Genomic DNA, 72,089 nt, shown 5'->3' with positions numbered 1-72,089 from the left:
CAATGAATAGCGTACTGCATTTATAGTAATATGGACGGGTTGTTTCAGAACTACCGGGATGGACACTCAACCTTGATTTGTGCGCTTCATTTAAGATCAATTTCCTTAAATCTCTAAGCATAGGCACCCGAATTCGGTTCTTAAACGTCTTAAGTCCACGAGAATCGTCCGTCAATTGGTCTTTTATTTTGATCATCAATTCAGTCTTTAAATTTTCTTCCACTAAAGCTTGGGCTTGAACTTTTCGTATCTGTTCAATAAGTTCTGAACCTATTTTGTTTCTCATAAATTTTGTAGTCTCTACGATCTTTTTACGACTTAAAGCATCGGCAACAACATTTGCTTTGCCCCAATCGTAGTCTTTTATAAGCTCAATCCACCGTCTCTGTTGAATATTCAGTTCTTTCTGCGTGAAAATATACCGAAGGCTCTTATGGTCTGTACTTATCACACACTTTGTACCATATAAGTAGTGTCTCCATAATTTCAATGCAAATACCACAACCACCATTTCTAAATTATGAACCGGATAATTACGTTCGCGTGTCTTTAACTGAAGAGAAGCGTACGTGATAACTTTATCTCTCTGCATCAGTACACACCCCAACCCGGCAATTGAAGCATCACAATAAACCACGAAGTCGTCTGAACCCTCTAGTAACGCTAACACTGGAGCCTGACATAACAACTATTTTAGAGTCTGAAAAGCCCATTCCTGTTGGTCACCCCATTGAAAACATACATCTTTTCTGGTCAATTTGGCCAACGGACCCGCTATTTTAGAAATATCTTTTATAAACCGGTGATAATAACCCTCAAGACCCAAGAAACTCTAAAATTTTGTCGGCGTCTTCGATGAATTCTAATTGAATACAGCTTCTATTTTTGACGGATCCACTTTAATACCTGCCTTGCAGATAACATAACCTAGAAACTGTAACTCTCGGAGCCAAAACTCACACTTAGAGAACTTAGCATATAACTGCTCTTTCTTTAACAAACTGATCTAGATACGGTTTACAAACCCTATTCATCAGATCCATGAAGACTGCCGGAGCATTTGTTAATGCAAATGGCATAGCCAAGAACACGTAATGGATAAATCTCGTTCTGAACGCTGTCTTTGGTATATCTGATTTTGCAACTCGAACCTAATGAATACCCGGATCTAAGATATATTTTCGAAAAGTTCGACGCACCCTGAAGATGTTCAAACAGATCATCGATTCTAGGCAAAGGATACTTGTTCTTAACCATCCTCTTATTTAACTCTCGATAATCTCTACACATTCTCATAGTACAGTCTTTCTTCTTTACAAACAACACCGGTGCACCCCACGGCGAGGAACTCGGTCTTATAAACCCCCTGTCTAATAATTCCTGTATCTGAGACATCATTTCCCTGATTTCAAATGGAGCTGACCTATAAGGAGACTTAGCTACTGGAGTTGTTTCCTGAACCAACTCAATTTTATACTCTACTTCTCTTACTTGCGGCAACCCCGATAACTCATCAGGAAATACCTCAGGGAATTCTGAAATTATCGAAATATCGGTAACAGATCTCTTCTCTATCTTAGCATCAATAACATAAGCCATAAAAGACTTACACCCCTTAGAAAGTGACTTCTTCGCCTTCATCATAGAAATCAATGGAAAACTGAACCCACTTCGTTCCCCTCGAGCCACAATACGGGTTCCATCGGTCAAAAGAAAGGTCACAATTTTCTTATCACACTTGATGTGGGCCTTATGTAGGCTCATCCAGTTCATTCCTAACACTACGTCAAAACTAGGGATAAGCAACACTAAACAGGACATATACGTTGTGACTAGAGCTGTCATACTATCAGCTATCTCTACTCAAACAGGCTCAGGCAACACAGTAGCAGGTAACTCTAACTTAGTATAGAAATCTATAGACATAAACGTCCTATTTGCACCTGAATCAAACAATACTCTAGCATGTATAGTTGATCAAGAACATACCAGTTATGACATCATCATTATTAGTTGCGGCCTCGACTGTCATCTGAAAGGCCCTTGCTTCCATAGTCGGTGGGTTCTTCCTCTTCTGTCGGCTGGAGGCTGTGAAACCCCCGATAGATGCCAAACCTGCCCCTGAACCTGCCCCGAAACTTGCGCCCTTTGACGCCTGACAACTTGCTGAACGATGACCCGGCTGATGACAACTCCAACAGACATTTTCTCTGAAGGAATATCCCTGAGACTCGTGACCTACAAAACCACATCTCAAACATCTTCTTGTTGCCTCAGAACACAACCCATTATGAGAAGATTTACAACCCTTACACCATTCTCGTTTTCCCAAACCAGAACCTGAACTTACTTGATTACCTTTACCCTTTTGTCTAAACTCGAACGATTTCTTAGCCTTAGAACTTTACTGACTAGTAGCCTGACTACCCTGCGATACAACGTTTCCCAAATTCATAAGCCTTGCTACTCTTACATCACTTTCTACCATCTTTGCCATCACGAAAGCCTGAGATGACATCGGTGCTGACCTCACAAAGGTTCTGTACTCAGGTAGGATTAGGATTCTGGATTGTTCATCTGGAACCGATTGCTATACAAACCTCAACTTATCCATACAGTTCTCAATCACCTCATCAATCGACATCTGAGGTGTCATCTGCATTTCCAAGAACTCCATCTTAATTATGTTCAATTCAAAGACATTGCAGTATTGTTCGCATACCTTCGCGTGAAACTACTCCCAAGTAATCATTCTAAATTACTCTAGAGGAACACTGGCTATCACAGAATCCCACCGCACCATTGCTCTATCTTTCAATAACCTACTGGCAAAAGTTACCTTCAGTTCTGGATCACACTGACATGCCTCAAATGCCTTTTCGACCTCCCATAACCAATTGAGAGTCGTGGCTAGGTCAGAACTTCCTGAATTGGGGGACGATCCACAATCTTTGAATTGTTTAAAGGTACATCTTTTTGGTGGCTGGGATTGTTGTTGGAACTGCTGTTGTGGAAATGGTTGTTGATATATGGGTGTCTGAACTTGGTTCATCATCATTGGATTTTGATACTGGTATTTAATTTGGGGAGGCATGAAATACTAAGGGAATTGATTCTGTAATGGGTATTGGTACTGGTTTTGGTGTATTTGTCTTATGGTGTGTGACTGAGCAGTGGCAAAACCCAGCGGTGTATCCTCATTACCCGAATGTCTTGCTAATTCAAGCTCAGCAACCTTGTCCTTAGCTTCCTTAAGCTTGCTTTCAAGCTCATGCACATATTCTGCCTGGTCAATCTCTACTTCATCCTCCTCATTTGGAGCACTGAACGTTTCAGGGTGGATCGGGTTTGTAGCATTCGCATCTCTGTAATCTGCCATCTGTGCTACAAAACACTCATACAAAAGCTTAGTGGATAACTGTTAGTTTACTAAACACTAATATGCACAACATCCTACATTCACTTAGCCCCATCCCACGGACATGTTTGACTTAACTCAGGGTTTAGGAACAAATATGCGCACGTACTTGCTGCTAAACCACGCTCTGATATCAAGTTGTAACACCGTGATTTTTTTTATCACAGCGGAAGTATATACATAATTACCAAAATAACCATAATTAATGTTTACAAACCATAGTTAAGAAATCACTTAGATAACATTCATTACATCTTTCTAGGATGAAGGTGTTAGATAAAAACAGTACAAAGTAAGAAAACATCATAGTTTAGCTCATAGTCAAACATATCTTCAACCCGTCCATAACACCCTTCTAACCAGCAGTACCTAAACCTACAATGGGTAGAAATGTGGGGGAATTAGCACAACTGCTTTGTGAATGGATACTATTTAACAGACCAAGCATAAGCAACTGAACATGTAAGGGTCACAAATATGCTAACGTCATGAACTAGCATATAACAACAACTGAAAATATGAGGATCGACGGCTTGTACGAGCATACGACTTAGCTGATCAGGCTACAGTCTAATGATAGTCCGCTTTACTGAATCCACTGCATAACCGTCTAGACGCAACACATGCGTTCTTCTATGCTATACTAAACAGTTAGTAACATCATGACCTGACCAGGCTACCACGGTCGACCTCACACAAACCCTACCTTACCGCCTCGGTGGGTTCCTGTGACGACCCAGAAATTTCAGACCAAATTTAAAACTTAATCTTTATATGATTTCGATAAGATAAGCAAAGTCTGTAATATTAATTCTCAAAATTTTTGAACTAATGTTATATATTCAGTTAACCTTTGAATATTGACCGATGATTCACGAACATCTATTTGTAAATAGATATATATATATATATATATATATATATATATATATATATAAATATGTAAATATATATATATATATACAATAAGTTGGAATATTAATTGTTAAAATTAATTATAAATAACTTGCAATGTGTATTTAAAAACTGATTTATGTATATTAAATAAAGATATATACATATATATAATTTCAAGTTATTTAGTAAACGATAGTAAAATTCAATTATTGATTTGATTGATATTTAGATAAGTTAACTAAAATGTTTAAGATGAAAAAGTAAAACACTAATTTGCTACAGTATTTTCGAATTACTACAGTACCCGAAAAGCTACAGTGTTTTCGATAACCACTATTTGCTATAGTAAAAATATTTTTTCTACGGTAAAACACTATTTCAAAATGAAAATGTATGTATATTTTACAAATGTTATAAAATATAATATTAACTTAGATATAAAACGTTTTGATTTAAAATATTATTATTATATATTAACACGTTAATTTAAAAATGCAAATGATCACAACACTCAAACATACAAGCTACATTACGAGTGAGATAGTTTTTCATTGATTTGAGTCTTGTTATTGATAAAGGTACAACACACGAAACATAAAGCACAAGTTATTAAAGCGTACGAAGTAACGTTCGAAAAACCGAAACCGAGACATAAGTCGAGTGACAACGTACGAGTCATTGGAAAAAAATTACAAATCAACTTTGCACGAGAATATAATATATAATTAATTAATATTAATTATATATATTATATATATATTTAAATAATATGTCGACAAGCTAGTGTACAAAATAATGTGTGCTGTAAAATCCTCCCATACGATCGCATGGGATATGGCTTGGGAAGCCATCCGATCGCATGGCACCATGGGGCTGGCCAACTCTATAAAGCTCGACGAATTCACAGTTTGTTACACACACACAAATAATTTTCTTATTCTCTTTGTATTATTATTATTATTATTATTATTATTATTATTATTATTATTATTATTATTATTATTATTATTATTATTATTATTATTATTATTATTATTATTATTATTATTAAGATTAATATTATTATTAATCTTATTATTATTATCAGTAGTATAATAATTATTAGTATTATACATAAAATACTATGACGAGGTTATGTCTAAATGATTTCAAAACAAGCTTTTTGAGCGGAATAGATCTAAGGAAATTATGGGTTATAGCTATGGAGGTTGTGGGTATTACTTGGGGGTTATGATCATGAGTCAAAGTTCAACCTAGTGTTTATCATCTCAGTTGCGTCTACGAACTTTCCAGCAATATTGAATCACAATATTGATACGTAAGCATTTATATCTTATCTTTTATATATTAATAGTGTATCCATGTCTAGTGCTCGAGTATATATGCTTATACACGCTTGTATGCTTTAATTTTGTCGTTAGATAGTTTATGATTAATCACGAAATTGATACATATGTTATTGATATAAGTTATATGATATGCATGTCGTTGGAAAGCTGTCGAAAAATTAATAACTTTTCATTTAGAAATCGTGTGTTTTTGAGGAACGGATTAAAAGTTATGGTCAACTGAATTATGATTAACATTAATTGAAATTGCTTTTGAATCTGCAATTGATATTTAAACAACTTGTTTATAAGATTTATAAATTGGATTTTCAAATATTACTAATCGAGTAAATGAATTTCTATAAGGCACGTCTCGTCTTGTTGAACAATTGTCAAAGTTGACTGTCTTATCATGTTTAAAGGTTTATAAACACTATAATCTGATTTTACAAGTATTGGAAAACTATGTGAGATAATAAAATACTTTCGATTGCCATGTTAATTCAAATATAATATAGCTCCCAAAATAAATAATATTTTTGAGTTTGATAAACTATAAATTCGTTCAATTATCAAGACTTATACTATGTTAATAAACATGTATAGATTTAAAGATCATATGGGTCAGGTTGACTTTTGAGATAACTTTTGTTAACTTTTGCATGTCGGTCTCGAGCATTAGGATTGTGATATAGTATGACCTGACCTAGCTTGTTAGAAAAGTATTGACCAACATATGTTCTCTAGGTTGAGATCTACGGTTATGTTGCATTCCGAGTTTCGGTCACATTTCTGTGAATGACCTTATGTGCTGCTAAGGTGAGTTTATAGATCCATTTTTAATTGCTTTTGCAATCTATATTTTTGGGCTAAGAATACATGCACTTTATTTTAAACGCAATGGACACAAGTACATACTTAATTCTACACTGAGTTTGAACCGAAAATCCTTTAGCTTTGGTAACTAGTAACTGCCGGTTATATGAACTGGTAGGCACGAGTAGTTGTATATGGATCCATAGGGCTTGACATCCCCGTCTGTTCCAGGTATAGAAACCCTAGCCTGAACTATAAAACAGACGTATGCTAGTTGAGTTTAGTACACGTTAGATTGCGTGTATTGTACATGTTGGTTGCATGTATGTTAAAACAGGGGTACTTATTATAACGCTAAACCTCACTATGAAATCAATGAATGATGTATTCATCCAAATGGATTTGGACGGATCATCACACTTGGTATCAGAGCTGGTTTAAGCTGTCTCGTCGGTTTAATCGTAGAGGGGGTTCTCACAGTGTTACCTGTGACAAAGTATTGGCTCTTACTCCTCGCGGTCCAAATATGGTTGGTTATGTCGAGAGGCAGGGCTGTAAAATCAGTGTATGAGGTACGCTCAGTGGTCACCAGGCGGTTAGCTAGGAAGGCACTGAGTGGGATGCGTCCCCACTATTCACAGTTGCAATCAGAGCTTGAGGTCATAGGGAACCAGAATTTGCATTAGTGTGTTTAACTGGAAATTATTAGGATGCATTAGTGAGTCTGGACTATGACCGTATCTGTTTTTACCAAGTTTTGCTTATCATTTCTGTCAGAAATTACTTGCTTATCATTTTTGGTCTAGACACGTCTTACTGCAATTTTTGCATAAATGGAAGTACAGACAAATCATATCTCATCATATTTATCACAGTAGACTTTGTCTGACACTTTTCCTAAATTTTCTCCGTAAATTACGGAATATTTTTGCTATATATACGTATTCAAGAAGACGAAGATATCATTCAGTATTCAACACCCATTCATATCAAAAACCCTTTAGCCGATCATATAATATGGATTTCTCACTTGATTCCTTGAACTCCTCGAGCTCTAATGGCAGCGTAACTGGAATGAACCAACCAATTAGTCATCATCTTTTCTGGATGAATTGAGGGTGGGTTCGTTGGGTTCGTAGCCTACTTAATCATTGGAAATAAGAAGAAGGTGATCCCTTCCATCCACCACATTCACCTCTTGGCGAAGAACCTGAAGCATTTACCGGCGAACCTGTTCGTAATACCATTTTCTCTCTCATTTCCAGAGTATCTCGTCATGATTATATACTATCTCAAATTCTAGATCTTATTCATCTGCTCGTCCGAACTGACAATCACCCCAGTGTAATAGAACAAGTCAACGAGCTTCGCGCTCGAGTAGTGGCTTTGGAGAATATGGTGCAAAGGTTACAAGCACCAGCAGCATCACCAGCATCAACAGTACCACCATCATCTACACCAACAGTACCATTACCACCACCAACAACAACGTCTGTATCACATGCCTCAACATCACAATCTGTACCTCAAGCATCAATGTCATACGCCCTGTAGATACTAAGGAATACCAACAACAACAAACGATGAAGTATTAATTCATAACTTCATTGAAGAAACATTCTACGATGATTATGTAATATCTAAAGTTTTAGAGATTATATATTCCAGTTCTAATCGAAAACTAGATGAGATTAATATTATGTTAACTCATTAAATCCATGATTACATCTAAAGAAAATATATATGTAGGTATATTTTCATAATGATTGTAATTAAAAATTCTTTTGTACAAACTATTAATGGTGAGAATATTTTAATGGGTAGGTAATACCCGAGAGATATATAAATTCACAATTAATATGTTACATTCTTCGATTCTGATTCAACAAATCATCAACTATAGTTACTACTTTCATAACGAGATATATTCTTTCATAGAAATCAAAACAACCATACTCATTCAAATTCAATTACATATTCTGATTTTAACATATCAGAATCCAAGTCGAGATATAACCGATATCATCACTCTTAGATCCCTACATCTTTCAAAGCCGTACTTTGATTTTAATAGTGTGCTAGAACATCACTTCTATTCATAAAACCCAGAAAAATAATTATGTTATTCAAAATTCTAGAATATCATATGACGATTACAATCTGCGTTCAAACCCTGCATGATTCTTGAAAACATCTCAATTAAGAAGCAACCGAGAGGATGATCCAACCACACGTTACTTACGAAAGGAAAGACTTATGCATATAGTAATGCACCTGAAAAACTCTTGAAATTTAAGCAGAAGTTTAACACGAATCTATGATCCATTGGCGCTGTTATTACTGAAAATAACTTTGCAATCTCTTTCCAAATTAGCCAATTTTGTCACACCTCCAGCAAATCAACTTTGACTTTTTCATTCGAATTAACCTCATTGTAACCTTGATATATACGTTTGCCCTTTTCGTCGTCGTTACCGGGGAACCGTTTATGTCCCACCACATTAGCAGAAACTTACCAACAATTTTGTTGATCTTTGACTTTCCGAAAAATCATTATATTTATCGAAACCCCATCATATGCCCATCTGCATCTTGTAACGATAGTTGTCATATCAAAAAGCTTCAATCATTATTCTCGAATTTCGCAACAATTCTACGCCAACAGTTATATATATATATATATATACATATAACGTCTATCTCCTAGATTTACATACTTCGAATGTGAAGTTTCTGAAAAACGCCCAAACTGCGAACCAGTTCTCCGAATTTTGAAAAATGCTGATGGAACAGCAAAAACTGTAAACGACCTTAACAGCCAAAAGTTTAATGATAAAGAATAATGTGTTGGAAAAGCTCAGAAAAAGAGAAGGTTTAGAACTGAAAAACGGGTTGAGCAAACTATAAGGAAGGCTGTAGACAAATCACAAAGACTAAACCTGCCTTCATAGAATCCAAATGATTCAGTATCTGCTGAAGTCATTAACGAATATCTTACTTCTGACTCTAAACCTTTACGGACAAATATTCTTTATCATCTTTTGATATTAGAAATTCTTAGATATCATCGTATCTTTCATTATAAATATCCTCGATATTTCTGAAGATATTTCCATAACTATTCTTATATGAAATCATTTATCTCTTAGCGATATCAGTGTTACATCATAAAGGGAACTGTTTTAGTTTCTAAATCTATGAAAAATAATAATTCGAAATTGAAAATATGAATGTTTTGAAGTAGTGTTGGGAATTGAAGCATGAGTTAGTATAATATAATGACACTTGATCAACGTGATTATATTACAGTAAGCCATGCTGAGTTTCTAATGGAACGTGATAAAGGTTCACAGATCATATCCTCATCATGAATCATGTTACATAACTCTTTCATTCTATTTAACCTCTAAACATATCAAGAAAATATTTTTCTTGATGATTCGGTCTTTTTCGAATATTCTGGTAATTTGACAAATCAAATCATGCTATTACCTTTCCTTTCTGCTTTGTATATTTTTATCATTCGAAACTCCATACCTACGAATTCTGGACCATTATTCGCTTGACTTAAACTCGGGAAGAAGAAGAAAACAAAAGCATGAAGCTCCGAAATAGAAATGGGAGTATAAATCGCAACAAATAGGAGAGAGCATTAATTGTGGATGTCAATGATTATAGAAAGACAGAAACAGGGACTCCGAAATATAAGGGAAGATATAAAACCCAACAAAAACTCAGAAATTACAAACCGTGTATATCGATGCATATAGCAATATAAAGACACGGAAGAACTAAAAACACTATAAAACCAAAAGTATAGTAGAAGTAAATAGATTCTTCCGGCGGCAGATGAAAAAGAAGAATGATAGATATGTAAGTTAGGAGTATATCAAGAATCAGAACGGGATGGAGCATATTGACGAATGCTTTAAAGTATGAATTGAGGGAGAAAGAATAGAAGGTATGAGCTGTGGAAAATAAGGAAATGAAGAGGGTGGATTTATAGTGAAATATCCGACTGAGCAATCAAAACAGATTATCGCATTTAACCAAAGAAGATCCTATCTCCTTAACTACCGAAGAATCAAATCTTATTACGAAGATTTTCCTCTAAGTCCCTTGAAATCCAGAAATCCACCGTGACTACGTCCAAAGTTAAATCTCTATCTCAACCTTTTGTGACAGCTTCACTCGTACGCTTCACATAATCGAATAGTTTTATCTATATTAGTCAATAATGATAAAACACTATTTATCCACTCATATTCGTTATGAAAACATTTTTATGGTTAGCCATGACGACCTCGATCAAAATTCGGGACGAAATTTCTTTAACGGGTAGGTACTGTGACAACCCGAAAATTTCAGACCAAATTTAAAACTTAATCTTTATATGATTTCGACAAGATAAGCAAAGTCTGTAATATTGATTCTCAAAATTTTTGAACTAATGTTATATATTCAGTTAACCTTTGACTATTGACCGATGATTCACGAACATCTATTTGTAAATATATATATATATATATATATAATATATATATATATATATATATATATATATATATATATATATATATATATATATATATATATATATATATATATGTATATATATATACAATAAGTTGGAATATTAATTATTAAAATCAATTATAAATAACTTGCAATGTGTATTTAAAAACTGATTTATGTATATTAAATAAAGATATATACATATATATATAAGTTCAAGTTATTTATTAAACGATAGTAACATTCGATTATTGATTCGATTGATATTTAGATAAGTTAACTAAAACGTTTAAGATGAACAAGCAAATCACTAATTTGCTACAATATTTTCGAATTGCTACAGTACCCGAACAGCTACAGTGTTTTCGAAAACCACTATTTGCTACAGTAAAAATTATTTTGCTACGGTAAAACACTATTTCAAAATGAAAATGTATGTATATTTTACAAATGTTATAAAATATAATATTAACTTAGATATCAAACGTTTTGATTTAAAATAATATTATTATATATTAAGACGTTAATTTATAAACGCAAATGACCACAACACTCAAACATACAACCTACATTACGAGTGAGATAGTTTTTCATTGATTTGAGTCTTGTTATTGATAAAGGTACAATGCACGAAACATAAAGTACAAGTTATTAAAGCGTACGAAGTAACGTTCGAAAAACCGGAACCGAGACATAAGTCGAGTGACAACGTACTAGTCATTCGAACAAAAATTACAAATCAACTATGCATGAGAATATAATATAATATATAATTAATTAATATAAATGATATATATATTTAAATAATATATCGACAAGCTAGTGTACAAAATAATGTGTGCTGTAAAATCCGCCCATGCGATCGCATGGGATATGGCTTGGGAAGCCATGCGATCGCATGGCACCCTGGGGCTGGCCAACTCTACAAAGCTCGTCGAATTCACAGTCTGTTACACACACAAATAATTTTCTCATTCTCTTTGTATTATTATTATTATTTATATTATTATTATTATTATTATTATTATTATTATTATTATTATTATTATTATTATTATTATTATTATTATTATTATTATTATTATTATTATTATTATTATTATTATTATTATTATTATTAAGATTAATATAATTATTAATCTTATTATTATTATCAGTAGTATAATAATTATTAGTATTATACATAAAATACTACGACGAGGTTATGTCTAAATGATTTCAAAACAAGCTTTTCGAGTGGAATAAAGCTAAGGAAATTATGGGTTATAGCTATGGAGATTATGGGTATTACTTGGGGATTATGATCATGAGTCAAAGGTCAACCTAGTGTTTATCATCTCAGTTGCGTCTACGTACTTTCCTGCAATATTGAATCACAATATCGATACGTAAGCATTTATATCTTATCTTTTATATATTAATAGTGTATCCATGTCTAGTGCTCGAGTATATATGTTTATGCACGCTTGTATGCTTTAATTTTGTCGTTAGATAGTTTATGATGAATCACGAAATTGATACATATGTTATTGATATAAGTTGTATGATATGCATGTCGTTGGAAAGCTGTCGAAAAATTAATAACTTTTCATTTAGAAATCGTGTGTTTTCGAGGAACGGATTAAAAGTTATGTTCAACTGAATTATGATTAACATTAATTGAACTTGCTTTTGAATCTGCAATTGATATTTAAACAACTTGATTATAAGATTGATAAATTAGATTTTCAAATATTACTAGTCGAGTAAATGAGTTTCTATAAGGCACGTCTCGTCTTGTTGAACAATTGTCAAAGTTCACTGTCTTATCATGTTTTAAAGCTTTATAAACACTATAATATGATTTTACAAGTATTGGAAAACTATGTGAGATAATAAAATACTTTCGATTGCCATGATAATTCAAATATAATATAGCTCCTGAAATAAATAATATTTTGAGTTTGATAAACTATAAATTCGTTCAATTATCAAGACTTATACTATGTTAATAAACATGTATAGATTTAAAGATCATATGGGTCAGGTTGACTTTTGAGATGACTTTTGTTAACTTTTGCATGTCGGTCTCGAGCATTAGGATTGTGAAACACTATGACCTGACCTAGCTTGTTAGACAAGTATTGACCAACATATGTTCTCTAGGTTGAGATCTACGGTTATTTTGCATTCAGAGTTTCGGTCACATTTCGGTGAATGACCTTATGTGCTGCTAAGGTGAGTTTGTAGATCCCTTTTTAATTGCTTTTGCAATCTATATTTTTGGACTGAGAATACATGCACTTTATTTTAAACGCAATGGACACAAGTACATACTTAATTCTACACTGAGTTTGAACCAAAAATCCCTTAGCTTTGGTAATTAGTAACTGCTGGTTATAAGAACTGGTGGGCGCGAGTAGTTGTATATAGATCCATAGGGCTTGACATCCCCGTCTGTTCCAGGTATAGAAACCCTAGCCTGAACTATAAAACAGACGTATTCTATTTGAGTTTAGTACACGTTGGATTGCGTGTATTGTACATCTTGGTTACATGTATGTTAAAACAGGGGTACTTATTATAACGTTAAAGTTTAGTTACCAGGGTGCTCAATTTCGTAGAAAATTTTGATAAACGTTTCTGGATGAAACAACTGAAATCTTGTGATCTACCTTTATATACAGATTATGCGCAACACTAAAACTATGAACTCACCAACCTTTGTGTTGACACTTTTAAGCATGTTTATTCTCAGGTTCCTAGAAATCTTCGGCTGTTTGCTTATACGTTATACAAGCTATATGCATGGAGTCATACATGCTTTATTCGAGAAAACTTTGCATTCACAAAATCATCACCATGTATCTTATTTGACTGTATTGTCAACGCATGTATTGTTAAAAATTATTATATACGGTGATTGTCTATATGTAGAAATCATCAGACGTCGAAAACCTTGGATTTATATATTCATTTATGTTGTGCCTTTTCAAAAGAATGCAATGTTTACAAAATGTATCATATAGAGGTCAAAACCTCACTATGAAATCAATAAATGATGTATTCGTCCAAGTGGATTTGGACGGGTCATCACAGTTCCCAACCTTGCCGCCTCGTTTGGTGTCCAAACTAACAGTGCGCACATAAGATCAAAGATAATCGGTCATGCAATCATCCTAACTAGCATGGAAATATCTAACTATGCATGGCAATCATACAGATTATAAACATAATAATATAGAGACAAGTTGCGTGTCAGCTACTTAATACACTATCCGGAGATAGACCCACTCAGCAAATACTAGCAACTAGAAGGCAAATCAAGTGTAGTTTCTGTCCGTTAGCACGAGACATCACAATACAGTAAATCAGTATCAAAAGTGCCACTAAAAGTCTACTTAACCCTTATGCATTTTCAGAATTTACATTCTGATTATCATAAGACACGCGAGCAGCGTAACGGCTAGAAACATCCAAATTAAACAAAATGTAGTATTGATCTACATCCGTACGATTACATCATGTATCTGTACGGTTGCATGCTCACTTCCTGGTTGCACTAACACCACTGCATACGTACTGTTGCACATACACCCGTACGGTTGCATATTGTACCCGTACGGTTGTTAGCTGCATCCGTACGGTTGTGTTCATCGTGTCGTAGCAGCAGAAACTGACGGGTTTCGAACCAAAATCACTCAATCTCATTTCCATATATGTTTTTGACCCAAAATCCACACACAACATGTTAGGAAAACATTTAGGGGCTTAAACCTTCTAGTTTCAAGCATTAACAACACCAAATTAGCTAGATTTGACTCAAAATCTAATTTTAACATAACCTAACTTAAAACCACATAAATCCATCAATTTGAAAATGAAAATCATGGATTGTTACCTTGAAATAACCACGAAATCAGTAGTAACAAGCCTTATAACACAATTGTAAATCTAAAAACGAGATTAAGATTTAGGGTTGTTTTTAGAGAATAAGATGTTAAGTGTTGGTGAAGAGAAATGAGAGTTCTGGAACTCTCTCATACTGTATTAGGTGTTTTATTAGGTTAAAACACAATACCCCATCACACACGGGTATTTACCAGTTATCTGATAATTTTCGTACTTAATTTGACAGCCCTAATGGAGTTCAAATTAAATAAATAAACATGTTTTGTGACCCTTGTCACAAACTGGTCTTAACTAAATAATAAAATAACATAAAATATCCAATTAAAATAAAAGCATAATTAACCACACAATTATGCCTAAGGGTAAAAAGGTCATTTTACATCTATGCCCAGTCTGAGGATGTTCCAATGTTCATTTTTAGATAAGAGTGATCACAATGCGCACCATATTTTGATCTTGACACTGTTTCTCCCCCTTGGTGTGCATTGTTCAAGTACGTCTTTATTGAATTGAGAAGGGATAAAGAAGGACTAGATTGAAAATTTTCATTACCTCCCCTTTGATTGAAGAATCATCTCGCTCCCTCGATTGGACATGGGAGTTTGAAGTTTTGTTGTAAAGAGTTTGTATCGGAGATTTGGTGCAGAAGTTTGAGTAGTGGGTTTTTCAGATTGCTTTGTCACTGTTTTTGGTGTACAATTTGTAGGTTCGATCGATGTGATTCATTGATCTTGCATTCCATTGAGATTGGATCTTGGTTTGAAAAGGTTTTGGTTTAGCCTGAATCACGGGTCGTGGTTTAATGGAAAGTAAATCTTTGAATCAATACTTGATTGGTTTTGAAGGTGTTTTAACAAACGGTGTTTTGTTCAAGTTGACTGACGATCTATCTGAACTTGATTTCTTCTGTTTATGAGGAAACCATCCGTATTGATCACGAAATTCAGTGAGTTCTCCATTTTGCCCATAAGTAGGGTCCAAAAACGGTTAATATGTTTTGGTTTGGTAATTTGAATAAATTCGTTGTCCGTGGGAAACCGTTTTATGAAGTTTAGAATCCTTGGGGATCTCTAGTGAAGAGTCTGTCTTCTCAACTGTAGAAGAAGTACGTTTTGATTCCAAAATATGTGGCTTGGTGCACATCGGGATATCGAATTGTGTACCCATCGACACCATGGATGGTTTTGAAATTGGTGTTAATTTAACATCTAACTCATGTCGGAAATTAGAAATGCATTTTCAAAGTCATGAGTTAATGTTCGGTTAAAAGTCTTAGCATGATCAATGATATGACCGAAACAGACGGTTCTATTTATGTGGGGTTGTTTGGTCGCAAAATGTCAGGATCAGTTACCAAAAGGAAGTAATGGTTTTATTATTTATATTTAGCTGGGTTTTCCTAGCTATATTTCACCTAGTTGTCTTCCTTTTAACGAGTAAGTGGTAAGTATAATTTAGGTTCGTATTTTTGTATGTTTGCTCAATAATGTGGGATAAAAGTGCCTAAATAGCTAACCCTAGTGACAAGTGGTGATAGATTAAATTTAACTGAGGTAATATAAACTATAAAGATAAAAAGGGATAGGTATGAATAATAGGATACTGATGGAGAATTGTCAAAAGAGTTTAACCTCCTAGAATGAACACTAAACCTCAATTAATCGGGTTAAGAACCTAATCAATTTATCACTGAGAGATTAGGCTTTGAATATTCTGGCTAAGACGGATATCCCTACTCCCAAAATTAACCTTAAAGGGTTTAAACGACCTTAAGGATAGAATCCTAGGTACATGAATAAAGTGGTATATCCCAAAAGGAAAGTCTCAGCTTTTCTTAATCCTAGTTGGTTTAACTAAAATAACATTCCTACACTTAATACTAAGCTATGCCTTAACATTAACAGATGTGTAATCTTAGATATCCTAAGGTAGTACTAATTGGATTAGAGGTCTCTCCTTTGCGATCACTTAATCAACCCAGAACATCTTACAACATCTCAAGAACGTTGCTTCTGACGCGAATCACGCTTTTGAGTAAGCCAGTGTTCACTGAACTCTATATTGCCTACTCTAATCACAACCAAAGTGGGCATCTCTTCTTTGACGAATAATTGATTAACCATACGTAGGTATTATTTCCCTACTGTGACGTTAAGCACACATAATTACTTACCTTGTATCCTAGGGTTGATCAGATCCTAAAACTAGGTTATAGCCATTTGAGTAAATTAAGGAAGGCGTTCACCGTTTACAGACGAGATCTGGACCATTACAAGTGATGACATCCTCTAGACCGCTCCTAGTATAATCTTCGGCGTTCGCCTCCGGGTACTTAATTTCCCGCTTGAAGAAGAGAAGGCCTTGAAAGCTTCTAGTGAGAGAAAGTGTATTGTAGTGAGAGAGTGTGAAGAGGTGTGTGGAAAATGGATGACAAGTGCCCTTTAAATAGTGAAATTCTGGCTGGATACGGCTGGCAGGCCGTATGGAAAGCCGTATGGCCAGGCCGTTTTTATGGGCAAGCCGTTTTCTTTGGCCGTTTACCTAGAAGGCCGTTTCTAATGTGGGCAAGCCATATGGCAGGCCTTATGGCTCCCTGGTTTGCTGTTTTTCTTGGATCGTTTTGTTTGTTTCCGGGTTCGTAACTTGGATTTCGGGGTCGTAACTTGTCTTTCATCATTTTTGCTCTAGAATCTTCATTTTAGCTCCGAGTCCCCTGATTCTTTTTGCATCGTCTTCGTAATTACTAAATCCACAAAATCAACCGACAAAGCGATTATTTTGCCGATAAATCTTGGGACTTTGCTATTTTTGGGCCTTAATATCGAGGTAAAAATGTAACTTTTTAGCCGATATCAAATATCCCACACTTAGACTTTGCTTGTACTCAAGCAAACCTTTGAACTTTTAGAACAGAAGATGCTTATTCGTAGTGATCAAGCGATCTTTGTTTCACAAGACGTGAAAGTGAAAACTTAGTTTTATCCTTTTTGCTATTCCTGAATCTATTCTCGGAAGCATGAGAGGAGGTTACATAACTGAGGCTATCTCACTCAGGTCACTCAATTCACTCAGGTGTCCTAAAGTTCTAAGAAATGAAATCGCGCATAGCCAGTCATGTTTTCACTTTTCGTCATAAGCTTGATAAAGACTCAAATCTTCGTCGCTTATTTTAGAGAATTTTCAGTTATATACTCGGCTTATTTTGTGTTGAATGGTGATTGGAGGTTTGGGTTTTGAAGGGTTTTTGGATAGATAGGAAGTCTTTTAGGATCAATTTTGATAGTCCTTTCAGCTTTTCATCGGGAATTTAAAATGAGCATCCTTCTTTTCGACTGCCAGGAGTTCTTTTCTCGAATCTTTTGGTTCTGCTCCTATTCTCAGAACATATATATATATATATATATATATATATATATATATATATATATATATGTATATATATATATATATGTATATATATATATATATATATATGTATATGTATATATATGTATATATATGTATATATATGTATATATATGTATATATATGTATATATATGTATATATATATATATATGTATATATATATATATATATATATATATATATATATATATATATATATATATATATATATATATATATTGGCAAGCATCTTTTGCTTTTCTCTTCGAGTTCTTCTTTTTATATGCTGTCTTCTTGATACTTGACTTGGATGCTCGCATTTTTCTAGTGTGGTTTTATAGAGGATTTCCTGGAAATTATGATTTCATCGGGATTTATTTCTTTAGTTACGAAGGGAGATGAAAATAGTGGATAGCGGTAGATGGTTTCACGGTGGATTGGAGTGATCATGGAAATGGGAGTATGTGGTGGGTGTGATTCCGAAATTTAGATCAAGAGAAAGTTCTGATTCAGAGATGCCAACATCAGCTCACTCAACAGAAACATAGTGAAGCACTAAAAATGAGTGCTTGTTGGGCCTTATTTGTGATACCTCACAGCAATTATAATGGGTTGGTTCGGTTTTCGCAAAAAGTTTTGACTTTGTTTTACTCTTTTGTCTATCTTGTAACAAAAAGTTTTTGATCATTTATAAAATTTGGAAACCTAAATGTTTTATAGCTTTAAAAGTTTTAAATTTTATAAGAAATTTAGTTTATTAAACACTTGAGGATTTTGCGAGAATCATTATGTGTAATATATTGCTATCCCACACTTTAAAATAACATTGTACTCAATGTTAGGGATACAATGTATCCCACACTTTGGTTTTGAAAAGCATTTTGTTATTTAAAGTTTACGTTGGCAGGGTTGTTAATCCCACACTTAGTGTTTAAAGTGGGCTAGTATATTGCATATATTCTATTGAAAAAACGATGAAGACGTAGTAATCCCCTATGTTTGCAAGGTGTGTATAGATGGTTCGCCTTTTGTGGTTTCTTTTAATCTTGTAGTGGCGCCATTCTCGTTTGATGCGTCCTTGCTCCAAGTCGTTCTTCCATCTTGTTGGATGGTCTCGATCATCATTTTTTTGTGACGTTTATTCATGCATACTTAACTAATAATATCATATAAACTAAAAGCAGAAAGATAGTTATGCACAAGATTGGGTGTACAGTGGTAAAAATGTAATAGTGTATCAAAGTATCACAGGATATTCATAAGTGGAAGTGGTAGAGAGTAGAGTCACTGCCGATCTAGAATATGAGGAGGGAGAGAATATGATATGTTGGTCTGGGGCTGCCTTGGGTGCCTTAAGTCTAACTGGCCCTCATCAAGCATCTCCTCATCGGTGGCTAATCTCCGTACCCATCCTGCAGTGTTGGTGCCCGAAGATACCACGATGCGAACCTCATCTGAGCGTGCAATCAGTCCAATGAGAGATGAGGTGATAGTAAGAATCATTGGCCCCGTATGCTAACTTTCTCCTTCCTGCAAATCTCTTCCCCAATCATTGGCCATATTCAATCCTCTGAAACCCTGGGTTACACCCTCGGTCATACCCTGACTAATAGCCTGATCCCATGTCAAAGTGTGAGCACTGGCAGATGTATCTCTGTGAGTAATAACGAGGTGTTCCCGAAAATGATGGTGACAAGCCCCTCAAACCCTGTGCTCTACTCTCGCGGTGGAGAAGGAAAGACTGTATGATGTGTGTAATTATTCTGAGGAGGAGGAGGAGGAGGTGGTGGACGCTGATGAATGGTGCTGGAGTCTCTAGGCTCTCTGTGGGCAACAATCAAAGGATGGTTCCAGGGATATGGTAGGACGTTAAGCTGCCTTCCAGCATGATATGTGAAATGCTAACGGTTCTGGAGCATCGTAGACTCAATGAACCACCTATCCAGCCTAGATATGCTCCCATATGATAAAGATACGCCTCGTAGTATGGTGGGGGCCCTTTGTGCACTGGTGAGTGTCTCTGAGTATCGCTATCGGTGGGGTCACCATGTGAAGTGTGATCATCCTCATACCTTAGTTCCTGTGAACCTCGATCTCTCTTCCTGCCATCCCTAGTCCTAGGATCAGGCCTAAAACCTCAAATCACCACATTAGGTACAGTCCAGTCGACTGAACCTGCAACCCATGGGTTAGCCAAAACTATCAGCTGCTGATTCTGTATCAGAATGAACTGCCAATTGTGCAGCAGCTTGTACCCAATCTCATCTGACTTAGATTCACTCCTATAACCCATTGCTTCTATGCTACCTAAAACATGCATCCTCTTAAGTAATCTTGTGACAACAGCTCCTTGAACTGGCTCAACCGTGCACAGTGCAAGTTTCTCAACAGTGAATGCTTGAGCCAAAAGGTATGCAACTTGCATGTTCCGATTCTTGAACATGGAGTGCATAAGTTGAATGTCGAAAAGCATGACGACTCCATTATGCTGGGTCTTCAGATGGCTAAGACGGATATCCCTACTCCCAACGTTAACCTTAGAGGGTTTAAACGACCTTATGGATAGAATCCTAGGTACATGAACAAAGTGGTATATCCCTAAAGGAAAGTCTCAGCTTTTCTTAATCCTAGTTAGTCTAACTAAAGCAATATTCCACCACTTAATACTAAGCTATTTGAAATGCCCCGTTCATATCGATTATAAACGTTCCATAACAATCGGTTTCATTGCGAGGTTTTGACCTCTATATGAGATGTTTTTCAAATCCTGCATTCCTTTTTCTTTTAAAACAAACCATAACCTTTATTTATTGACAAAGGTTTAAAAGATAAAACGTAGATTATCAAGTAATGATAATCTAAAATATAACATTTACACACGACCATTACATAATGGTTTACAATAATATGATACAACAAAGTGTTTTCCGAATGAAGTTTTTAAACATTATCATACAAGCATACTGACTCCAATTCTTGTCTTAATTTAGCATGCGACAGCGGAAGCTCTTAATAATCACCTGAGAATAAACATGCTTTAAACGTCAACAAAAATGTTGGTGAGTTATAGGTTTAACCTATATCATAAATCGTAATAATAGACCACAAGATTTTAATTATTTAACCACACACATATCTCGTGTACAAAACATGATACCCATAACCTGTGTATAAAAATCATTCATATGTTGAACACCTGGTAACCGACATTAACAAGATGCATATAGAATATCCCCAAAACAGAATCCTCTCGTCTGTAATAATAATTCGAAGTACTAAAGCATCTGTAACCCGGATGGGGCTTGTTGGGCCCGATTGATCTATCTTTAGGATTCGTGTCAATTAGGGGCCAGTTCCCTAATTCTTAGGCTACCAAGCTAAAAGGGGTGATATTCGGTATTCGTAATCTAACATAGAATGTAATTTCAAATACTTGTGTCTATTTTGTAACACATTTACAAAACTGCATGTATTCGCATCCAAAAAATATTAGGTAGTAAAAATGGGACTATAACTCACTTTCACAGATTTTCAATTCGTCGGAAGTAAGACGTGGCCACGGGTCGATTCACGAACCTATAACAAATATATACATATATATCAAGGTATGATAGAAATATATTCACATCATATTTTTTGTTTACATGATGACGATTTAAGTTGTCATGTTAGTAGTCCAACGTTAGTAGTCCACAATTAGTAGTCCAATGGTAGCAGTGTAGTGACCCGAACTTTTCCATGTTTATACATATTAAATGAAATTGTTATTTACATGATTAAGTGTTTCCAACATGTTAAGCAATCAAACTTGTTAAGACTTGATTAATTGAAATAGGTTTCATATAGACAATTGACCACCCAAGTTGACCGGTGATTCACGAACGTTAAAACTTGTAAAAACTATATGATGACATATATATGATTATATATATAATTAACATGATATTATGATAAGTAAGTATCTCAGTAGGTAATTTAACAATGAGTTATATACATAAAATTGTGTTTATTGAATTAAGAAACTCGAAACGATAAATATAACGATTATCGTTATAACAACGTCTTACTAATTACATATGAATCATATTAAGATATTGTTACACTATGTTTAATCATGATAAATTATAAGTAAACATGTCATTATGTATATTAACAATGAACTACATATGTAAAACAAGACTACTAACTTAAGAATTTCGAAACGAGATATATATGTAACGATTATCGTTGTAACAACATTTAACTGTATATATATCATACTAAGATATATTAATATATCATAATATCATGATAATGTAATAATTTAACATCTCTTTAGATATAATAAACAATGGGTTAACAACATTTAACAAGACCGTTAACCTAAAGGTTTCAAAACAACATTTACATGTAATGACTAACGATGACTTAACGACTCAGTTAAAATGTATATACATGTAGTGTTTTAATATGTATTCATACACTTTTGAAAGACTTCAAGACACTTATCAAAATACTTCTACTTAACAAAAATGCTTACAATTACATCCTCGTTCAGTTTCATCAACAATTCTACTCGTATGCACCCGTATTCGTACTCGTACAATACACAGCTTCTAAATGTATGTACTATTGGTATATACACTCTAATTATCAGCTCTTAGCAGGCCATTTGAGTCACCTAACATATTTGGGAACCATCATTTGGCAACTAGCATGAAATATCTCATAAAATTACAAAAATATTAGTAATCATTCATGACTTATTTACATGAAAACAAAATTACATAGTCTTTATATCTAATCCATATACCAATGACCAAAAACACCTAAAAACACTTTCATTCTTCAATTTTCTTCATCTAATTGATCTCTCTCAAGTTCCATCTTCAAGTTCTAAGTGTTCTTCATAAATTCTACAAGTTCTAGTTTCATAAAATCAAGAATACTTCCAAGTTTACTAGCTCACTTCCAATCTTGTAAAGTGATCATCCAACCTCAAGAAATCTTTCTTATTTACAGTAAAATATCTTTCTAATACAAGGTAATACTCATATTCAAACTTTGATTCAATTTCTATAACTATAACAATCTTATATCGAGTGGAAATCTTACTTGAACTTGTTTTCGTGTCATGATTCTACTTCAAGAACTTTCAAGCCATCCAAGATCCTTTGAAGCTAGATCATTACTTTTCACTTCCAGTAGGTTTATCTACTAAACTTGAGGTAGTAATGATGTTCATAACATCATTCGATTCATACATATAAAACTATCTTATTCGAAGATTTGAACATGTAATCACTAGAACATAGTTTAGTTAATTCTAAACTTGTTCGCAAACAAAAGTTAATCCTTCTAACTTGACTTTTAAAATCAACTAAACACATGTTCTATATCTATATCATATGCTAACTTAATGATTTAAAACCGGAAAAAATGAAAAGCACCGTAAAACCGGATATACGTCGTCGTGATAACACCGCGGGCTGTTTTGGGTTAGTTAATTAAAAACTATGATAAACTTTGATTTAAAAGTTTTTCTTCTGGGAAAATTATTTTTCTGATGAACATGAAACTATATCCAAAAATCATGGTTAAACTCAAATTGGAAGTATGCTTTCCAAAATGGTCATCTAGACGTCGTTCTTTCGACTGAAATGACTACCTTTAAAAAAATGACTTGTAACTTATTTTTTCGACTATAAACCTATACTTTTTATGTTTAGATTCATAAAATAGAGTTCACTATGAAACCATAGCAATTTGATTCACTCAAATTGGATTTAAGATGAAGAAGTTATGGGTAAAACAAGATTGGATATTTTTTGATTGTTGTAGCTACGGGAAATATTGTAACAATTCTATACAAATCATATACTAGCTAACTTATATTGTATTATACATTTATTCTAATGTAATCTTGGGATACCATAGACACGTATGCAAATGTTTAGACATATCATATCAACCCATGTATATATATTATTTGGAACAACCATAGACACTCTATGTGCAGTAATGTTAGAGTTAGCTATACAGGGTTGATGTTGATTCCAAAAATATATATACTTTGATTTATGATCTAGCCTGAGACGTGTATACACTGGGTCGTGGATTGATTCAAGATAATATATATCGATTTATTTCTGTACATCTAACTGTGGACAACTAGTTGTAGGTTACTAACGAGGACAGCTGACTTAATAAATTTAAAACAGTAAAACGTATTAAAAATGTTGTAAATATATTTTGAACATACTTTGATATATATGTACATATTTGTTATAGGTTCGTGAATCGACCAGTGGCTAAGTCTTACTTCCCGACGAAGAAAAAATCTGTGAAAGTGAGTTATAGTCCCACTTTTAAAATCTAATATTTTGAGATGAGAATACATGCAGTTTTATAAATGTTTTACGAAATAGACACAAGTAATTGAAACTACATTATATGGTTGAATGATCGAAGCCGAATATGCCCCTTTTGCTTGGTAACCTAAGAATTAGTAAACCGATCTACTAATTGACGCGAATCCTAAAGATAGATCTATTGGGCCTAACGAACCCCATCCAAAGTACCGGATGCTTTAGTACTTCGATATTGTTTTATCATGTCCGAAGGATTTCTCGGAATGATAGGGGATATTCTTATATGCATCTTGTTAATGTCAGTTACCAGGTGTCCACCATATGAATGAATTTTATCTCTATGTATGGGATGTATATTGAAATATGAAATCTTGTGGTCTATTATTATGATTTGATAATATATAGGTTAAACCTATAATTCACCAACATTTTTGTTGACGTTTTAAGCATGTTTATTCTCAGGTGATTATTAAGAGCTTCCGCTGTTGCATACTAAAATAAGGACAAGATTTGGAGTCCATGCTTGTATGATATTATGTAAAAACTGCATTCAAGAAAATTATTTTTGATGTAATATATTCTTATTGTAATACATTATGTAATGGTCGTGTGTAAACGGTATATTTTAGATTATCATTATTTGATAATCTACGTAATGCTTTTTAAACCTTTATCGATAAAATAAAGGTTATGGTTGTTTTAAAAATGAATGCAGTCTTTGAAAAAAGTCTCATATAGAGGTCAAAACCTCGCGACGAAATCAATTGAAATGGAACATTTATAATCAAAATGAACGGGACATTTCAAGTAGTACGTATATAATTCAAATTATCACCCTGTAATAATCAAAACATAGTATACACGTATTGTATAAGACTCAATCATGACCCACGATACTGCTATTGTAGTAACACGTATTGTGTATGTGGGTCTTTTGATTTATCCGACATATTGTGTGATGGCCCCGTCAAAACACTTAACGGCTCTGTCACTTAGTCCCACAGCTTGATCGAACTTAAATGAATTTAACAAATGACATTGCATTCTTTTATATCAAAAGTTTTCCAAAAAGGAAAGCATACCAAAATATGTAGTTTAAAAGTAACCCAACATATTAATAATCCAAAGTTGACACAAAAACATTGTCAACAACCCACAAGTATTAATTATTCAAAAACCGAATGCAAGCCAAAGTTTCATAAATTGTTTTATAAAAATCTGCCCAAATGCATGCAGACTCTTCTAAACACAGCGGAAGCATCACATAAACTCAAGTACCTGTGAAAACATGTGAGTAAACTGTCAACACAAAGGTTGAGTGAATTATAGGTTTAAATAATTGAATAAACTTTAGACCACAAGATTTAAAAATGTTAGAAAACATTAAACATTATTCCATTATCAATGAGCCACCTGGTAACTGCTTAACCCTTTATTTACCCTTACCAAACACAATAAAAATATACACTGAACAGTGTATCTACAACAAATTACGAAGTACTAAACATTCCGATTATAAATTACTAGCGCGACTAGCTCGAAATGGGGTTGTCAAACCCGATAGATCTATCCGTAGGATTCGCGTTCACCGGTAGAAACCAATGATTACAGTTACCAGAGTAGGGAATATTTTTGTCCAACTCACAATGAATAATTTAAATTTAATTGTCACTTGTGTCTAAACGTGAATAAAATGCATGTAATCACATCCCAAAAATATACTTTGAAAAGTATGTAAAAACGGGACTATAACTCACCTTAATAGTAATGAAGTAACTAACACAATTAAGCGAACAGCAAATGTAGTACAGTGAATAGGAATGATCACAACGCCGACCTATAAATAAAGCATGTCGATATAAATAACTAACTTAGGTCAAGTCTTAGTATGATAGCTATTGTACATGTTGGAAGTAGTCATAGAACAATACTCAATATGCATCGGTTTGATCGGAACAGCTTACGGACACACACTTTCTATTTTTAGAAAGTTTCTATTTTTAGCAGGTTTCCATTTTTGGAAAGTTTCTATTTTTGGAAAGTTTCTATTTTTGGAAAGTTTCTATTTTTGGAAAGTTTTCAAATTTAGAAAGTTGCTATTTTAGGAAAGTTTATAAGTTAGGAAAGTTTCCTTAATTAGAAAGTCAAAAAAAGTCAACTGAAAGTCAAAGTCAACCGAAAGTCAACTCAAAAGTCAACCTTGGTCAAACATAGTCAACGTTAATTTTAAAAGTGTAATTTATAATAATAATTTAAATTATAACGTTTATTAAAGTTAAATATGTCTAATTATGTCATAACATAAGTTTTATTAAATTAAAATGAATTATTAAAGTTAATATAAGTTTAAATGATATAATTAATATAACATAAGTATTTAATTAATTAATTAAATATTAGTCATAATATAAATATTATTAATTAATAATAAATTTTAAATCATATCATAAGTATTATTAATTAATAATGAATTATTAATCATATCATAAGTTTCTAATTATAACTATTAAATCATAAGTATTTAATAATTAAATTATAATTAAATAATAACTAAGCCTTATAATAATTAAATAATTAATTAATCCATATTATAAGTTTTATTATAATAATATCATAATATAAGTTTAATACTTATCACAAGTATTTTCCATTAATAATGAAGTATTATTAATCATATGTTTAATTAAAAAGTTAATTAAATCATAAATATTAATTAAATGATATAATAAATATATATCATAAGTTGTAAATAATAATAATTACTTTTTTATCATAAGTAATTAAATGATAATGAAATCCATTATTTGAAACATAAGTTTAATAATTAATCACAAGTTTTAAATCAAAAGTTCATCGGGTCGTATCTTGAGCCTCGGGTGTCGGTTTTCGGCGAGCCTTACATATATCTCCGCCTAAGCAAACCACCCGACACTTTGGTACACTCAAGAACACCCCAAGAACAGTCCACAAGTCGTGATGTACAGCCATTACACTACTTGGAACTTCAATTCAATCAAAAACGTGTTTTAGACGTAACGGGTGATTCGTGGCTCGGATTGAGATGACCCGAACATGAAAGTTCGCCCCACCATCAGTCCTAACACACTAAAACACCCTAAAGTCACCAAATATGGTCACAAAGTCGGACCAAACCTGGTTCATACCAAAATCACATTTCAATCTTAACAAAATACCATTTTGATCATAATTAGGGTTCCAGGAATCGAAACGACATGAATCCGGAGTCTAAAATTAATGTCTTGATGAGAGGAACTCATTTATATACTTTATTTTATGATCATCATCAATTACAATATCAGAAACACATGAAAAATCTGCTGTCCAGAATTTTACAAACCGAAAACATGTGATTATGAGTATTTCTATGCATACAAACATCATTACAATAATCCACAAACATCATACTACTAAATAATCATCAAAATACAGAAAATAAATGAAAAATTGAAAGTTCTAGGGTTAGGGTTTATACCCAAATCGAGAAACAATTGGTGTTATCGCGTAGAGAACGGAACGAGGAATCCGATTATATGAACAATTGATTGATCCAAGTAATATAATTTGTGAAATGATGATGATGAAGGTTGGTGGTGGCGTCGATCTCAAAGGACGAAGAAGGGAGGAGAGGGTTTGAGAGGAAATAGAATTTTAGGTTTAACAAATAAAATGTAAAGTGAAAAATGAGAAAAAGAGAAAGGCTCCCCCTCCCCTATGGGGGGTTCGGCCGATTTGGATGGGGTGGGCCCCACTTGTGGGCCACCTTGCTAAAGTGATTAAATCCTAGTAGCCCGAAAGTCCGAAAGAAACCCGATACGCAAAAACGCACGTACGCGATTAAAAATTCGGAAAGATAACAAACGCGCGACGAAAAATAAATATAAATACTATATATAATAATATGATCTTAAAATATCATATTTTAAATATTTAGGATTTAAATATCCCAAAAACGCGACCGTTGGTTTGAAAACCGAAAAGATTCGCCGGATAGAAATCCGTGATTCGTATAAACGTACGATTTAAAATATGAATACATATATTCACATAACACATAATAATTAATATATTATTACTAAAATAATAATATAGGTCATGAAATGACGTAACACAATTAACAGTGAACGGTCATTAAATAATTAACGGAAAAGATAACGGAAAAAGTAGGGTCGTGACAGTACCTTCCCGTTATGGAAATTTCGTCCCGAAATTTAAGCAGGTGCAGGGGTTGACTCAGCATCTGGGAACAAATGCGGGTACTTCTGCTTCATCTGATCTTCACGCTCCCAAGTGAACTCAGGACCGCGTCTGGCGTTCTATCTAACCCGGACAATAGGATTCGGCTCTGCTTAAGAGTCTTAACTTCTCGATCCATAATTTCAATAGGTTCCTCAATAAAGTGTAGCTACTTATCAACATGAAGTTCTTCCAGAGGAATAGTCTTATCGGCCTCGGCCAAACACTCCTTTAAATTCGATACTTGAAAAACATCGTGAACAGCACTGAGTTCTTGTGGCAACTTTAAACGATAAGCCACCGGTCCAACTCTCTCAATAATCTCAAACGGTCCAACAAAACGAGGACTTAGCTTTCCCCTTTTACCAAAACGGATCACACCCTTCAAGGTGAAACCTTTAACATAACACGATCACCAACTTGAAATTCCACATCTTTCCTTCCCCTATCGGCATAACTCTTTTGCCGACTTCTAGTGGTTCTCAACCTTTCCTTAATCTGTACAATCTTCTCGGTAGTCTCGTGAATAATTTCTGGACCTGTGAGTTGAGCATCCCCAACCTCATTCCAACAGACAGGAGACCTACACTTCCTACCGTACAGAGCTTCAAACGGTGCGGCTTGAATACTTGCGTGATAACTGTTGTTATAAGAGAATTCAGCTAGCGGCAAATATTTATCCCACCCATTACCAAAATCAATAACACACGCTCGCAACATATCTTCCAACGTCTGAATGGTCCTTTCACTCTGACCATCCGTTTGAGGATGATAAGAGATGCTCATATCTAATCTAGTTCCCAAGGCTTCCTACAAAGATCGCCAAAATCTCGATACAAATCGACTGTCTCGGTCCGAAATAATGGATACAGGAACACCATGCCTAGAAACAATCTCCTTCAAGTACAAACGAGTAAGCTTCTCCATTGAATCTGTTTCCCTAATCGGAAAAAAGTGAGCCGACTTAGTGAGTCGATCTACAATCACCCAAATAGTGTCATAGCTACCCGCAACTCTCGGTAACTTAGTAATAAAATCCATTGTAATCGTTTCCCACTTCCACTCGGGAATCTCGGGTTGTACCAACAGTCCAGACAGTTTTTGATGTTCAGCTTTAACCTTAGCATAGGTCAAACACTTAGCCACATATGTAGCCACATATGTAGCCACATCACCTTTCAAATTTGGCCACCAATACAGCTCCTTAAGATCATGATACATCTTTCCTGAACCGGGATGAATAGAGTACCTAGACTTATGAGCCTCATCCAAAACAAGTTGTCGCAGTTCACCAAACTTCAGAACCCAAAGACGTCCTGCAAAGTACCTAGTACCATCTGCTCGAATCACAAATTTCTTAGCCATACCTCTTACGTTCTCTTTCACAAAATTCTCTTCCTTTAAGGCTTCTTGTTGTGCCTCAAGAATATGCCTTGCGAGGTTTGTTCTAATTGTCATATTCAAGGCCCTAAACCTGCGAGGTTCAGCCCTTTCTTTACGACTCAACGCATCCGCCACAACATTGGCCTTACCCGGATGATACAAAAGTTCACAATCGTAATCATTCAACGTCTCAATCCATCTTCGTTGTCTCATGTTCAACTGTTTCTGATCGAGGATATGTTGAAGGCTTTTGTGGTCTATGTACACAGTACTCTTGACCCCATACAAGTAATGTCTCCAAATCTTAAGTGCAAAAACAACGGCCCCCAACTCTAAATCATGAGTTGTATAGTTCTACTCGTGAATCTTTAACTGACGTGATGCGTACGCAATAACTTTCTTTCACTGCATCAAAACACAGCCAAAGCCCTGAAGTGAAGCATCACAATAAACAACAAAGTCATCATTACCCTCAGGTAGTGACAATATCGGAGTGGTAGTCAACTTCTTCTTTAAAATCTGAAAAGCAGTCTCTTGTTCATCCTTCCACTCGCACTTCTTCCCTTTATGCGTTAAAGCAGTCAGAGGTTTCGCGATACGAGAGAAATCTTGAATGAACCTTCGATAGTAACCTGCCAATCCTAGGAACTGATGAATCTGGGTAGGAGTTTTCGGAGTTTCCCACCTTTCAATCGCCTCAATCCTAGCAGGATCAACTCGAATCCCTTGCTTACTAACAATGTGTTCAAGGAATTGAACTTCTTGTAACCAGAATGCACACTTAGAGAACTTAGCTTACAACTCTTCTTTTCTCAATAGATCAAGCACTAACTTAAAATGTTCCTCGTGCTCTTCATCACTCTTCGAATAAATAAGGATGTCGTCGATAAACACAATAACGAACTTGTGCAGATAGGGTCTACACACACGGTTCATGAGGTCCATGAACACAGCAGGTGCATTCGTCAATCCGAACGGCATAACAAGAAACTCAAAGTGACCGTAACGGGTGCGAAAAGCAGTTTTCAAAACATCAGATTCTTTAACACGCAACTGATGATAGCCGGAACGAAGATCGATTTTTGAATAAACAGATGAACCCTGAAGCTGATTGAACAGATCATCAATTCTCGGATAGGGATAACGGTTTTTAATAGTAAGCTTGTTCAACTCACGATAATCAATGCACAAATGAAAAGAACCATCCTTCTTCTTAACAAACAGAACAGGAGCTCCCCAAGGGGACGAACTAGGACGAATAAAACCTTTGTCTAACAACTCACGGAGTTGACTTGACAATTCTTGAAGTTCAGAAGGCGCAAGACAATAAGGAGCACGTGCTACGGGAGCAGCACCAGGAACAAGATCAATTTGAAATTCTACCGCGCGTTGCGGCAGAAGGCCAGATAAATCTTCGGGAAATACCTCGGGAAAATCCCTAACAACATGAACATTTCCAACACTCTTCGTTTCTTTTTCGGAATCAACAACATGGGCTAGAATAGCATGACAGCCCTTGCGAAGATGTTTAAGAACTTTCAAACAGCTAATAAGATTTAACTGTCGGCATTTCTTATCTCCCAAAACCATCAGCGGCTCTCCAACCACATTAGTAATACGAATAGCTTTATCATAACACACAATCTCAGCACGATTCGCAGATAACCAATCCATCCCAATAACAACATCAAAACTACCAAGTTCAATCGGTACCAAATCTATCTCAAAATCTCTACCAGCTAAACTAATGTTACACTTACGATGCACAGTCTTAGCAGTGAGTACCTTACCATTAGCTATTTCAACAACATAAGTATTGTCTAAAGGAGTTAACGGTGTTTTGATTTTTGGACTTAATTTACTCGACACAAAACTCAAATCAGCCCCTGAATCAAATAGTACATAAACTGATAAATCGTTGACCGAGAACGTAGCAGTAACAAGTTTAGGATCTTCCTCAGCATCCCTGGCGTTAATGTTGAACGCTCTACCACGCGCAGTCTCTGCAGTCTTCTTGTTGGGACAGGCATCACGAAAATGCCCCGGCTTCCCACACTCGTAACAAACTCTCAGATTACCACCATTATTCGACGTTCCATTACCATTACCATTACCACCTTTATTACCAGCATTATTACCACCTGCGGCAGGAGTAGCAGAACCCGGCAGAAGCACCGTACAATCCTTAGCAATGTGTCCCTATTTGGAACACCTCTTGCAAGTCACGGTACAGAAACCATCATAAGCCTTGTAACAACGTGGACACACACGCTGACTGCGGTTATTCGAACCAGAAGTGTCCTGCTTTTTCTGCTGATTCTGGTTTTGATTGCGGTTATTATCCCACTTTTTCTTCCCATTATCAGCTTTCTTAACAGCCTCTTCACTAGGTTCGATTACAGCAGCCTTGCTTCTTCTCAAGATCTTATCATTCAACTTATGAGCCATAGACATTGTGGCCTCAATAGTCTGGGGCTCACTAGATTCAACTCCATGTTCAATTTTCTCGGACAACCCATCAATGTAAGCTTCAATCTTAAGATTCTCATCGGCATAAACATTAGGGCACAACAAGGTCAACTCAAAGAATCTCTGCTCGTAGGCATCTAATTCGGTGCCCTTCATTTTCAAGTTTTTAAGTTCAACCTCTAACTTCTTAAGATCACCCCTAGGTCGGTAGCGGGTGATCATTCTTTCCTTGAAATTATTCCAAGTTAAACCATAAGCCACATCATTTCCCAAACTGTTAACCAAGTTGTTCCACCAGGTCAATGCACTATCCTTCAAAGTACAGCTAGCAAAACTAACTTTGTCCTCCTCTTGGACTCGACTAACCCTGAAAATAGACTCGATTTTCTCGAACCAGCGGGTAAGTCCTATGGGTCCTTCTGTACCACTGAATTCCTGTGGGCGACTTGCCATGAACGTTTTGTGGGGGCATCCCACCTGATTGTTGTTCGCAATAGCATTTGCATTAGCATTCGCTGCCATAGCAGCAGCTATCCCTTCGGTAACAAGACGTTGGATACGGGCTTCGTTGGACTCTCTAGGAGGCATGATCTTCAAAACAGAATAACACAACCGTTAGTACTAAGAATAATACCAGTGTTATAAAGGAACAGATCGAACACGAAAAGATTAACCATTAAAATAATAGTCAGTAACCACTATGAGTAATAACATGACAGTTATGATTGTTATAGAAATAACCACCACATGCATACATATTTTATGATAACATCATACAACATACATAGCACCTAACATACATGATCTACATTACGCATAGTATAACATGCCAAGAGTCACAACATCAGAAATAAAATTTGATATTGATAATAGATGTCATAAAAATAACCATCCATACATAATGAAAAACATCCCATAACAAAATCTTAATAAAATCCTCGGCAAAACGCCGTACATAACCCAAAAATGTATGTATGAAAGGACATTAAGTCTTATGAAATAAATTATCAATCATGAATCATCATATCACATCTGCTTAGAGCGGGTGTGATAAGCTGGGCCAGCATGAGTCTCAGCAGGTGGCTCATACTTTCGCAACTTTCCTTTCACTTCTTCCAACTCTTCCTTCAAACCACGAACCATGCTCTTTAGAGCCTCGAACCTAGCATCAACTTCACGGTTACGCTTACGACTCTCGATCCCAACATTGTTCTTGAAGCTAACAAACGAATGCATACTAGCTCGAATCTGGTCCATCATCTTGTTATGTGGCAAAGTACGCATACAATCACTAAGATCATTAATACGCGTCACTTCATTGTAAGCCCTGTTCATATGAGTAAGGGTGGAAAAGTAGTAGTGAACAGGATCATCGATCTCTGGTTGACCAGCACGGCGTCTGGCAGCAGCCGGAGGAGCAGGAGCAGCAACTGAGTTATCGCTCGAAGTCGACATCTGCAAACAGTAAAACTGCAAACCACATACCAAAAGATATAAATGCTAATGATATAACACATCCGAAATGAAATGCATAATAATGCTATAGCAAAAGGGTCGGGCTGTAGACTAGACTCTAATGCACCCTAAGAACCACGGGTTGACCGCATTAAGACCGCCTAGTTCCCTACAACAAGAGCTCTGATACCAACTGTGATGGCCCCGTCAAAACACTTAACGGCTCCGTCACTTGGTCCCACAGCTTGATCGAACTTAAATGAATTTAACAAACGACATTGCATTCTTTTATATCAAAAGTTTCCCAAAAAGGAAAGCATACCAAAATATGTAGTTTAAAAGTAACCCAACATATTAATAATCCAAAGTTGACACAAAAACATTGTCAACAACCCACAAGTATTAATTATTCAAAAACCGAATGCAAGCCAAAGTTTCATAAACTGTTTCATAAAAATCTGCCCAAATGCATGCAGACTCTTCTAAACACAGCGGAAGCATCACATAAACTCAAGTACCTGTGAAAACATGCGAGTAAACTGTCAACACAAAGTTTGAGTGAATTATAGGTTTAAATAATTGAATAAACTTTAGACCACAAGATTTAAAAATGTTAGAAAATATTAAACATTATTCCATTATCAATGAGCCACCTGGTAACCACTTAACCCTTTATTTACCCTTTCCAAACACAATAAAAATATACACTGAACAGTGTATCTACAACAAATTACGAAGTACTAAACATTCCGATTATAAATTGCTAGCGCGACTAGCTCGAAATGGGGTTGTCAAACCCGATAGATCTATCCGTAGGATTCGCGTTCACCGGTAGAAACCAATGATTACAGTTACCAGACTAGGGAATATTTTTGTCCAACTCACAATGAATAATTTAAATTTAATTGTCACTTGTGTCTAAACGTGAATAAAATGCATGTAATCACATCCCAAAAATATACTTTGAAAAGTACGTAAAAACGGGACTATAACTCACCTTAATAGTAATGAAGTAACCAACACAATTAAGCAAACATCAAATGTAGTACAGTGATCAGGAATGATCACAACGCCGACCTATAAATAAAGCAGGTCGATATAAATAACTAACTTAGGTCAAGTCTTAGTATGATAGCTATTGTACATGTTGCAAGTAGTCATGGAACAATACTCAATATGCATCAGTTTGATCGGAACAGCTTACGGACACACACTTTCTATTTTTAGAAAGTTTCTATTTTTAGCAGGTTTTCATTTTTGGAAAGTTTCTATTTTTGGAAAGTTTCCAAATTTAGAAAGTTGCTATTTTAGGAAAGTTTATAAGTTAGGAAAGTTTCCTTAATTAGAAAGTCAACAAAAGTCAACTGAAAGTCAAAGTCAATCGAAAGTCAACTCAAAAGTCAACCTTGGTCAAACATAGTCAACGTTAATTTTAAAAGTGTAAGTTATAATAATAATTTAAATTATAACGTTTATTAAAGTTAAATATGTCTAATTATGTCATAACATAAGTTTTATTAAATTAAAATGAATTATTAAAGTTAATATAAGTTTAAATGATATAATTAATATAACATAAGTATTTAATTAATTAATTAAATATTAGTCATAATATAAATATTATTAATTAATAATAAATTTTAAATCATATCATAAGTATTATTAATTAATAATGAATTATTAATCATATCATAAGTTTCTAATTATTATAACTATTAAATCATAAGTATTTAAGAATTAAATTATAATTAAATAATAACTAAGCCTTATAATAATTAAATAATTAATTAATCCTTATTATAAGTCTTATTATAATAATCTCATAATATAAGTTTAATACTTATCACAAGTATTTTCCATTAATAATGAAGTATTATTAATCATATGTTTAATTAAAAAGTTAATTAAATCATATATATTAATTAAATGATATAATAAATATATATCATAAGTTGTAAATAATAATAATTACTTTTTTATCATAAGTAATTAAATGATAATGAAATCCATTATTTAAAACATAAGTTTAATAATTAATCACAAGTTTTAAATCAAAAGTTCATCGGGTCGTATCCTGAGCCCCGGGTGTCGGTTTTCGGCGAGCCTTACATATATCTCCGCCTAAGCAAACCACCCGAAACTTTGGTACACTCAAGAACACCCCAAGAACAGTCCACAAGTCGTGATGTACAGCCATTACACTACTTGGAACTTCAATTCAATCAAAAACGTGTTTTAGACGTAACGGGTGATTCGTGGCTCGGATTGAGATGACCCGAACATGAAAGTTCGCCCCACCATCAGTCCTAACACACTAACACACCCTAAAGTCACCAAATATGGTCACAAAGTCAGATCAAACCTGGTTCATACCAAAATCACATTTCAATCTTAACAAAATTCCATTTTGATCATAATTAGGGTTCCGGGAATCGAAACGACATGAATCCGGAGTCTAAAATTAATGTCTTGATTAGAGGAACTCATTTATATACTTTATTTTATGATCAACATCAGTTACAATATCAGAAACACACGAAAAATCTGCTGTCCAGAATTTAACAAACCGAAAACATGTGATTATGTGTATTTCTATGCATACAAACATCATTACAATAATCCACAAACATCATACTACTAAATAATCATCAAAATACAGAAAATAAATGAAAAATTGAGAGTTCTAGGGTTAGGGTTTATACCCTAATCGAGAAACAATTGGTGTTATCGCGTAGAGAACGGAACGAGGAATCCGATTATATGAACAATTGATTGATCCAAGTAATATAATTTGTGAAATGATGATGATGAAGGTTGGTGGTGGCGTCGATCTCAAAGGAGAAAGAAGGGAGGAGAGGGTTTGAGAGGAAATAGAATTTTAGGTTTAACAAATAAAATGTAAAGTGAAAAATGAGAAAAAGAGAAAGGCTCCCCCTCCCCTATGGGGGGTTCGGCCGATTTGGATGGGGTAGGCCCCACTTATGGGCCACCTTGATAAAGTGATTAAATCCTAGTAGCCCTAAAGTCCGAACGAAACCCGATACGCAAAAACGCACGTACGCGATTAAAAATTCGGAAAGATAACAAACGCGCGACGAAAAATAAATATAAATACTATATATAATAATATGATCTTGAAATATCATATTTAAAATATATAGGATTTAAATATCCCAAAAACGTGACTGTTGGTTTGAAAACCGAAAAGATTCGCCGGATAGAAATCCGCGATTCGTATAAACGTACGATTTAAAATATGAATACATATATTCACATAACACATAATAATTAATATATTATTACTAAAATAATAATATAGGTCATGAAATGACGTAACACAATTAATAGTTAACGGTCATTAAATAATTAACGAAAAAGATAACGGAAAAAGTAGGGTCGTGACATATTGTGTAACTAATATCTTAATTAATCAAGATTACATGATATTGTCTCGGACTCATCCGAGACTAGTATATTACATGGAAATACTCATAACATGTTAGAATACATGTATAATACAAGAAAAGTTAGCTAGGATGTGGTTAGTATAGATTTTTGTAAAATCACCACATAGTCATTTTAGCCATTTTTAACCAATATTGTTTTGCTCATAACTTCTTCATTATAAATCCGTTTTGAGTGAATCAAATTGCTATGGTTTCGTAACGAAATGAAATTTGTAAAACTAAACTAAAAAATGTTGGTTTATAGTCAAAGTTACAGATTACAAGTCGTTTTTGAAGGAGGTAGTCATTTTAGTCGAAAGAACGACATCTTGATGACCATTTTGAAAAACATACTTCTATTTTGAGTTTAACCAAGATTTTTGGATATAGTCTCATGTTCATATGAAATATCATTTTTCTAGAAGAACAACTGTTAAATCAAAGATTATGAAAGTTTTTAATTATCCAACCCAAAACAGCTCTCGGTTTTACTATGACGGCGTATGTCCAGTTTTACGGTATTCATCGTGTTTCTAAGTTTTAAATCATTAAGTTAGCATATCATATAGATATAACACATGTGTTAAGTTGTTTTTAAAAGTCAAATTAGAAGGATTAACTTTGTTTGTGAACAAGTTTAGAATTAACTAAACTTTGTTCTAGTGATTACAAGTTATATTCTTCGAATAAGATAGTTATATAGGTATGAATTGAACCAGGTTATGAACATCATTACTACCTCAAGTATAGTAGGTAAACCTACTGGAAATGATGAGAAATATACTTGAGCTTCAAAGGATCTTTGATGGCTTGGAAGTTCTTGAAGTATAACCATGGAATGAAACAAGTTCAAGTAAGATTACTACTTGAATTAAGATAGTTATGTTTATAAGAATTGAACCAAAGCTTGAATATGGTTATTACCTTGATTTAGAATGAAAAGTTGCTGAGATTAAATGGATGTTCTTGATCTTTGATGATTTGTTGGATTGGATTAAAAAGATTTGAAGTAATCTTGAAGTCTTCTTGATTCTTTCTTTCTTTAGGTTGTTTTATGAAACTAGAACTTATAGAATTTACTAAGAACACTTAGAACTTGAAGATAGAACTTGAGAGAGATCAATTAGATGAAGAAGTGTTTGAATGTGTTTTTGGTCGTGGATATTGGATTAGATATAAAGGAAATTCTAGTTTGTATTTTAGCTTAATAATTCAAGGTATAAAACAAAGAATGGTTATGTAACTTGATTTCTAGTTAGATATTTGGTAATATATGACAAAGCTTTACCCCCACATGTCTAATGGCTGACTCATGGCCGCTAAGGTGATGATTTTATGTGTATATACTAATAGTAAATACATCTAGAAGCTGGGTATGATACGAGTACAAATACTGATTGAATACGAGTAGAATTGTTGATGAAAATGAATGAGAATGTAATTGTAACCATTTTTTGTTAAGTAGAAGTATTTTGATATATGTCTTGAAGTCTTTCAAAAGTGTATTAATACATCTTAATACACTACATATATACACATTTTAATCGAGTCGTTAAATCATCGTTAGTCGTTACATGCATGCGTTGTTTTGAAACCTTTAAGTCAACAATCTCGTTTAATGCAATTAATCCATTGTTATTATATCTAATGAGGTGTTAAATTGTTATATTATCATGATAACATAGTGTATTAATATATCTTAATATGATATATATATATATATATATATATATATATATTAAGACGTCATTACATATAAATATCGTTTCAAAATCCTTAAGTTAATAGTCTTGTTTTATGTATATAGTTTATTGTTAATATACATAATGAGATACTTAATTATCATTTCATCATGTTAAACATATATATATATATATATATATATATATATATATATATATATATATATATATATGTGTGTGTGTGTGTGTGTGTGTGTGTGTGTGTGTGTGTGTATGTGTGTGTGTGTGTGTCCAAATATATATTATCATGTCATATACAAGTTATAACGTTCGTAAATCATCGGACAAACTGGGTGATCAAACGTTTACATAAAATCCATTTCAATTAATCAAGTCTTAACAAGTTTGATTACTTAACATGTTGAAAACATTTAATCATGTAAATATGAATATCATATAATATATAATCAAGGAAAAGTTCGGGTCACTACAGTACCTACCCGTTAAATAAATTTCGTCGCAAAATTTTAAGTAGATGGAGGTGTTGACGCATCATCAGGAAATAAGTGCGGGTATTTCTGTTTCTTCTGATCTTCACGCTCCCAGGTGAACTCGGGTCCTCTACGAGCATTCCATCGAACTTTAACGATTGGTATCTTGTTTTGTTTAAGTCCTTTAACCTCACGATCCATTACCACGACGGGTTCTTCAACGAATTGTAGTTTTTCGTTGATCTTAATTTCGTATAAAGGAATAGTGAGATCTTCTTTAGCTAAGAATTTCTTCAAATTCGAGACGTGAAAGGTAATATGTACGCCAACTAATTGTTGCAGTAATTCAAGTCGATAAGCTACTGGTCCGACACGATCAATAATCTTGAATGGCCCAATGTATCTCGGGTTTAGTTTTCCCCGTTTACCAAATCGAACAACGCCTTTCTAAGGCGATACCTTAAGCATGACCATGTCACCAATTTCAAATTCTAAATCTTTTCTTCTAATGTTCGCGTAGCTCTTTTGCCGATTCTGGGCGATTTTCAACCGTTGTTGAATTTGAATGATTTTCTCGGTAGTTTCTTGGATAATTTCTGGACCCATAATTTGTTTATCCCCCACCTCGCTCCAATAAATCGGAGACCTGAACTTTCTACCGTAAAGTGCCTCGAACGGTGCCGCATCAATACTCGAGTGATAGCTTTTATTGTTGGAAAACTCTGCTAACGGTAGATGTCGATCCCAACCATTTCCAAAATCAATAACACATGCTCGTAGCATATCTTCAAGTGTCTGTATCGTTCTTTCACTTTGCCTATCATTTTGTGGATGATAGGCAGTACTCATGTCTAGATGAATCCCCAATGCTTGTTGTAGCATCTGCCAAAACCTTGAAAAAAATCTACCATCCCTATCAGAGATAATAGAGATTGGTATTCCATATCTAGAGACGAATTCCTTCAAGTATAGTCTTACTAACTTCTCCATTTTGTCATCTTCTCCCATTGGTAGGATGTGTGCTGATTTGGTAAGACGATCGACTATTACCCAAATTGTATCATAACCACTTGCAGTCCTTGGTAATATAGTAATGAAATCCATGGTAATGTTTTCCCATTTCCATTCTGGGATTTCGGGTTGTTGAATTAGACCTGATGGTTTCTGATGTTCAGCTTTGACTTTAGAACAAGTCAAACATTCCCCTACGTATGTGGCAACATCGTCTTTCATACCCGGCCACCAAAAATGTTTCTTGAGATCCTGGTACATTTTCCCCGCTCCGGGATGTATTGAATATCTAGTTTTATGTGCTTCCCTAAGTACCATTTCTCTCGCATCTCCAAAATTTGGTACCCAAGTTCTTCCAGCCATATACCGGGTTCCGTCTTCTCGAATATTAAGATGTTTCTCCGATCCTTTGGGTATTTCATTCTTCAAATTCCCTTTCAAAACTCCTTATTGCGCCTCCTTTATTCGAGTAGTAAGGTTAGTATGAATAATTATATTCATAGCTTTTACTCTAATAGGTTCCATGTCCTTCTACTCAAGGCATCGGCTACCACATTTACCTTCCCCGGGTGGTAACGAATATCAAAATCGTAATCATTTAACAGGTCAATCCACCTACGTTGTCTCATGTTCCATTGTTTTTGATCAAATATGTGTTGGAGACTTTTGTAGTCGGTATATATGATACATTTGACCCCATATAAGTAGTGCCTCTATATCTTTAATGTAAAAACAACAGCGCCCAATTCCAAATCATGAGTCGTATAATTCTTCTCATGAATCTTCAATTGTCTAGATGCATAAGCAATTACCTTCTTTCGTTGCATTAATACACAACCATGACCTTGCTTTGAAGTGTCACAATAAATCACAAAATCATCATTCCCTTCAGGCAATGACAATATAGGTGCCATAGTTAACTTTTTCTTCAACAATTGAAATGCTTTTTCTTGCTCATCCTTCCATTCAAATTTCTTCCCTTTGTGCGTTAAGGCAGTCAAGGGTTTTGCTATTTTGGAAAAATCTTGGATAAATCTTCTGTAGTAACCAGCCAATCCTAAAAATTGGCGTATATGCTTCGGAGTTTTCGGGGTCTCCCAGTTTTCAACGGTTTCAATCTTTGACGGATCAACCTGAATACCTTCTTTGTTCACTACGTGACCGAGGAATTGAACTTCTTTCAACCAAAATGCACACTTTGAAAACTTAGCATACAGTTTTTCTTTCCACAACAATTCTAGAACCATTCTCAAATTTTCTCCGTGCTCTTGATCAATCTTGGAGTAAATAAGTATGTCATCGATGAAGACAATGACAAACTTGTCAAGATATGGTCCACACACTCGATTCATGAGGTCCATGAACATGGCTGGTACGTTATTCAAACCGAACGGCATAACCATAAACTCATAATGACCGTAACGCGTTCTAAAAGCAGTCTTTGGGATATCATCCTCCTTCACCCGCATTTGATGATACCCGGAACGTAAATCAATCTTTGAATAAATAGATGAACCTTGCAGTTGATCAAATAATTCGTCGATTCTTGGTAGTGGATAACGGTTCTTGATGGTAAGTTTTTTCAGCTCTCGGTAATCGATACACAACCTGAATGTACCATCCTTCTTCTTGACAAATAAGACAGGAGCTCCCCACGGTGATGTGGTTGGTCTAATGAAACTACGCTCCAAAAGTTCTTGTAATTGGCTATGTAATTCCTTCATTTCGCTGGGTGCGAGTCTATAAGGAGCACGAGCTATCGATGCAGCTCCTGGTACAAGATCTATTTGAAATTCAATGGATCAGTTCGGCGGTAGTCCCGGTAATTCTTTTGGAAATACATCAGGAAATTCTTTTGCGATGGGAACATCATTGATGTTCTTTTCTTTGGATGTGACTTTCTCGATGTGTGCTAGAATGGCATAGCAACCTTTTCTTATTAGCTTTTGCGCTTTCAAGCTACTAATAAGATTTAACTTCGCGTTGCTCTTTTCTCCGTACACCATTAAGGGATTTCCCTTTTCGCGCATAATGCGAATCGTATTTTTGTAACAAACTACTTCTGCTCTCTCCTTTTTCAACCAGTCCATGCCAATTATCACATCAAAACTCCCTAACTCTACTGGTATCAAATTAATCTTAAACGTTTCGCCAACCAGTTTAATTTCTCGATTCCGACATATTTTATCTGCTGTGATTAATTTACTGTTTGCTAATTCGAGTAAAAATTTATTATCCAAAGGCATTAAAGGGCAACTTAATTTGGCACAAAAATCGCTACTCATATAGCTTCTATCCGCACCCGAATCAAATAAAACATAAGTAGATTTATTATCAATACGAAACGTACCCGTAACAAGCTCCGGGTCTTCCTGCGCTTCTGTTGCATTGATGTTGAAGACTCTTCCATGGCCTTGCCCATTAGTATTCCCTTAGTTCGCGCAATTACTCTTGAGGTGGCCCGGTTTTCCACATCCATAACAAACAACGGCGGAATTATTTGTTTCGACATTATTTGTTTCTTTAATTCTGTTAGTCATTGGTCCATAGACTTCACACTTCATCGCACCATGACCATTTCTATTACACTTAGTACATGATGTCATGCAGAACCCAGTCGGATGGTATCCTTCACACCTTTGGCATGGCCTTTTCTGCCTCTTGTTGTTATTGAGATTGTTGTTGTTACGGTTGTTATTGTTGTTGGGACAGTTGTTGTGGTTGTTGTTGTTATTGTAGTTGTTGTTGGGATTGCGATTGTTATTGCGATTAATGTTGCGGTTGTTGTGGTTGTTGTTGCGATTGTGGTTGTAATTGTTGTTGTTGTTTTGGTGACCCTTATCACTATTTTCTTCCCAGTTTCTCTTGACTTGTTTCATTTTAGCCTCCTCGGCCACCTGCTCTTTAATTCTTCCCTCAATCTAGTTTATGAGTTTGTGAGCCATTCGACCTGCCTTTTGCATGGAGGTGGGCGCGTTTGAACTCTCATCCTCCTGAATCCTTTCTGGTAACCCTTTTACAAACGCGTCGATCTGCTCTTCTTCATCTTCGAACACTCTTAGACACAACAGGCACAACTCTGTTAATCGTCGTTCGTATGTGGTAATATCGAATCCTTGCATTCGTAATCCTCTAAGCTCTACCTTGAGCTTATTGACCTCATTTCTGGGACGGTACTGCTCATTTATCATGTGTTTGAATGCTGACCACGGTAGTGCGTAAGCAGCATCTTGTCCCACCTGTTCGAGATAGGTGTTCCACCATGTTTACACAATACCTGTGAAGGTATGTGTAGCGTACTTTACCCTGTCTTCTTTAGTACATTTACTTATGGCAAACCCCGATTCGACCTTCTCGGTCCACCATTTTAATCCGATTGGTCCTTTGATTCCATCGAACTCAAGAGGTTTACAGGCAGTAAATTCCTTGTAGGAGCATCCTACGCGATTTCTTGCGGAATTTGTTCCACCGCTGGACCCTGTATTATTGTTGTTATTTTGCATTGCAGCCTGTACTGCGACTATGTTTGCTGTGAGAAAAGTACGGAATTCTTCCTCGCTCGTATTCAAGTTTTGTCGAGTAGTCGGTGCCATTTCCTTCAAAAATAGCCAAACGAGTTAAGTTAATCATATAGAATATTAGAGTAGTCAATAGTATTTTGTAGCATAATATGAACTTATTTATAAAAGCTTTTTCTTCATATTAGCTTTTTATAATTTTAATCCGGGCGGTACCTACCCGTTAAAGTTCATACATAATAGCTAATACATAAATTAACTACTACTATCAAATAATATTCTATCATGAAAAACTTAATTCATTAATACTTCACACTTAAACTTTCGATAAAATATCTTACAATCAAACAATACCATTATTTTACATGAAATATAGTACACGATATCTATTATACAAAGCGTGAAGTATTGGTAGCTGTTGAGACATAACTCTTTATTCAGACTTATTTTCTTCTTCTTCCTCGGATTCGATTCGTTTTGCTAATTTCCTAGGGATAAACGGGCCAGTACTCATACGAGTAGTCCTTTTCACCAATGGTTTGGAAAAATCTGGTCTCTTAGATGTTCCAGGGCTATAGTTAAATTTTAAGAAATACGGGTGTTTACGGTATATTCCATCAGGGTATTTCACGGTAACATAGAGTTCACCGGGTTTGGGATCGGGTTTTTCTATTTTAATAGCTTTTCCCTTATTGTTTTCTTTTTCTTTATTAAATTGGGCAGCGGTAATTTCTATTACTTCATCGGAATCCTCATCGGGATCCGATTCATCAGAAAATTGGTATTCTTCCCAATATTTCTCTTCCTCAACGGAGACACCATAAACCATTTTTTAACTTTGGTCCATTGGTTGAGGATTTTTTTCTTATTTAACTGCTTTTCTGTGATTTTTAACATTTCCTCTTCCGGATCTTCTTCTTCCGGTTCTTCTTCTTCTTCTTCTTCTTCCGGTTCCTCTTCTTCAGGTTCTTCTTCCGGAATTTGTGAATCTTCCCAAAATACATCCGACTCTTCATTGCTATTAGGTGAGTCGATGAGATTTATACTAGAAGTAGACATCTATCACGCAATAGCAAGCACGTTAAGAGATTAATATATCACATAATATTTACATGTTAAAAATATATAGTTTCCAACAAAAGTGTTAAGCAATCGTTAAAACAAATACGGCCGAAGTCCAGACTTACTAATGCATCCTAACAAACTCAGTTAGACACACTAATGCAAATTTTATGGTTCTCTAAGACCAACGCTCTGATGCCAACTGAAATACCCTGTTCATATCGATTATAAACGTTCCATAACAATTGGTTTCATTGCGAGGTTTTGACCTCTATATGAGATGTTTTTCAAATCCTGCATTTGTTTTTCTTTTAAAACAAACCATAACCTTTATTTTATCGACAAACGTTTAAAAGATAAAACGTAGATTATCAAGTAATGATAATCTAATATATAACATTTACACACGACCATTACATAATGGTTTACAATAATATGATACAACAAAGTGTTTTCCGAATGCAGTTTTTAAACATTATCATACAAGCATGCTGACTCCAATTTTTTTCTTTATTTAGCATGCAATAGCAGAAGCTCTTAATAATAACCTGAGAATAAACATGCTTTAAACGTCAAAAAAATGTTGCTGAGTTATAGGTTTAACCTATATAATAAATCGTAATAATAGACCACAAGATTTCAATTATTTAACCGCACACATATCTCGTGTACAAAACATGATACACATAACCTGTGTATAAAAATCATTCATATGTTGAACACCTGGTAACCGACATTAACAAGATGCATATAGAATATCCCCAAAATAGAATCCTCTTGTCTGTAATAATAATTCGAAGTACTAAAGCATCCGTAACCCGAATGGGGCTTATTGGGCCTGATAGATCTATCTTTAGGATTCACGTCAATTAGGGGCCAGTTCCCTAATTCTTCGGCTACCAAGCTAAAAGGGGTGATATTCGGTATTCGTAATCCAACATAGAATGTAATTTCAAGTACTTGTGTCTATTTTGTAAAACATTTACAAAACTGCATGTATTCTCATCCCAAAAATATTAGGTAGTAAAAATGGGACTATAACTCACTTTCACAGATTTTCAATTCGTCGGAAGTAAGACTTGGCCATGGGTCGATTCACGAACCTATAACAAATATATACATATACATATACATATATATATATATATATATATATATATATATATATATATATATATATATCAAGGTATGATAGAAATATGTTCACATCATATTTTTTATTTACGTGATGACGATTTAAGTTGTCAAGTTAGCAGTCCAACGTTAGTAGTCCAATGTTAGTAGTACGTATATAATTCAAAATATCACCCTGTAATAATCAAAACGTAGTATACACGTACTGTATAAGAGTCAATCATGACGCATGATACCGCTATTGTAGTTACATGTATTGTGTATGTGGATCTTTTGATTTATCCGACGTATTGTGTAGCTAATGTCTTAACTAATCAAGATTACATGATATTGTCTCGGTCTCATCCGAGACTAGTATATTACATGGAAATACTCATAACATGTTAGAATACATGTATAATATAAGAAAAGTTAGCTAGGATGTGGTTAGTATAGATTTTTGTAAAATCATCACATAGTCATTTTAGCCATTTTTAACCAATATTGTTTTGCTCATAACTTCTTCATTATAAATCCATTTTGAGTGAATCAAATTGCTATGGTTTCGTAAAGAACTTAAATTTGTAAAACAAAACTGGAAAAGTGGTGGTTTATAGTCAGAGTTACAGATTACAAGTCATTTTTGAAAGAGGTAGTCATTTTCGTCGAAAGAAAGACATCTTGATGACCATTTTGAAAAACATAAACCAAGATTTTTGGATATAGTCTCATGTTCATATGAAATATTATTTTACCAGAAGAATAACCTTTAAATCAAAGATTATGATAGTTTTTAATTATCCAACCCAAAACAGCCCCCGGTTTTACTATGACGGCGTATGTCCAGTTTTACGGTGTTCATCGTGTTTCCAAGTTTTAAATCATTAAGTTAGCATATCATATAGATATAACACATGTGTTAAGTCATTTTTAAAAGTAAATTTAGAAGGATTAACTTTGTTTGCAAACAAGTTTAGAATTAGCTAAATTTAGTTTTAGTGATTACAAGTTATATTTTTCGAATAAGATAGTTATATAGGTATGAATTGAACATGGTTATGAACATCATTACTACCTTAATTATAGTAGGAAAACCTACTGGAAATGATGAGAAATAGACTTGAGCTTCAAAGGATCTTTGATAGCTTGGAAGTTCTTGAAGTATAACCATGGAATGAAACAAGTTCAAGTAAGATTACTACTTGAATTAAGATAGTTATGTTTATAAGAATTGAACCAAAGCTTGAATATGGTTATTACCTTGATTTAGAATGAAAAGTTGCTGAGATTAAATGGATGTTCTTGATCTTTGATGATTTGTTGGATTGGATTAAAAAGATTTGAAGTAATGCCGAAGTCTTCTTGATTCTTTCTTTCTTTAGCTTGTTTTATGAAACTAGAACTTATAGAATTTTTGAAGAACACTTAGAACTTGAAGATAGAACTTGAGAGAGATAAATTAGATGAAGAAAATTGAAGAATGAAAGTGTTTGAATGTGTTTTTGGTCGTGGATATTGGATTAGATATAAAGGAAATTCTAGTTTGTATTTTAGCTTAATAATTCAAGGTATAAAACAAAGAATTGGTTATGTAATTTGTTTTCTAGTTAGATATTTGGTAATATATGACAAAGCTTTACCCCCACATGTCTAATGGATGACTCATGGCTGCTAAGGTGATGATTTAATGTGTATATACCAATAGTAAATACATCTAAAAGCTAGGTATGATACGAGTACGAATACTGATTGAATACGAGTAGAATTGTTGATGAAAATGAATGGGAATGTAATTGTAACCATTTTTGTTAAGTAGAAGTATTTTGATATATGACTTTAAGTCTTTCAAAAGTGTATTAATACATCTTAATACACTACATATATATATATACATTTTAATTGAGTCGTTAAATCATCGTTAGTCGTTACATGCATGCGTTGTTTTGAAACCTTTAACTCAATGATCTCGTTTAATGCAATTAATCCATTGTTATTATATCTAATGAGGTGTTAAATTGTTATATTATCATGATAACATAGTGTATTAATACATCTTAATACGATATATATTATGACGTCGTTACAACGATAATCGTTACATATAAATATCATTTCGAAATCCTTAAGTTAATAGTCTTGTTTTATGTATATAGTTTATTGTTAATATACATAATGAGATACTTAATTATCATTTCATCATGTTAAACATATATATATATATATATATATATATATATATATATATATATATATATATATATATATATATATATATATATTATCATGTCATATACAAGTTAAAACGTTCGTGAATCATCGGACAAACTGGGTGATCAAACGTTTACATAAAATCCGTTTCAATTAATCAAGTCTTAACAAGTTTGATTGCTTAACATGTTGGAAACATTTAATCATGTAAATATGAATCTCATGTAATATATTAGCATGGAAAAGTTCGGGTCACTACACTATTCCTTAACATTAAAAGATGTGCAATCTTAGATATTCTATGTTACTGCTAATTGGATTAGAGGTCTCTCCTTTGCGATCACTTACTCAACCCTGGATCATCTTACAACATCTCAAGAACATTGCTTCTGACGCGAATCATGCTTCTGAGCAAGCCGGTGTTCACTGAACTCTATATTTCCTACTCTGATCACAACCTAAATGGGCGGCTCTTCTTTGACGAATAAATGGTTATTCGTACGTAGGTACTATATCCCTATTGTGACGTTAAGTACACATAACTACTTACCCGTATCCTAGGGTTGATCAAGTCCTAATACTAGGTTATAGCCACGTGAATAAGTGGAAAGGGTGATCCGTAAGTTAAACCTCTAAACCGTCATGGTTTTAGCATAACAATAACATAAGATTTAGATAAAGTATTCAACACATGATAAACATTTGTAATAGATAGATAGGCATGCAAGATGAAAGAAACTTAAAATAACAAGATAACTTTATTAAATTAAGGAAAGCGTTCACCGTTTACAGACGAGATCTAGACCATTACAAGTGCTGACATCCTCTAGACTGCTCCAATTACAATCTTCGGCGTTCGCCTCCGGGTACTTAATTTCCCGCTCGAAGGCCTTAAAAGCTCTAGTGAGAGAAAGTTTATTGTAGTGAGAGAGTGAAGAGAGGTGTGTTGAAAATGGATGACAAAAAGCCTTTAAATAGTAGTGAAAATAGCCTACAAAAGGCTGGCAGGTCATTTGGCAAGCCGTTTGGCAGGCCGTTTGGTGTGGCCGTTTGCCAGACCAGCCCGTTTGCTGTGTTCGTTTGTCTGGGCTATGTGGCAGGCCATTTGCCATACTGGCAAGCCGTTTGGCAGGCCGTTTTGCTTGCTGATTTGCTGGATCGTAACTTGATTTCTTGTCTTTCAGCGTTTTCGCTCTAGAATCTTCGTTTTAGCTCTGATTCTCTTGATTCTTTTTGCATCGTCTTCGTAATTACTTTACCTACAAATTTAATCGAAAAAGTGATTATTTTTCCGAATTTTTTTTAAACTTTATGCTTTTGGGACTCAATATCGGGGGTAAAAACGTGACTTTTTAGCCGATATCAAATATCCCACACTTAGACTTTGCTTGTCCTCAAGCAATCTTTCGAGCTTTTAATACTGAAGATTTTTATTCGTGGTGATCAAGCAATCTTTGTTTCACAAGACACAGGAGCGAAAACTCGATTATATTCTTTTTGTTATTCCCAAACCTTTTTGCCGCAAGCATGATAGGAGATTACATAACTGAGGCTATTTCACTCGGGTCACTCAATTCACTAAAGTGTTTCGGGTGTCCTATAGTTCTAAGAAATGAAATCGCTCATAGCCAGTCATGCTCACATTCTTCATCATAGGCTTGATCAAGACTCAAATCTCCATTACTTATTTGAGAGAATTTTCAGTTATGGACTCAGCTTGTATCGTGAAGAGATGATGATTTTGGAGGTTTTTTGGATGTGAAGGGTTTGTTAGATAGGAGTTCTTTTAAAAGATTAATTTTTGGGGATCCTTTTTGTCGGGAATTTCAAGATGAGCATCCTTCTTTTTGATTGCCAGGAGTTCTTTTCTCGAATCTTTTCTAGTTCCGCTCCTTTTCTCAGAACCTTTATTCATCAACATTTTTTTCTTCTAACAAGCATCTTTTGCTTTTCTCTTCGAGGTCTCCTTTTATTAGCGGTCTCCTTAATAATTGGCTTGGACGCTCGCATTTTCTAATACGGTTTTATAGAGAATTTTTCGGAAGTATGATTTCGACGGAATTTATTTTTGAGTGGAATAGTGGATGGAATTTTTGTGGTTTGGGTGGAAATGGAAAGGGAGGTGTTTGATGGGGGTGTTTGTCTTCACGAATAGCCGAGGTTCTAACTTAATAGTTCTCGTTAAAAGGTGTGATTCCGAAATGTAGATCAAGAGCAAGTTCTGATTCAAAGATGCTAACATTGGCGCGCTCAACGGAAGTATAGTGAAGCATTAAAAATTAGTGCTTATTAAGCCTTATTTGGGGGTGCCTCGCAACAATTATAATGGGTTGATTTGCGCCTTTCGTCATGCAATGCTCTTTTAGATATTTCGGTTTGGTTTTCGCAAAAAGTTTTGGACTTTGTTTTACTCTTTCATCTATTTTGAAACAAAAACTTTTTGATCATTTATAGAATTTTGTAATCCTAAGTGTTGTATTGTGACGACCCGAAAATTTTCAACTAAATTTAAACTTTATCTTTAAATAATTTAATATTTCCGATACGATAAGCAAAGTCTGTAATATTGAAATTTCAAAAACTTTGGACTGTGTTCATGTATTCATTTACCCTTCGACTATTCTCGACGATTCACGAACAATTAATTGTAAATAGATATGTGTGTGTATATATATATATATATATATATATATATATATATATATATATATATATAAATAATTCGAAATATAATTTGAAGTATTATATGTTGTTGTTATTAAAAATTAATAAAATAAAAATAGGATATTATAATAATTATTATTTAAAATATATCTCTATATATAAATAAAGTATATTAAACATAAATATTAAATGATTGTAATACTCATTTGATGTTTCGATTGATATTAATCAAGTTAAACTCAAATTTATGTAATTTTAAAATAAACGTTGATACAAAAATGAGTTCTATAAATTTTAGGCTTATTAAAAATGTATTTAGGAACTATTTGTTAAGTTTTAACACTTTTTATATTTCACCCATAAATGAGAGGGACAGTTGATGTAATTTTTATTTAATAAATTAATGATCGAATTTTATACCATAATAACCAAAATAAATTAAGATATTTAATTTAAAAATATGGGATTTTTCTGAGGATTTTTAACCGCCACTAATTTCAAATGGAGTACGATATATCACTCCGAAGGAATTTTCGGCAACAATTATTAGAGAATTGCTTCTTCTTGCACGTTTAGAATTAGTTATATTATTATATAGTTATGAATCTAATTGATTGAGTCCTTGATTATTGAATGATTGTAGTAGGGTTGTCCTCCATTATCTAATTACTCTAATTATATAAGTATATACATATATACCAGTTGGCATAATGGAAAAACACTACCACCCAACTATTTACCTACATATACATAATTCATTACAAATACCCATCCATCTATCACCGCTGCTACTTGATCAACCTGTCCCCCCACTGCATCATCACTTCCTTTCTCTTGCTTATGATACTCGACACCATCACATGTTTTATTCGAGCTGCAACCTGTTTCTGTTTGTGGTTCGATGCAAGAAGTACACACTAACCATCACACGAACACCTCTACTAACCTGCTGCCTATTGTTTGATTTTGTCACCAAAACACAACCCTAATATACAACTGCTTCTCCATCGACAACCTATCCCCACCCGAACCCGTTGTTGCTTGTTTTTGTTTGAAGACCACACACACACACATTACCACCTAGCTACTAATCAATCTTCTTTCTGTTTTAATCATAAAGCAAACTAACACACCTGTAAACTCACCTTCGTTGATATTGATTATTAACTAAGCTAGATCAACCGCGATCATCTCAAACCCGTTGAACCACTTAAACTTCAAACCCACAACGATTGATCATCTTCATAAATCACTATTAAACCACCTCAATCCAATCGAAACCGCCGGGTTAGTACTACTGTAACTGTGCTATACGATTCTGTTTGGTGCTACACTCATCAACCCACAAAATCAAACCACCTTCATGAAAACCCACCATGAAAACTATCACTGAACCCACCTTCTTGAACAAACCTCACCACGATAGCAAACACGACCTTCAACCTTGATATCCACCATCTACAACTAACACCCATTGTTACCTTTTCTACTGCTAATCTGCTGTTACTGCTTTCTTTCTTTTCATTTTTCGTAAACCCATCACCACCTTCAATCGATTGCTTCTGTTTAAAGGTGACTAGAATGATACGATTAGATAGTAATAATTGAGGGTAACGTGATTTAGATGATTAAAGTGATAAAGATGATGGGTGTGGTCATATATGGCCGCTGCGATTTATTAATCCTGTTACGTTCCACTAAAATAAACGAACAACCATATTAGATCAACCTTTATTCTGTTGGGCTTCTTGTTCTGTAATAGACCGAAACATATCTATATTTTCTGTTGGGCCGAGATCCAACTTACATTTTTTTTTGGGGCTGAAATCCATTTTCTGTTTTTCTGTTAAAACCCGCCAAGAACGAAGCCTGCAAACTTCAACCACTATTTCCTTTTGTTTCTGCGTGAATGGTAGTCTTCATGGCACCTGCTACTCACTACAAATGTGTATGTTTCTTTAACCGAGTGATGATGACCAAAGTTAATCATAATAGTGATTATGATTTTATGTGATAGATGATATTTATGATGAACGACGTGATGATGTTTAGACGATGATACGTGATACATGATAATGATGATGTATGATGTTAGTTAACAGGGATGATGAATAATTCGTTATGTTACTGATATGAATATGGTGTTTCCAGTCGAATTGTTTTTTTTTTTTTTTTTTGGTTTTTGAAAGAGAAAAGGGAACAATTATAAACGGTTTATATAGGTTTTAGGCTATGAATATATTAGAAAAATAGAATCAGACGAATGGTTAGGGTGATGTGTTGGATGGTGAACGAGAGGTCACGGGTTCGAGCCCGACCTTGGTCATTTTTTTTAGAAAAAGAAGGATGTTATCGGGTTAGCGGGACATCGCGGGTTCAAATCCGGACCTGGGCATTTTTTTAGGACTACTTCTTTGAGGTAGTTTACTTATTACTCGTTATTATTATTATTATTATTATTATTATTATTATTATTATTATTATTATTATTGTTATTATTATTGTTATTATATTATCATTAACATTAAAATTAACATCTTAATTAAAATTATAACTATCATTATTGTTATTTTCATTAACATGATTTTTATATATAATTTTATTTACATTATTTTTATTATCACTATTATTATCATTAGTATTATTATTATTACAGTATTATTATTACTACAAACATAATAACATTATTATATAACAAATTACTAATTTTTGATGTAATATCAACTACAAATATATATATATATATATATATATATATATATATATATATATATATATATATATATATATATATATATATATATATATATATATATATATATAGTGGTAGGATCAAGAGGGAAGTAACCATTCGGGGGAAAGCGGGGGGAAGCAAAAACTTTTTTTTTTCATTTTTTGAAAAAACTTTGTTCACGAACATTATAGATGAGATGAAAATATGAACATTTAGTAGAGACACTTTTTGATAAATATTTTTATTTTGGCGGGAAAACGCTCGAAGAAGTAATATATAACAATTATCGTATTTTTTGAGCGTATTTTGAGGTTTTAGCTATTGGGGTTTAGATATTAGAGTTTAGATATTAGGGTTTATAGGGTTTAGATATTGGGGTTTAGAAATTTAGGGTTTAGGGTTTAGATTTAGGGTTTAGATTTAGGATTTAGATTGAGTTTTTAACACGAACGGTTTAGAGTTTAGGGTTTAGGGTTTGGTGTTTTGGGTTTATGGAATAAACCCAAAACACCAAACCCTAAACCCTAAACCCTAAACTCTAAATCGGGCTAAATTTTACTTCACAAAACATGAAAAAAAAACGTTCATATTCTTCACGAACAATATTATCTTGAATGTTATTTTTATCGATCGTTTTCCCGCCTAAATAATAACATTTATCACAAAGTGTCTCTTCTAAATGTTCATATTTTCGTGTGATCTTGATGCCGAAAAAAAAAATTTCAAAAAAAAAACGAAAACAAAAAAAAAAAAATTTTGCTTCCCCCCGTTTCCCCCCGATTGGTTACTTCCCCATTAATCCTGCCCATATATATATATATATATATATATATATATTGTAATATAACTATATGTATGAATATTGATTATTTGCAAAATAACTATATATAAAATATAACTGAAGATATAAAATATAAATAAAGTATATATATATATATATATATATATATATATATATATATATATATATATATATATATATATATATATATATATATATATATATATATATATATATAACTACAACACCTAATATATAAATATTATATAGGAGGAATTATGTGATTATATGTGTTAATATATATATTTGATATAGGTTCGTGAATCTGAGGCCAACCCTGCATTGTTTAGTTTAGTCGTATGAATATTTTTACTACAAAATATTGGATAGTGAGTTTCATTACTCCCTTATATATATATATATATATATATTTTTGGGACTGAGGATACATGTGCTTCTTTTATAAATGTTTTACGAAATATACACAAGTACTTAAAATTACATTCTATGGTTGGATTATTAGCCGAATATCGCCCTTCAAGTCTGGTAACCTAAGAATTTAGGGAAATAGCCCATGATTGACGCGAATCCTAAAGATAGATCTATGGACCTTGACAAGTCCCATTCGGGGTACGAATGCTTTAGTACTTCGAGATTATTATTATACAGACGAGATGTTCTGTTTGGGGATATTTTATGCATTAAAGTTAACGTCGGTTACCAGGTGTTCAATCGATATGAAAGATTTTTAATTTGCAGGTTATGCGTATCATTTTGTACTCGGGTTATGTGTACAATTAAATATCTGAAATCTTGTGGTCTATTAAAATGATGAAAATGAATGTTTATGATAAACTAATGAACTCACCAACCTTTTGGTTGACACTAGAAAGCATGTTTATTCTCAGGTTTGAAAGAAATCTTCCGCTGTGCATTTGCTCATTTTAGAGATATTACTTGGAGTCATTCATGACATATTTCAAAAGACGTTGCATTCGAGTCGTTGAGTTCATCAAGATTATTATTAAGTCAATTATAGTTGGATATATTATGAAATGGTAGGCATGCCGTCAACTTTCGATGTAATGAAAGTTTGTCTTTTAAAAACGAATGCAATGTTTGTAAAATGTATCATATAGAGGTCAAGTACCTTACGATGTAACCAAATGTAATGTATTCGTCCAGATGGATTAGGACGGGTTATCTCATGTATAGCTCGAAAAGTTTTAAATTTTGAAAAATTTAGTTTATAAACACTTGAGGATTTTACGAGAATCATTATGTGTAATATTTGCTATCCCATACTTTAAAATAACATTGTCCTCAATGTTAAGGATACGGCGTATCCCACACTTTAGGTTTTGAAAGAGGCATTTTGTTATGAAAAGTTTATGTTAATGAGGTTGCCTAAGTGTTGTGTTGTGGGATGTGAATATCGGGTTGTTCGTATTCACAATATTTCGGGTAGAACGATTGTCCCTGTTGGTTGGACTCATAGTTTGAGGTAGTGAATGTCGGGTAGTTCGGATTCACTAAGGCTCGGGTTGCACGGCCATCCTCGATTATACTATGTGATGGAGGTAGTGAATATCGATTTGCGTGTATTCATGATGACTCGAGTTATGCGGTCATTTCATTGTAGGAAATATAGATTGGGTTGGTGAATTTCGGGTTGTTGCGAATTCACTAAGGTTCGGGTTGTTTCGACCATCCTCCATATGTATTTAGGCTCGGGTTGTTTCGGCCATGTTGGTGTGGTTAGTATTGTGAACTATTGGTTGTTTTATACACCAATGGTAGGGTCGTATTTCGCTCACATGTTGTTACGGGTGTGACAATAGTCGATTTTGTACACCTTGGGATCTGCGTGGATATAGTTGTTTTGGACGCTATTGGTTTAGTCGTTTGCTTATGATTTTACGGTAGTTACGTAATAGACGTGTTTGCACACTACGAGGGTTGTTAAGTGGGATGTGTTATTCGTAAGGATTCGTTTCTATTCGGTCTTCATCGGTTAGATGGTTGACTTTATTTTGGTACGTGGTTGTTACTAGCAATGTACTTAGTATGGGTACGATAGGAGTTGATATCTCGGTACGAGATTGGTTGAGCTTTCCCGATGCGAGGGATTGAACAAGTTCTTGTGCTCGGATTTGTGGATTTTAATAAATCGCGGGGTGACGATTTAGTGGTTTAAGGTGACTCTTTGAGAAGAATTGCCTAAAGGAGTTAGAAGAATACAAGGTGATTCTGTGTATTCTAGGTGACCTTTATAGACTTCAGATGTTGTGTGTCTTATACGTCTCGGAATGTGTGCAAGTGTGTATTTTGTTAATGGATTAATCTTCGGGTTAATGAGTAATGTGATGGAAGTCGGATTGAAACATTTGTTGAGAACCATAGCGTGTAGGTTCAGATCAGTTAAGTGACTAGGATCACGAGGACGTGATCGAATTTAAGTGGGGGAGAGTTTTAACACCCCGTTTTTCTAAACATGACGCTTGTGGCGTCCTACGGAGTCCAAGAATGAGTATTTGATAGTTTGGATGTAATGAGTTGACCACGTTGGACTTTGGGATGTTTTAAAAGTGAAATTGGAGTACATCAGGTAAACTGTCGAGTTTGAAGGGGGTTTGTCGCGTTCTGGTGTGTCGCGATCCATGACAAACATGGTCAAAATGCGACAACTTCTGAATATGACTTATGTCCCTTTTGTCGCGTTTGAATGCTGTGTATCGAGTCCTGGTGTCGCGAAACGCGACGTAGTGTCGCGAAACGCGACAATTGTCGCTGTAATGACATATTAACCCATTTTAATGGAATCTTTTGAGGGTGTTTTGGTAATTTCACTTATGGACAGGTTTTATACCCCAAATCAGTTCCAAGGCTTATCTTATCTTCATTTTCACACACAAACACTCTCATCTTCAAACCCTAGAGAGAGAGGAGAGAGTTTAGAGAGAGAGCTCCATTTGGAGAAGAAGAAGGGTGTTTCGGGTCAAACCTCAAGTATATAAGTTGTTCTACTCGTCAATAGCATCATTTTAGCAATATTGGTAAGTTCTAACTCCGAGTTTCATTGTTTGATTTGAGATTCAATGTTAGGGTTTTGAGATTGTTAGTTGTAAAACCCATTTAGATGATGAAGAGGGTTTATGGAAACTTGTTATTTTGATATTTGGCGGGTTTTGTGTTGGTTGATGATTTAACCGTGTTTAAGGCTTGTAAATGGTGTATAATCACTAGTGTTAGTGATTATGGAAGTATTGGAAACCATTTGGGTGTATTTGGGTTGACTAATTTTGAAATGGGTCAAAATTAGGGTTTAGGTGTCAATTTGGGCAAGATTGATGTTTAACACTTTTGATTGGGTTTAATTGGCGTATTAGGACCATTTTCACTTGTGTTAGTGATTATTGGTTAGTTTGGGCGCGGTTTAAACTTGGAAGAGCAATTGGGTCAAAATTTGCACTAGTTGTCGAAATGGTTGGTTTTTAATCCATCCTAATTGTGTTGTTTATTTATGTGATAAATGGAATATGTACGTTACATTGGCAAGTTGCGGGATTGGATTGCACTTCATTGAGGCATTTAAGGTGAGTGTAAATTTACTATGCACATGTGTATGTGTAAAATGGGTGCGTGTGTGTAGAGTGACCCTTGCTTGGGTTTACTCTATGTTGGTGTGGGTGAATGGACTCCTCTTGTGCTTCGGGTCCATGTGATACGCTTATGTGTTTTGGGTTTTACCTTTGGTGTGGTTATTTGGCTAGCATTTTGGATAACCCTTTTGGCGATGGGTTGCTAGCATTTGTTGTTGAGGAAATGAATCTCGGTTAGCGCGGATTCATGATGACTCGGGTAGTTCGGTTATCTTGGTGATGAGGTGGTGAATTTCGGGTTGTGCGAATTCACTAAGGCTCGGGTAGTTCGGCCAACCTCGGTTTTTGAAGTGGTGAAGGAGGTGAATCTCGGGTAGTGCGAATTCACTAAGGTCCGGGTAGTTCGGCCAACCTTCATGTGGTTTGGGTTAAGGGGTTAACCTTATTTGTTGTTGTTGATTATATTTATTGTATACGCGTATATACTTATCGTTGTGTTGTAGCTTCTTGTGGCGTTAGTTTGGTGATTACGTAGCGTGTAGCTACTTTGTGTATGTGCACTTTTGTAGTTTGTTTACCATGCGGAGCTGGTATGTGTTTATCTTGATGCTTGGTGATGAGTAGCCATTTTATGCATATGTATGTTTATAGTATCTTTACATTCACTAAGCATTAGCTTACCCTCTCGTTGTTGCATTTTTTATAGGTTCGCATGATTGGCGGCTCGGGTAAGCATGAGGATTAGAGATCTTGGCTAGGTTGCTCTAGAAGATCTTGTTCTTGGACTCGATTAGGATTGGGTAGCATAGTCCCAATCACCATGATCTGTTTTGTTGTAAATTAAAATAGTCGGGTCGTGTTCGCCCTTACGGATATTTAAACTATGTATTAAATGTTTTAAAAGTTTAGTGAACTTATTATTTGTGTTAAAGATGTTTCGGAAACATAATTGGGACCTAAATATTAATGTATTATAGAAAAATTTTACGGGCCGGTTTAAATACGGGTTGGGTTGTTTCAAATGGTATCAGAGCATGGTGTAAGGGATTTAGGCGACTTGAGATAGGTGCCTAGACTTAGACTTTTGTGTGTGCTTATTTGTTGCGGGACTTGTAGGTGAACGGGTCGGATGGGGACTTGGTTAGTGCCTTAGCGTGTAGGTGAACTAACTGGGACTGTGACTCGTGTTATCATATTACTTCTTGCGTGTGTTTTTATCGCGTAGAAATTTTGTTTGTGTTAGTTATATCATCAAGCGAGGCGGTCATTGTACTAACGAGTCGATACGGCGTGTGTGCGTAATAAGGACTTGCAAACCTTATTACGGGTGCAAATCGTGTCTAACAAGTGATGTACGACAAGTGTTTAGCAAGATGGGGTGGTGTTGTGTGTGTGGTTTATACGTTTGTGGACTAATCATTTGCATTCTTTAGAATGACGACGCGAAACGAGATCGAGACGAATGACGATGAGTTTAACGCTAGAGTTGCGGCCGCCGTTGCAGAGCAAATGGGAGCGTTTCGAGAAGAAATGGATAGGAAGTATTCCGAAATTCAAAGTAAGGGTGAAATGGAGCGTTGTCATAAGAGTTTCATGAGGACTAAACCCCCGATGTATGACGGGAAACCGGATCCTTTGGTAACTACAACATGGATCTCGGATGTCGAAGGGTGTTTTCGTACTATTGATTTCCCTCCCGAGAAGATGACAAGACTCGCTACTAGCTTGTTGCGGGCTAGGGCGAAGGATTGGTTGGATGGTAAGATTGATCTGGCCGGTGGTGAGCCGTTTATGGCATTATCGTGGGACGAATTTAAGGAGGAATTCTTCGAGGAGTTCTGGACTGGACCTGACTTGATGGAATTGCGTGATGAGTTACGAAATTTGTGACAAGGATCTATGGACTTGAATACTCTCAAGACGACCTTTATGGCGAAGGCACTTTTTTGCCCGGAGTATATGGGAAATGATCGTATGTTGATGGAAGATTTCTATCGAACCCTGAATGATGACTTGAAGAATAAATTTAGCAGGGGTCAAGCGAAGTCATTTGCGGAGTTATTTGCGGTGGCTAGGGGTTTTGAATGGTATTCGCGATCAAAGATGTGTGAGCCTTCAAGTAAGAGAAGGGTTGATTCGTACGGCGCCCCAAGTAAGAAAAATAAGGGTGCAAGTGCGATTACAGGTAATGTGGGTAAAGGCACGATGGATTCTCGTGCACCTAGAAGTTTCAATTGTGGTGTTATAGGCCACAAGTTATGGGGATGCACAATGCCGAGAAGTGATGACGGGATGTGCTACTATTGTCATAAGGAGGAACATCGCAAGCCGGATTGTCCCGAGTTGGCGGCGGCGAATGCCACAAGGAGACGTTAAGGTACGTTTCGTTTTAATAAATATGTCCTTTGAATATTTATTTATGTGCCGATGCGTTCGGGTTTGTTGGATGCATTGTGTTGTGCATATTATTGTTATGGGTGATGTTCCTAATGGAATTACCCTATGGTGACGTTTGATTAAGACTTGGTGCAACCAAACATTCCTTAGTGTTTGGAAAATGTTTCTACCAAGCCATGTGAATTGGCTTTGGTGTTCGGATGTCAAAGCGTGTTCGCTCTCGTGTTGAAGTTGATGAACCGTGAAGTTCGTTGGGTGGATAGAACCCTTGAGATCGAGTGTTTTGGATCTCGATGAATGTGGTAATAGAGTCTACAGAAAGCAAAGATAGGTGCCCCTTTCATACCTACGAGCGTGGTGTTCGAATCCGATGGTGTTGCGGTCACATTGCAATTAGGGTACAGGGGAGAAACCCTTTGGTACATGAGTGACTAGGTGGGAAATTTGACAAACTATCGCAATTGGATGATTGCGAGAGTAGAGTTTGTGTAATTGTGGTACACTTTTCGATCGAATTGTTTAAGGATTGGTTAAAACCCTTTGTGTGCTCAAGATTGGAGCAAGATGTGGTGATGGGTCATGTGAACCCAATTGTAGAAAGGTCTACCTTTCGGTAGCATTGTACGGTTGTACAAGGTGTGTGTTGTGTTGGTTTTGTGTCGTTGTTTAAATAAAGCCAACGGGTGACAGTGTGTGTCAATTTCTAGTGTGCGAAATGAATTCATGAGAATTCGAGTGTTATGATCGATGGAGAGATTGGTCACGTATGTCGGAGAGTGGTAATTATCGCGGATGATGTTTCCACGGCAATGCGGTTATGGAACGTAGTTCCAAGTGGGGGAGTTACACTCCCGCACGTGGAGGTTTTAGTGTGAGATGTCGGATAATGCTCATAGTAGATCCAAAATTAGTGTCGAGACCTAGATTTAGTCGATCTGTGGTAGAGTACAATTTCGATTAAATTGTACTTATGGTTTCGGATTTGAATTACCACCGAGGTGGTAATGTGGTGAATCTCGTTGAGAGATAACGGGCGTATTTGACGAGCAAGGCAAAATCCCTCGGTTTAAGGATGTGCATGTCGGACTCTCTTCTCGAGAATTATTGTGTTGTACCAATGTGTGATATAGGTGGTTCTTGCTCGATTGTGATAGCGATGTTTGCGTGTGCCTATGATTCGTGTGCGGAAATTCCAGGCGGTGTGGAATGATTCTAAGTATGCGTATATACTTTTGTTTGTGGTGGATGGTTAGTGTATTCCGTTAGGATTCACTATGGTGTAGCAGTGCGCGATGTTACACTACTCGTTGATTGAGGCCAAAACAGCGTATGTGATTGGTGGGTTATGGCCATTGACTCGGTCCGCTAACTTTGTACCGGCATGGTATAACATTATCGGAATGGGAGTACCATTCATGTGTTGTGTTGTGGGACGTAAATATCGGGTTGTTCGTATTCACAATATTTCGGGTAGTATGATTGTCCCTGTTGGTTGGACTCATAGTTTGAGGTAGTGAATGTCGGGTAGTTCGGATTCACTAAGGCTCGGGTTGCACGGTCATCCTCGGTTATACTATGTGGTGGAGGTAGTGAATATCGGTTTGCGCGTATTCACGATGACTCGGGTTGTGCGGTCATTTCATTGTGGAAAATATGGATTGGGTTGGTGAATTTCGGGTTGTTGCGAATTCACTAAGGTTCGGGTTGTTTCGACCATCCTCCATATGTGTTTAGGCTCGGGTTGTTTCGGCCATGTTGGTGTGGGTAGTATTGTGAACTATTGGTTGTTTTATACACCAATGGTGGGGTCGTGAGGACCATGTTGTGTGATTAGTGATGCGATAGTTGTGTTTCGCTCACATGTTATTACGGGTGTGACAGTAGTCGATTTTGTACACCTTGGGATCTGCGTGGCTATAGTCATTTTGGGCGCTATCAGTTTAGCCGTTTGCTTATGATGTTACGGTAATTGCGTAATAGACGTGTTTGCACACTACGAGGGTTGTTAAGTGGGATGTGTTATCCGTAAGGATCGTTTCTATTCGGTCTTCATCGGTTAGATGGTTGACTTTATTTTGGTACGTGGTTGTTACTAGCAATGTACTTGGTATGGGTACGCTAGGAGTTGATATCTAGGTACGAGATTGGTTGAGCTTTCCCGATGCGAGGGATTGAGCAAGTTCTTGTGCTCGGATTTGTGGATTTTAATAAATCGCGGGGTGACGATTTAGTGGTTAAACGTGACTCTTTGAGAAGAATTGCCTAGAGGAGTTAGAAGAATACAAGGTGATTTTGTGTATTCTAGGTGACCGTTATAGACTTCGGATGTTGTGTGTTGTACGTCTCGAAATGCGTGCAAGTGTATTTAGTTAATGCATTAATCTTCGGGTTAATGAGTAATGTGATGGAAGTCGGATTGAAACATTTGTTGAGAACCATAGCGTGTAGGTTCGGATCGGTTAAGTGACTAGGATCACGAAGACGTGATCAAATTTAAGTGGGGGAGAGTTTTAACACCCCGTTTTTCTAAACATGACGCTTTTGGCGTCCTACGGAGTCCAAGAATGAGTATTTGATAGTTTGGATGTAATGAGTTGACCACGTGGGACTTTGGGATGTTTTAAAAGTGAAATTGGAGTACATCAGGCAAATTGTCGAGTTTGAAGGGGGGTTGTCGCGTTCTGTTGTGTCGCGATCCGTGACAAACATGGTCAAAACGCGACAACTTCTGATGATGACTTCTGTCCCTTTTGTCGTGTTTGAATGCTGTGTATCGAGTCCCGGTGTCACGAAACTCGACGTATGTCGCGAAACGCGACAATTGTCGCTGTAATGACATTTTAACCCATTTTAATGGAATCTTTTGAGGGTGTTTTGGTAATTTCACTTATGGACGGGTTTTATACCCCAAATCAGTTCCAAGGCTTATCTTATCTTCATTTTCATACACAAACACTCTTATCTTCAAACCCTAGAGAGAGAGGAGAGAGTTTATAGAGAGAGAGAGAGAGCTCCATTTGGAGAAGAAGAAGGGTGTTTCGGGTCAAACCTTAAGTATATAAGTTGTTCTACTCGTCAACGGCATAATTTTGGCAGTATTGGTAAGTTTTAACTCCGAGTTTAATTGTTTGATTTGAGATTCAATGTTAGGGTTTTGAGATTGTTAGTTGTAAAACCCATTTAGATGATGAAGAGGGTTTATTGAAACTTGTTATTTTGATATTTGGCGGGTTTTGGGTTGGATGATGATTTAACCGTGTTTAAGGCTTGTAAATGGTGTATAATCACTAGTGTTAGTGATTATGGAAGTATTGGAAACCATTTGGGTGTATTTGGGTTGACTAATTTTGAAATGGGTCAAAATTAGGGTTTAGGTGTCAATTTGGGCAAGATTGGTATTTAACACTTATGATTGGGTTTAATTGGTTAGTTTGGGCGCGGTTTGAACTTGGAAGTGCAATTGGGTCGAAATTTGAACTAGTTGTCGAAATGGGTTGGTTTGTAATCCACCCTAATTGTGTTGTTTGTTTATGTGATAAATGGAATAGGTACGTTCCATTGGCGAGTTGTGGGATTGGATTGCACTTCATCGAGGCGTTTAAGGTGAGTGTAAATTTACTATGCACATGTGTATGTGTAAAATGGGTGCTTGTGTGTAGAGTGGCCCTTGCATGGGTTTACTCTATGTTGGTGTGGGTGAATGGACTCCTCTTGTGCTTCAGGTCCATGTGATATGCTTATGCGTTTTGGGTTTTACCCTTGGTGTGGTGATTTGGCTAGCGTTTTGGATAACCCTTTTGGCGATGGGTTGCTAGCATTTGTTGTTGAGGAAATGAATCTCGGTTAGCGCGGATTCATGATGACTCAGGTAGTTCGGTCATCTTGGTGATGAGGTGGTGAATTTCGGGTTGTGCGAATTCACTAAGGCTCGGCTAGTTCGGCCAACCTTAGTTGTTGAAGTGGTGAAGGAGGTGAATCTCGGGTAGTACGAATTCACTAAGGTCCGGGTAGTTCGGCCAACCTTCATGTGGTTTGGGTTAAGGGGTGATGTGTGCAGCGGTAGTATACGAAATAGTTATATTTTTATTGCGAAATACTATTACATACGATACAATTTTACACAAGTTATTTATTTATTTATAGAGTGGATATACCTAAACCTTGCTACAACACTATAGGCAGTGTACCTAATCGTAGAGTAGTGTAGTTTTTAGTAAGTCCAGTTCGTTCCGCAGGGAGCTAGCCAAGTTTAACGCTATATTTTTAAAACTATATTTGTATAAATATATATATATATATATATATATATATATATATATATATATATATATATATATATATATATATATATATATATAAGTAATATTATATATATATATATATAAGTAATATATATATATATTTGTATAAATATATTTGTATAAATATATTTGTATAAATATATATATTTGTATAAACTATATTTGTATAAATATATATATATATATATATATATATATATATATATATATATATATATATATATATATATATATATATAAGTAATATTATTATTATTATTATAAAAGGGGATTTTACCGTTTAATGACCGGTTTGTCAATTTTAAAACTTTAGTCACAATTAAAACCTAATGTAAAATGTTAAATATACAAATGACTTAATTTAAGGCGTAAAGTAAATGATGATAAATAAAAATGCGATATTTGAAAGTACGATAATTAAAAGTGCAATAAATAAAACGACAGTAAATAAAAGTGCGATTAGATATAAAATAAAGGAATTATGCTTATTTAAACTCCGTAATCATGATGTTTGACGTGTTGATTTTAGTTTATTGCCATGGGTTAATTGTCCTTTGTCCTGGATTATTCGATATGTCTATCTGGTTTTTGTCCATAACAGTCCATCAGTCATAAATTTAAAGTGCGAGTGTCCTCGTCAAATTATCCTTATACCCGAAGTCAAATATTCCAACTCATTGGGGACTTAAACTCTAATAAGGTTTTAATACATTGTTAATGATTACACCAGGTTATCGACTGTGTGCAATCCAAGGTTTTAATACTTTATTAACAATTACACCAAGTGTCCTTGTATGTAATCCACCCCTATTTTAATGAGTCCATTGACTATTAATCCATCCCCGTGTCCGGTTAAACGAATGATTATTAGTATTTATAAATATCCCGCCCATCGTGTCCGATCGAGTGTATATAGTTATTTATAGATACGTTAATTTGTAAATTTCTATATTAAATTAACGAACTATCATTCAGTTAAACAAATATAAAGCCATTGACAGCCCATAGTCTAATTTTCACAAGTGTCGGTCTTTTGTCCAAACCCCAGTTATGGTACAAAGCCCAATTACCCCGTCTTAATATTTAATCCAACATCACGATTACTTCGGCTTAAATAAGAATAATAATAACTTAGCTACGAGACATTAATTTAAAAAGGTTGAACATAACTTACAATGAGTATTAATCGCGTAGTGTTATACGGACAGAGTTTCGACTTACAAACTTAAAACATTCACCACTATAACCTTATTATTATTATTAACTTAAAATTAAAATTAAAGTTATAAATATAAATATATATATAGATTGAGAATTAGAGAAAGGAAAAGAAAAATGTGTGTTAAATTCGGCCAGAATTCGTGGAATTTATAGGACCTGATATGCTACAGTGTGCCATGCGATCGCATGGAATTTCTTCCTCCAGGCCATGCGATCGCATGGCCGTCATTTCCTGCTCACAAAGCACAATAAACGTGGGCTGCTATAATTTAATATATATATATAATATAATATATATAATTTTATATAATTATATATATATTATATTATATTCTTGTGCATAGTTGACTCGTAATTTTAGGTCTGTTGCGTTGTGCGTTGATAGTTGGTTCATGTCCTGTTTCCGGATTTTCGAACATCCTTTGCGTACTATTTAATACCTTGTACTTTGCGTTTCGCGGCTCGTACTCTTGTGACTTTTAGACGTTTTTTTATCAATAAATTGAACCACTTGGATTGTACTTTGTACTCTTTAGCATTTTGGTCATTTGCGTCTTCAAATCATCGAATCTGTCTTTTGTCTTCACCTTTTATTATTTAAACGAATATCACTTGTAAATAGAACAATTGCAACTAAAAGCTTGTCTTTCTTGAAGGATAATGCTATGAAATATATGTGCGTTATTAGCATTATCAAATATTCCCACACTTGAGCGTTGCTTGTCCTCAAGCAATATAGAACTTGAATATAACATTATTAGAATCACTTCTTTATTCTTCACACTTTGTACATCAGTGATTTTAATACGGCGGTATGAACAATGGTATTAACGATGTGGTTTACAGTCCCACATGACTATAAAAATTTAGATCCTTTAAGGAAATTGGATCTTTATGAAAACATTTGATCTTTTAAAAATTCAATCTAGCTTTTACCCTGGATAAGTTTTCCGGAATAACCCTTCACCGGTGTTTGCAAATTGTTTTTGTGGGTTTTGTGGGTTTCAGATTTGAAAATTTTAGCTCAAAACTTATGGTTTTGTGTCACCCACTTGCTAACCTTGTATTGGGAAAGCAACACGTCCAGTTTACTTGCTCCGTATATTACCTTACGGTAAACTACCGTCTGGTTGTAAAGGAAAGCGTTGAACAAGCAACTGTTAAGGCAATGTCCCGTGACATGCTTTTGATTATGGTCTATAACGTGTCGAATGCAATTACTATCCTTTGTAGGAGCAATAGTAAAGATCACCCTATAGTTTTTCGGTCTGGCACAAGGTCCTGTCTTCGACCATGCTATGCAACCACCGTTCTTACGGTTGACACCCGGTTTGGTTCAGGTGACCTAATGAATTCCGGTGAATTCTTAGGATTTTACGTTCAATGGTAATGAACGCATTGAAAATAGGTTTTCAGAAAACAAATCGGTTTGTAATTTGATCAAAATATTTTCTCGTTCAAGCTCGAGTTTAGATATCATTGAATTCCATGAGTTTGTAATTCTCAATCTCTAAGGTCAATCCCAAGGATTGAGTAATATCAGGCTTAAAAGCTAATTTTTAATCTTTAAGGAGATTATCCTTTCTGGGAATCTGATTCATTAGTCTTATAAGCTAATTTGCACGGTGCCCCCCATTGTACGAGACAGATCCTCTCATGGTTAGGATAAGTCTGACCACTTGGCGACCCTGTTTGATGCTGAGGTCCGTGGATTTCCAGCTGATTTTCGAGAAAACTTTTCAAGGTTTTTCGTAGACTCTACAACTGGTCTGGACGACAACTTCCTGACCTAAATCAAGAAGCGCGTGTCTTTTTTCTCGGAAGACTTTACTTCCTTATAAATTCTATTTATATTATAATAAACTGGGTAAAACTGATTAATATCGTCCAAAACAAAAGTATCTTCAAATATTTGTACAAAAATATGTGATATATGTTCTAAATAACTTGGTAAATTTTTTCCACACTTTGCTTTTATTTTCCTTTCTTTGCCTTTTTATTCTCATCTATTCCATTTTAAATGAATTCAAGTATTTTGGGTTGTTTCTCAATTTATGTCCTTTCCGAGGTAACAATAATTTCAGTGTTAACACCTAGTTTTATCGTTCATAAATATGTATAAACATGATTTGGAATTCATTTATTTGAAAATTTTTAAAAAATTATACTAGAATTGGGTAGTCAGTATATAAGACTAGGGCTGTTCTTTATTATCAGAAAGCACTAGATTCTAATACAACTACTGCGTTACTAGCATTTTTAATGGTAACCAAGTGTTTAAATTAAAATTTTAAAACCCGAAAGAATTTAACCCCTTCCTGTGACGACCCAGAAATTTCCGACCAAATTTAAACTTAATCTTTATATGATTTCGACACGACAAGAAAAGTCTGTAATGTTGAAGTCTCAAAAACTTAGAACTGTGTTCATGTATACATTTGACCTTTGAACTATTTATATGGATTCATTTAACCTTTGACCATTCGCGACGATTCACGAACCACTATGTGTATAACGTAATTGTTAGAACTAATAATGTAAAATAAAATAATATATAATAACTATTATTTAAAAGGTATCTATATATGTAAATGATGTATATTGAACATATATATATTTTTGAATTTATTTTGTAATCGACAGTAACGTTCAATTGTAATTCGATCGATATTAAACGAGTTAAAAATGAATAAATGTGATTTTAAAATAAACGGTGATCCGAAAATGAGTTCTATAAATTTTAGACTTATTAAAAGTGTATTTAGGAACTATTGGTTAAGTTTTGACACTTTTTATATTTTACCCATAAATGAAAGGGACAGTTGATGTAATCTTTATTTAACAAATTAATGATCGAATTTTATACCATAATAACCAAAATAAATAAATATAGTTAATTTAAAAATATGAGATTTTTTCTGGATACTTTTATTTGCCATTGAGTACCAACGGACCACGATATAATCCGCGTGTTAAAATCGTTGGTAGATAAAAGCCAAATATATGGCTGCTACCTATTCATGTACTGTTAATGATTCAATTATGAATATGAATTAGGATTGAATTATGATATGTTACTGTGTAATCTTTTGCATCTTTCCAAACATTTATAAAATACATATTCTTGTCTGAATGCAAACAACTTATATTTACGAGTCAAATTATTAAAGTAATGTACTGTGTATAATTGATATATTGGTGATTCTGTATTGTGTGATTGATTGTCCTTTTACCACTAACAAGCTTACTTTACATATTTAATATACATGTGTATAATGCATATATATAGATCACGACATAAGCAAAATATATAGATATATATCCTATCACCTTTTATTTTTCTTTCTTATTTAACACACAGCAAACCACTAGAACACTTTTCATCACACTTGTTGGCCAAAGAACCACCATAAAAATTGTACACCTTCAATCACGCTCATCAAACCCGAATATCCATTTGATCTTGCCATACTACTTACTTCGAACCATTGTTATTGCTTCTGTTCAAGGAAGACCAAACATCGTGAACCATCTTGCTCACTAGCTCATCACCACCGAAGAACTACCTCTAACCATCTCTCTCAATCTCTCTCTCTCTCTCTCTCCTCTAATCTCCTTCGTAAACCTACACAACACCACTATCTCTTTTTCTATTTGCTTCGATGGATGCAGCACCCATTAAACTCAGCCCACCGCCACCATCATAAACCATCCTCACCGTACCACCACTTTAAAACTCATCACCATCCAATACCGCCACCTATAACCATCACCATCCTAAACAATCACACACCACCATCAACAACATTTTTTTTCGTTTTCATTACCAACCCAAGAATCCATAACCACACCATCATCTACTGCTGCTACTGCAGTTTAGCTTCTGCTTTCTATTCCCATCGTGAACACCCTAAACCACAGCCATGAGACTGAAATGTCCCGTTCTTATTGATTAAAAACGTTCCATATTAATTGATTTCGTTGCGAGGTTTTGACCTCTATATGAGACGTTTTTCAAAGACTGCATTCATTTTAAAACAAACCATAACCATTATTTCATCAATAAAGGTTTAAAAAGCTTTACGTAGATTATCAAATAATGATAATCTAAAATATCCTGTTTACACACGACCATTACATAATGGTTTACAATACAAATATGTTACAACAAAATAAGTTTCTTGAATGCAGTTTTTACACAATATCATACAAGTATGGACTCCAAATCTCGTCCTTATTTAAGTATGCGACAGCAGAAGCTCTTAATAATCACCTGAGAATAAACATGCTTAAAATGTCAACAAAAATGTTGGTGAGTTATAGGTTTAACCTATATATATCAAATCATAATTAATAGACCACAAGATTTCATATTTCAATACACATCCCATACATAGAGATAAAAATCATTCATATGGTGAACACCTGGTAACCGACATTAACAAGATGCATATATAAGAATATCCCCATCATTCCGGGACACCCTTCGGATATGATATAAATTTCGAAGTACTAAAGCATCCGGTACTTTGGATAGGGTTTGTTAGGCCCAATAGATCTATCTTTAGGATTCGCGTCAATTAGAGTGTCTGTTCCCTAATTCTTAGATTACCAGACTTAATAAAAAGAGGCATATTCGATTTCGACAATTCAACCATAAAATGTAGTTTCACGTACTTATGTCTATTTTGTAAATCATTTATAAAACCTGCATGTATTCTCATCCCAAAAATATTAGATTTTAAAAGTGGGACTATAACTCACTTTCACAGATTTTTACTTCGTCGGGAAGTAAGACTTGGCCACTGGTTGATTCACGAACCTATAACAATATATACATATATATCAAAGTATGTTCAAAATATATTTACAACACTTTTAATATATTTTGATGTTTTAAGTTTATTAAGTCAGCTGTCCTCGTTAGTAACCTACAACTAGTTGTCCACAGTTAGATGTACAGAAATAAATTGATAAATATTATCTTGAATCAATCCACGACCCAGTGTATACGTATCTCAGTATTGATCACAACTCAAACTATATATATTTTGGAATCAACCTCAACCCTGTATAGCTAACTCCAACATTTACATATAGAGTGTCTATGGTTGTTCCGAAATATATATAGATGTGTCGACATGATAGGTCGAAACATTGTATACGTGTCTATGGTATCTCAAGATTACATAATATACAATACAAGTTGATTAAGTTAGGGTTGGAATAGATTTGTTACCAATTTTCACGTAGCTAAAATAAGAAAAATTATCCAATATTGTTTTACCCATAACTTCTTCATTTTAAATCCGTTTTGAGTGAATCAAATTTCTATGGTTTCATATTGAACTCTATTTTATGAATCTAAACAGAAAAATTATAGGTTTATTGTCGGAAAAATAAGTTACAAGTCATTTTTGTAAAGGTAGTCATTTCAGTCGAAAGAACGACGTCTAGATGACCATTTTAGAAAACATATTTCCACTTTGAGTTTAACCATAATTTTTGGATATAGTTTCATGTTCATAATAAAAATCATTTTCTCAGAATAACAACTTTTAAATCAAAGTTTATCATAGTTTTTAATTAACTAACCCAAAACAGCCCGCGGTGTTACTACGACGGCGTAAATCCGGTTTTACGGTGTTTTTCGTGTTTCCAGGTTTTAAATCATTAAGTTAGCATATCATATAGAT

Source organism: Rutidosis leptorrhynchoides, chromosome 4 (genome assembly GCF_046630445.1).
Source record: "Rutidosis leptorrhynchoides isolate AG116_Rl617_1_P2 chromosome 4, CSIRO_AGI_Rlap_v1, whole genome shotgun sequence".
Lineage (NCBI taxonomy): Eukaryota > Viridiplantae > Streptophyta > Magnoliopsida > Asterales > Asteraceae > Rutidosis > Rutidosis leptorrhynchoides.
Note: the sequence above shows the minus strand (reverse complement) of the source record.